Here is a 71,354-nt window from a genome sequence, read left to right as displayed (position 1 = left end):
CGCCTTGTTGAAAAAACAAAATCACTTCCGGGAATGGGAAACACACGTGTGGGATAAGTTCTATCGTTTATATCAACATAACATTTAGACAGCGTATTTCCTATCGATTTATCAATACTTAATCTCCTTACTGTAGTTGGAGAAAGAAGATCACATTGAAACATGGCTCCGGTAAGTACGCAGGCTGCCATAGCTGGCTAGCAAATGATAAACTTGCATGCCTTGGCCGCATAGGCTAGCTAGCTACGTATAATTGATTAGAGTATGTGTTCTAGCTAGCTAGTCAGTAGTGTTTCTAATCAACTGCTATTTGTATTCTTACTGAATTCACCCAGATGTCATCAATGGAACCCATCCTCCACGTGTCTCTTTAATCATAGATTAACAAGCTGAACAACGTATTACAACCAATGAATGTCTGAATGTCCTTAAAATTGTGATTAATTTCACCCAGTAACTTTATTCCTTTTTTTTTAATCATGTTTACGTCTCATGCCAGTACTTGCCAATGCTACTGTTTACATACAAGTGCAGTCAGTATTCACAGCCTAGAATTATGACACAACCTGATGTGACAGAATCAGCAAAGTTATTTCTAATGGTGAACCCATGAACTGACAACCCTTTCTCAAAAACCAACAGCCCAGGAGTAAGAAGAAGAAGCCGAGCTTCCGCAGGCTGCTGAAAACCAGCAATGTGAAGCTCGACAACAAGCTGAGGAATAGGCAGTTCAAGCAGGAGAACACAGCCAAGAAACACCGCAAGGAGCAGAAGAAGCTTAGAGCTGCCATTAAGGATGCGTCCCTACGAACCCCTCTCCCCCTGGAACGCTACAAGAAGAGGCCAGGTATGCAGCAAGGCTGCCCCCAACCCCTTTCATAATGTAACATCCAGAACAGTCCTTCTCAAACCTTCTGTTCTAGCCTAGGGCCACCAGATCTGACTAACTAATTAATGGCTTGATGATTAGATGAGTATGGTGTATTTGTCATGGGCTATACAAACAAGCCTGCACACCCCATGGGTTTCCAGGACCAGTATTGAAGAACTCTGGTGCAACATTATCAACTGGCTTCTTCTACTGTAGCCACTGAAGTGACTGGCCGGGAGCCTATAAAAGCTTAAAATCCCACACTGCTGTTTGTGAGCCCTGCTTCATAAACACTTGATTGAATGTTTCTGTCTGTTGTGTCTCTGACAGAGGAGGAAGAAGAGGAGGAGTTCATTGAGTCACTGCCTGTGGACATGATGGATGAAGATGACTTGGAGCAGATAAAGGAAATGGCCCAGAAAGCCTCCTTCCTCACCAGAGACCTGTCCTCCAGGTAATGAAAAGAGCTTTGAAATTACACATTATATCTTGCATGTCTACTACTCGGGTATTGCGACTTTTCTTTGATAGCATTTTGATGGCGCCTCTCCTGTGTAGGCATGACCTTTCTGTTCATATTGTGCATCAGTGAAAGTTGGTGGAGGTTGCATATGTTTAAATTTGTATTTCCCCACTCTAAGCTGACTTGTCCTCTCGTGGTTTTCCCTGGTAAACCTGTAGCGGTCCAGTGCATGCCAAGAAACGCAAGGCAGGTCAGAGTGTGGAGAGTTATGAGAAGAACCCCAGAAAGATGAAAATATCAGAGGAGAAGGAGGTCATTCACCTGCTGCCACTCAAAGACAAGACAGGCCTCATCCCTCAGAGCATGGAGAAGCCAGGTGAGGAACAGCATGGCTGTCTCTTGTTCATTATGACCACATTATCAATATCTTCTCAATCATGCTGGTGCAATATGGAATAGATTGTGTATATTCCTCAGTTGAAAAATGTTGGTTACAGTGGTCGTTTCCTTTTCAGTTGTAGAAAAAAAAGAGGAGGCGGAATTGGATGACCCGACTGGGCTGGAGCAGTTTGAAAACGGTACTATTGACTAGAGTCAACTAATGGATTAATAGACCAATGATCTGAACATTTATAAAATGCTCTTACCTGGCCCCTGATGTACTGTGTGTGTGTGTGTGTGTGTGTGTGTGTGTGTGTGTGTGTGTGTGTGTGTGTGTGTGTGTGTGTGTGTGTGTGTGTGTGTGTACAGAGGAGGAACCTGAGACTGGACCGGTCCTTAGCCCCGAGGAGCAGTATGAGCTCCGTGCACAGAAGCTGACGGACAAGAAGCTCCGCATCGCTACCCTGGGCTCAGACATCCTGTCAGACCCCACCAACAACGTAAGACACCTCAGACCTCTGCTGGCAAAACCCCTAATACAGACTCCTAATGCAGTCATATGTCATTTCACATCAAATGCCTGGGGGATGGGTAGGGGTATTACGGTCGAATGCAAAATGCCATCTCGCAATAAGTCTCTATTGCCGCTTTGTTGTCTTTTTTTCCGTTGTAATGACTTTATCAATCTCAAAATAATCTGACAGCAGAGAGATGGATTAGGGTAACATTTGCGATGTCTGTATACTTAAACCACCAGACATAAAACCACCATGTCTTATGTATGAAACCTCTACCTACTGTGTCTTTAACCTGTGTATGTGTGTGTCTGTGTGTAGATCAAGAAGCTGAAGGAGCTGAGGGCCATGCTGATGGAGACTGACCCATACGTGGCGGTGACGGTCAGGAAGCTGGTCATGGTCTCTCTCATGGAGGTGTTCAAGGACATCGTCCCTTCCTACAGGATACGACCCCTGACCGACACAGAGAAAAGCACTAAGGTAGGTGACCTATGACCACGGCTCCTCTGTCTCTGGTTGAGGACCTATGGAACAGATATGGAACCATGATAATAAAATGATGAGAATAAATGTTGTTTAGATCACTTTTCAGAGGATTTAGCCAATTGCAACCCAGAGTGATTCATGCTTGTGTTTGCTGTGTTTTGTGATGGTCAGGTTAAGAGGGATACCCAACAGCTGAGGGACTTTGAGGAGGGTCTGGTCAGCCAGTACAAGTTCTACCTGGAGAACCTGGAGCAGACTGTCAAAGGTAACCAACGGAGATATGACTCACTCTTTTCCTCATTTTCCATGCGCTAATATTGTATTTTTTACTCTTTTCTTTTACCTTGAATTTGTCAGCATACCTCACCATAGTGACTGATTTCAGCTCAGCTAAACTTCTTTACATAACAGTTTGAGTTAATGAACCAGAACTAGCTTTTGCCCTTGTTTATATGGTTGTGACTGGCTGATGTTTGATGGTTTGTTTGTTGTGACTAGTTATGGTTTGTTGTGACTGGTTAACGTTGACGGTTTGTTGCGACTGGTTGCTTATGTTGTTAACCTGATTGGTTGCTGTCTGCGATTGCCTTACCCTGCCCTGCTTGCGTTGCAGACTGGAAGCAGAAGAAGAGAAAGCGCAGCGAGGCGGTGTCCCTCCAGTCCTACAAGGGCCTCGGGGAGGTGGCCATCCGCTGTATCTGTGAGATGCTGGTGGCCCTACCTCACTTCAACTTCCACAACAACATCATCGTCATGGTGGTGCCACTCATGAATGACCCCGTCAAGAGGGTAAGGCTGGGAGACTGTTTACTACTTATCCAATATGTTTTGAATGTCTTTGGGATTGTTTGGACTGTATGCCTGTTGTTGGGTACTGTTCGATGAATCAATATCTTCTAAGGGGATTGATGAAGTTGCATCCCAATTGTCTCTCCTCTATTCCTTGCAATCCTCTCTCCTCGCTTCTTTCTCAAAAAGCATTGGAGGAGAACATGTAAGGTGGAGGAACCATTGATCTTCTCCGCCAATGTATTTTAAGAATGATGCGAGGGAATAGAGGACAGAGAGACTGTTGGGACGCACCTGATCGACCATAAAACGTCCAATAAGCACAGAGTCTCCATTAAACGCCTGTCTCCAGTAATAGCCGGGACACTAATGACATTGAGGCAAATAAGCGCTTGTCACTAATAAACGCTGGGTCAAAATAAATTGTTTTATCGCATGTATTCTCTGTTGATATTAGGAGATGATTAAAGCGACGCAATTCGTTCTGAGCGACCCGATCGACATTACCAGTGTTTATTTAACAGTGTGACAGATCGTTTAAGGCAGTCTTGTATGGAACTGATAATAAATGACCATATTAATAAGAATGGGTCAGATTTATACACCATGTCTATCCAAGATTAACCTTCTTTTACTGATTTATTGGAGGCTAATAATGTTAATATAATATGGGTGAATATTTGTTCTCAGTATGGTGTAAATTTCAGCTCTGCCATATCGTGGGTTTGAGCAGCAGTTTGTCCACAGAAGCGGGGGTAACCGAATAACCTCCGGTCTCCAATAATCGCATGTCTCCAATACGTGCCAGGTGCGCTTTGTGGTTAAAACAAATAAACGCCCGGGCTACGAAAATAGGTTTTATGGTATCTAGCTTTACAGGGCAACCATACTGTTACAAACTGCATGATTGTAGCTTTAGATCTCAAATGTTGACGGGACTGTTGTTGTTTCCACTGATTAAGATGAGCCTGACCCTAAATCAAAGAGATGGTTGAAACAAAGGGTCTTTGCCGGGTTTGTGAACTACATGTTTACTGTCTCCCAGCTGTTTAATAAATTAATAATACATTTATTTATAGAGCACATTTCGTACAGAGACTGCAGCTCAAAGTGCTTTACATACAAATCAAAGAAACAATAGAAGACAAGTGAAATAGGAAAACAATAAATAAATAGCAGTAGCCTTCATGTTAAAATGATACAAGCAATGGTAATAGATAATTAAAGCAATATTCAAGTAAAACCCAAGCAATACAGACCAGTAGTGAAATAGAAAGCCATCTCTCTCTCTCTCTCTCTCTTTCTTTTACATTCAAACACACACACACGGGTCACAGAAGGCAATAAAAGAGAGGATAAATGTGTATCTTAGTCTTAAAATTCAATTCCGTTCTATTCGATTCACATTGATTGGTATAGCCCTTAATCACTGTTACAAAGACGGTTTCATAATGCCTGAATATGAAAGACAATAAGTGATGGCACACGACACCCCCCAACCGTAGACCCTCGCAGAGGACAAGGAAAAACTCCCATATAAAATCTTACAGGGAAAAGAAATCCCTCTACCAGGATGGTCAGGCGTGCAATAGATGTCGAGTTTGGGCAGAATGTACAAAATACAAATTGTCATGATGAATGTGGGACATCCCGTTTGAGTGTGCTGAGTGAGTTGTTGGTTGTGTTTTGGTTGTGCAGGTGTCAGATATGGCCTGCGAGGCGATCAAGAAGATGTTGAAGCAGGACAAGCACGGTCAGGCCTCACTAGGAACAGTCAAGGTCATCTCAGGCCTGGTTAAGAGCAGGAACTACGAAGTCAGACCAGAGGTTAGTCTTCATCATTGCTTTAGTTGTTCTCCGATGGAGTTGCACTGAAATCGTAGCTGTTGGGTGACTTGTGAATTCACTAAATGTGAATTGTACTTCTTTCTTTCCTCTCCACCAGTTGCTGAAGAGTCTTCTCTGTCTGAGGATCAAGGAGGTGGAGCTGAAGAAAGACACAGATGACACGGCTCCCAAGAAGAAGATGATGAAGTATAAAGAGAAGAAGAGGACTCTGTCCAGGATGGCGAGGAAGGTCAGTAGTTGTGTGTCTGTGTCTCTGTCTCTGTCTGTCTATGTGTGTCTGTCTGTCTGCGTCTCTCTCTGTGTCTGTCTGTCTATGTGTGTCTGTCAGTCTGTCTGTCTGCGTCTCTGTCTGTCTGTCTCTCTCTCTCTCTCTGTCTGTCTGTCTGTCCGTCTTCCTCTGTGACAACCATATAACTGAAGTGGTATGTCCCCCTCACAGTGGAAGAAGGCTGAGGAGAAACTGGAGAAGGAGCTGCTGGAGGCAGAGGCATACGAGAGCAAAGACAAGAAGATCAAACTGGTGAGTGTTCATTGAAAGAGTTCGTTATACAACGAGAAGCACTGTGATAGATATACGGCTCTATTCCCAGCCGGACAAGTACAAACGCAGGTTATTGGCAGTTTGTGTCGGCAGTAGCAGGTGAAAATAACACTGTGCTGTAGCTCTGTCTCGTCTGCGCTCATGGGGGTGGAGGAGTGGTAAATAGAGGCATATCTATGACAATAAGCAGGTCAAGTGCCATCATGTGCACCTTCAAAATAGCACTCATATTTCAGACATCCTTAAGCGCACCTGACAGTGCCTTGGTTTTGCGCTAAGACTGTTTTTTTCGCCTTTAAAATATAGACTTGGATATCTCAACAGAAGTACTTTTACTCCCCAAGGTCTAACAAAAACAATGTTCTTTCTTCTCTCTCCCAGCACACAGAGACCTTGAACATAGTGTTTCTGATTTACTTCAGAATATTGAAGAATGCACAGAAGTCTGTCCTGCTGCCCTCCGTTTTAGAAGGTCTAGCAAAGTAAGGAAATACCTCATGTTCTCGTATGGTAGACATGATTACATGAATCACAATATGAACATTTAACAAAGAATATGTGCAAATTGTTAACTATATTTGATTCATCTTCTCTCCTAAGGTTTGCCCATCTGATCAACCTGGAGTTTTTTGATGACTTGTTGAATGTTCTCCAAAGTCTCATCCAATCCGGAGTGAGTGTTTTATGTTCAAATATAGTATTCACTACAATATCCATAGACTAAAACATATGCAAAACACATAATTTGGTCCCATCTCATTGGCTAATGGCTTCTCTCTCTGTAGGATCTCACCTATCGGGAAAGTCTCCACTGCATTCAGACGTCCTTCAACATCCTCTCCGGTCAAGGTCAGTGATTGGTCCATGGTGACATCATAGTCAGAATACCGTGTCCACGCTAAAAAAACCTATCAACATTTTTGCGTTACAGGTGACGTCCTCAATATCGACCCGTTGAAATTCTACACCCACCTGTACAAGACACTGCTCAAACTCCACGCAGGTACGTCCCACGTTCTCAGAGTCTGTTCAAGTCCCAGGTTGACCTGATGCTGTGTGTTCTGATGTAGCTTTACTTGCTACAGCTCTATGGGAGAATACAGGGTTTGGCTACGTGATTCTAGCCGTGTGCTACCTTTACTTGTAGTGACTCCTCATAACCAGGCTATGTGCCATCATCCACACTTTGCCAGTGGAGGCTGGTGGAGGTAGTAACTGGTGGAGGTAGTAACTGGTGGAGGTAGAAACTGGTAGATGCATGTTTGATACCGTTCCTCATTCCATTCCATGCATCACAATGAGTCGCGTTCTCCCTCCACTTCACTTAGCATACCACTTAGAATGAACCAGTGTATTGGCCTTGCATTTTTAGTGGTATGCTCGTGTGGACAGCCTAAGGACTGTGATCTCCTTCCCCAGGGGCATCCAATGATGACATAGGCATCGTGCTGCAGTGTCTGGACGTGATGCTGTCCAAGCGCAGGAAACAGGTGACGCTGCACCGCGCCCTGGCCTTCCTCAAGAGACTGAGCACGCTCAGTCTGCACACGCTGCCAAACGCCACCATTGGCATCCTGGCGTCCAACAGGACTCTCATACATGTGAGTGGGGAAAGTGTGTGCGTGTCTCTCTCTCTCTCTAAAGTGCAGTTGTGATGCATGTGTGAGAGACTGTGATGTGATACATGTGTTCTCCCTTCCCCTCCTCTCTCTGCAGGCCTTCCCTAAGTGTGATATCCTGCTGGACAACGACGCCCAGGGCAGCGGCGTGTTCCTGCCTGAGCTGGACGAACCAGAGTACTGCAACCCTCAGAGCACTGCCCTGTGGGAGCTACAGACACTCAGGGTAAACACACACAGCCCTCAGAACACTGCCCTGTGGGAGCTACAGACACTCAGGGTAAACACACACAGCCCTCAGAACACTGCCCTGTGGGAGCTACAGACACTCAGGGTAAACACACACAGCCCTCAGAACACTGCCCTGTGGGAACTGGAGACACTTAGGGTAAACACACACACACCTACCTCAGAACACTGCCCTGTGGGAACTGGAGACACTTAGGGTAAACACACACACACCTACCTCAGAACACTGCCTGTTGTGAACTACACACACTCAAGAGTAAATACACTGTCTCTCACACACTCCTTCCTTCACTAATATCCTATGACGTCACTCTGATGGAAGCAGTAGTTGATGGTGTTGTGTGTTACAGAGACACTACCACCCATTGGTCCGGAGGTTCGCTTCTCATCTGGCGGTCGGGGCTCCCAGCGAGGGCTCAGGAGCTCTCAAGGTGGAGCTCAGCAGAAGGTAAGAACAGTAGCCAACTCCGTCACATCTCACCGAATACTATCTGTATCAAAGTGCTATTGCTACTACTCCGGCTCAAACAACAATAATAACAAATAATAGATATAGTTGTTGGCCCATGATAAAAGCTGACTAAATCTCCTGTATACATAAGATATTTATCCCCCCCCCAAAATGTGCCAGACCTAGCCTCTCCACGTGTGTGTGTAGTTAATGAATCTGAGGTACATACGTATGGTTGACCTCCCCAGGCATCCTGTAGAGCTGTTTGATGACTACAACATGAAAGACATGACATTCAACCCTCCTGTGGCCGCCCCTGCTACAAAGAAGAAGGTACAATGCCACCCTCTTCCCTGTCCCAAATAGACCCCTAGCTCTTTGGCACGGATGGGGATCTGAAAGGATTGGATAGGTGTCTAGTCATATGGTGGGAATCCCACTAAGCCTTTCAGAAGACAAGGTTGAGGTATTGCCATATTGGTTAAACCCATCAGATCTACAAAACTGCATTTGAGGTCTTATTGTGATAGCTGAACCGTCTTTATTTATTTTTTTTTAATTAAATGTTAGTTTGCATTGACAGTATGGGGTTCTCTAATGTTTCTACTCTAAACTGAACAGTTGTGACATTGTCTCCTTGTCATTGCATTCCAGGATTATTTCACAATAGGAGCAGCTCTCATGGACTCTGCGTTAAAGGAGCAGATGGAGCGTGTTCTTGCAGCTGAGACAGACCCCACTTTGTCACTGGATTTCTCCGCAGCGTTTACACAGACCACCACGCAATGACTCTGGACTCAGGTTGGAAAGCCCCCCAACCTTCTATTTTATAACTAAATGTAAAATACAACTGTATGTATACTCACCTGGTTCTGTTACCATTGCTTTTCTGGTGTTTATCTATTTTGTCAGAACTTTGCGTGACATAATGAATATGACACGAGGTCTGTTTTGAGATGATGTCATGAAATTTGTAAAATAATGGAAACTTGAGTTATTATTAAAATGTTAAGTTGAACCACCATTACTCTTCATTCCTCATCATTGACCCAGTAGGAATACCAAAATTAACTGAGGAATGAATGAGTTGACAGGATACAATGGCCTTAAGTAACAATGTAGTCCTCAGGAGAAACACTAGGGGGAGCAGTAAGTGATGACTACAGGTAGGCTTTGACCATGTGTGGTTCCTGTTGACTGAATTTCTATAGGCGATATAGTATCATTGAATTCAAGGACACAACATTGGCGACAAGGAAATGCAGACCTTTTTGAATACACAGAATTAAAGTATGTACAAACACATTCTAGAATATTACTACTATATTTATTGTGATCATAATATATAGAACAATTATCCATTTAAATATTTCAAGTAAATAGACAGTAGTCTACTGACAGCCACATCAAAGTGAACATGTTATAGTATTCACCATTGAAAGAAAAAGTGCTAAAATGATGATCTTTCTTCCGTATTCAACTGTGTAATATGTAGCAATATTTTGATAGATACGATTAATAATATACCAAAAGTTTGCCCTTGACTTGAAACTTGACAGGTGTTCAAGTTTAAATTTGTCAGCATTGTCATAAATGATAAAACATGAATTAAAAAGCCTTATACAATGCTATAGTGTACAGCATAACCACTAGAATACCAGCACTATGTATAGCTACATTTTACATGCTAAAAGTAAATATTTATATGTGACTAATAACATATGAAGTTGAACTCATGGAAGTGAGTGTGTCTTCCACCTCCTCAAATAAATTAAGGAAATTCAAACAGTTTTTCTACTTACAAGAAAAACAAAGAGCTTTGTACACATAAAAGAAAGAGCCAACCAGGGCTACTCAATAAAATAAATAACATGAACTTCAATTAAAAACAGCTTTTCAGAGAACAAAATTAAGAAATGTTACATTATAATTGAGGTTTAAAGGTTAAAAGAAAGAAGCCATTGGACCACTTCTAATGCAAAACAGGGAAGAGATGCTAGTTTGCTATTAAACGGAGCCTTCACCTAACTTCATAGGCATAACCAAAATTCCTCATCAGTTAAAACTATTTAAACCAAATCAAAATAAAATTGACAGTAAGACGCTTAATAGTTGGACAAGAGAAATGCCTGAGCAGGGAAAGTCAAATTAAAACATCATATCAGCAACATCAAATGTTCTATAAATCGGGTCACATCAAGATAGTCTGGAGCAACCAGGCAATGTTGTCATGCCAAACATAATATCAGAAGGTTTGGACGACGAGGCAAACATCTGAAGGAGAGCAATTACTTTTTTCTCCAAACTACTCATACAGTTTGTCTTGTTTTTACACGTCTACATAGAATGTTCTGTTATTTATTGGAATATGAATAAACAGTAAGTATTCATGAGTCGGCTTTCAAGCACAGCATTTCGTCTGTCATGGTTGTATGGACGTAGGGGTGAGGGTGAGAGGCTGTGGATCTACACTAGATCCACTAGATCTGCATGCTATAATGCCCTGAGTTTTTGGAACATGGTTCAGGGGTCAGTTTCCCAAAAGCTTTGTAGCTTAAGTAGTACTTAATTTCTTCCCGTAACCCAGCCGCAAAGCCGCCAGAAAGCAACAATTGTCAAATCAATGTTTGCAGGTCAATCTGCGGTGCATGAAAGAACGAAAAAAAACAACAACCCTAACCCTAATTTCTTTGCTGGTCTTGGAGAGGCATGGGCCTGGATAATCAAAAGAAATAAAGCATCACTTAAGATACAAAGCTTTCAGAAAACTTGAGGACAGAACCACAGTCATTAGACCCAGCTGGAAACAGCATATTTTTAAGTCATTAGAAATGCTAAAACGTCATAGTTCTAAAAAAACAAAACATTGAATTAAACATTCTGATCATGACTTTGTTACACTACTACAAAGTAAGGAGGGAAACTAAATGGACCCAGATTAATCAAGTTTCAGACAGCATATGAAATTATGAATTATCAATAAAACTCACTGAGATGGGCATAGGTTAAAACACAGAGTAGACTTCATTTTATCACTATAATCAGTACCTTGACCTATTCAAAAACAAATGTTATTCATGTAGACGGTCTGCAAAATCAATAGGCCAATAAATCAATACATTGGAAATACCCTGAACAACAATTGCAGAAACCTGTATTGACGTTATTTGTTTAATGCTAGATTGATGTTCTCCAAGAGGAATAAAGGACATTACTTTACTTTTGTGTTTCACAAAAACAACCATGTGGGTATTAAAAACAAAAATGACATGCTTTTGATATCAAGTAGTGATGGTGGTTCCCAAGTGCAGATTGGCTTTGACCTGGAGGGACACATTTCTAAATCATCAAAATAAAAAAATAAATTGAATTCTAAACCAAAATCTAATTTTGTCTGAAATTCACTCCAAGAACTCACATTACTTGATTCCATCAAATAAAGACTCGCCATCAAAAGTGGCAATAGAAAATACTGAACGAAACAGGAAAAACAACAATGTGCAAAACACTGAACAAGAAATAACATCTATGTGGACAAAGTTATGAATAATTACAGTACTGTGAAAACTGGGACACCGGGGGTGGGGAAACGAACAAGCCAGCTTGTTGACCACCATCACAATGCCCTCCTTAATCTTAACAAGAGAGCTGGACGTCAATACAAACATCACTGCCACTCTCTTGTTCCTCTCCTCAACAAATTGACACTGGATCCAAATACAGCCATTTGCCACCAATCTACTCCTCAGCCATCTTAGCTGTGGGTGGATGATGACGACCAAGCCTTAACCCTTTAATGCTCTTCGTTCACACTGACAAGTCTAACCCCAGGAAGAATAGCTGTCGCTAGACTAACAACCAATGGGGATCGCAATAAATGAATAAACCGGAATGGGCGAGGCTTAGGCTTAGGCTTCTGCATCCATCCAAATCGATCACCTGACCACTGATGTCATACCCAGGCTTTACTCCAAGTAGACTGGAGCCTGCCAACCACCATGCAGGGAGAGGGCCTCACTCAGAACCCTCCTATTGAAACTGCCTGTCCATCAACCAACCGGGAGAGGGGAGGGGGCACCTGCCCCTTCACTCAGGGAAGAGAATACAGTTGAATCCTCAGATGTGTTAAGGAACACTGGTGCTCTGGGTCTGGGGGGGGGGGGGGGGGTTCTGGACTCATTTGTGGATCTTCCAGTTCCTTAGCAGGGGGCGGGCCCAGGTTGGGGGGGTCAGAGAGCCAGTGTGGACTCTGCCAGGCTCACTCCCCAGGAGTCTCTCAGCCCCCGCCCTCCCTTCCACCATCCAGGCCTTCAGTCCTACAGAGAGAGATCCTGCAGGGGGGAAGACACAATCAGGGGTGAGTAAGAACCAGGGGGAGGGGGGGGCTATGGGGCAACAGGAGACCTGCACGACACACCTAGAAACTTGCTACTGTGCATCTTTTATGCACTGTTCGTGTAATATTGTAGACAATTCAAACATACACGTGCATCAAAACATACAGTTAGAGACAGCACATTGAAAACCAAGATGCATTTAATCAGTAACCACAGCAGAGGATTCCTGGTATTAAATGTTATCCTGAAAAAGAGATGACAAGGTCGTGGGAAATGGAGAGTTCTAGAGTGTTGACTGTAAGCACTCTAGTGTAGAATACTACACCCATGCAATGACATCACACCTCAGACCTATAGGCCTGCTGACAGAGCACAGCCTGGACCTATAGAACAAGGACACCATGCCCTGACTGACGCTCTTGGTGACAATAGTACCCCCGTGATGTAACACCTGAATGACCTTATAGTTAAAAATATACGGCGTCCTATGAAAAAAGTCATTAGTCTTTGACTGACTTTCACTGTCTACTATATTATAACAATCAATATCGACAATAGCTATCATGGTATACTGTAGAAAAAATAGACATTGATAGCCCTAATCAATAAATACAGAATCATGGGGCCATGAATGCCTGTCCCTGGTTAGTGGGGCCCTCTGTGTGGGCCGTACCGTACCTTGTGTGGGACTCCATGCAACACACTGGCGAGCGGGTCAGTCTCACTCCTGGGTCTCAGTCAGAGACATACAGCATGCTGCCCTCTCATCCTTACTGTGGACGCTCTCCTGGGCCTGTTGGCCCATCTGGACGCCGCTCGACGCGCTCCGGCTGCGGCTCGTCAGCTTCTTCAGCTCGCTGGCGAACGAGATGCCCTTCCTCTTGTCCTCCCGCGCCATCTGAGGAGCGACGTAAAAAAAAACACAAACCGCCATCCGTTAGTCAGTTCACATTTGGTATCGCTCGTGGTGAGAAATCAAACGGTTGCTCCCTTACTTTTCGAGGGTCATCAACAAGCTCCATAAAGTAACATGGTCCCCGCAGCATAACCCAGATGATGTTCCGAGATAGAATTATCTATAGTGTTGGTGGTGCCTACCCTATGTGTTTTGATTCCATTCCATGTGCTCCAATGAGCCTGTCCTCCGATTTCTACCTCCGCCAGCCTCCCCTGGTAGGTAGAGTTCCTACCTGCTCTTTGAGTTTGAGGATGAACTTCCCGGCCCCCCTCCAGCGACTCTGGGCCTGGTACACACACTCGTGGTCCAGGAGGACGCGCTGCAGAGGCTTGCTAGTGGACGACCTCTTACTGCTGGCCCCGGCCTCCTTGGCCACCTCCTCCATCAGGACGTAGTCCCCGGGGTTGGGGTTACTCAAGATGCTGCACGAGTACTTGGCCTTGGTCAACGTCTGGAGGGGGGAGGGGGGGTTAGTTTGTTTAAGTGGAGTGCATGCTCCAGATATAGTATGTCCCTTTCTAATGCACACATTCATGGCACGCACACACACCTGTTGGATGATGTCCTGGGCGGTGCTGTATCTGGGGGCTTTGATGACCGTGTGAGGCTGTTCTGGGGACACGTCGTGCACCTGGACAAAGAACATGTCATCGTCTCCTCCCACGCTCACCTCCTCCTCTCCCTCCATCGCTGAGTTCTTCTCATTCAGGTTCTGACAACGCATGCACAGACAGACAGACAGACAGACACACACACACACACACAATACAATGTTTACAATGTTACTGCTGTAATATTGCTGTAAGGTAGCATGTAGTTCATTATATAAGAGGGAGCAATTTCAATGAGAGAGGGCCATAGCAATCCTGGATATCAACCTTACAACTACTGCATGTCGTTTGTCTATGTCTCTTGTTTTGGTAACTGTACTGGAAATTGTGTTTGAAAAAAACATGTAGTTTCCCTTTTTTTTTACTTTCTACATAATGGAAGTCGTGGGAACCTTTGTTGAATAAAACCATACCTCCTCCTTGGTTTTGAGGCAGATTCTTCCCACATATCCCTCCTCTGGCTGCCAACTGTTGACCACTCTGACGATCTCCTCTTCAGAAGCTAGGGGGCGCTGCTGAGGACACCTCTTACAGTCACTGCGCTCCTTCGACAGGGGCACCTTCTCCTCCAACAGGAAATAGTCAGAAGCACTTCCTATGGCTGTCAGTAACTAGATAGGGGGAGATAGAATGGTATACATGAGCCACTGGGTTATAAACAATTTACTACTGTACTGCCAAACAGCCACTGATAGGGCTGTGTGTTTGTGTGTGTTAGGACTGACCATGTCCAGTAGCTGTCTTGCGGTGGTCTGCTCGCTCACACACACCACGGTGAAGGGTTCGCGGCCTGGACCGCCGTGCACCGTCACCTTGTTCTGCTGGACCCCTCTGCGCTCATCTGAACTGAACAGCTGTCAGGGAGACAAGGGAAAGGATTAGGAATCCCTCTATTAGGTGCCCACAACCTTGTCATAGGCAGAAAACTGGTGATTCTCAACTTACTTTCATTGTTAGTCAGTGGGAACGTGAATGTGTAATATTCTGGTCATTCAGGAAGTGCATGTTCTCTTGTAAGTAGAAAAAGAGCTTCTAAAAAGACATAAAAATGACAGATCTCTCTCTCTCTCTCTCTATATATATATATATATAGATATCTCTCTCTCTAATGGTCTTTTCTTGTTAGCAGATTAGCCCACTGAACATTGACACAGAACGGAAATTAATAATCCTGAGTTAATCATTAATCCGTGTTTCCCTGTCGGGCTGCACGGTAGTGAGAGAGGTACAGACGGTGATCCTGTGAGTGGCTGATGTCCCTGGTGGATGTGTCAGCAGTGTGACGCGGAGCTTCTCACCATGGCAGCGGGCAGGGCTCCTCCACTGGGACTCTCCTCCACCCTGCGACTGTAGATGAGGAGGCTGGAGACCTCCAGGGGCTCGTTGTGCGTGGTCCTCAGCTGGATGTGTCTGAAGCCTGGCCCACAGGGAGTAAAGAGCACACGTCATGGAACTGGGAGAAGGCTGAAGCACGCTGTTTTCCGTCATGCTGTATATAGCATTAATGTATTCTATGCTGTTCTCTTTTAATAGCAGTTGCGCAATTAGGACTGTGTACGATGAAGGATGCTTTACATGATTATACTTGTATTTATGGTTAAAAATATAATAATAATCCAGATTTCAGAACTTCCTCATTTTTCGTCATCCGTTTCTATTCATCACCGTGATCATTCTCCCCATCCCCTTTCAATCCCCTTACCAATCACCAGAGTCCTCTGAGAGGTGGTCTGTCCTCACCTGGTTTGAGGGCCTTTAGTGGCAGGGTCCTCTGGGCGGTGGTCTGGGAGCTGTTGTTCTCCACCACCGCGATCCGCAAGAAGCACATCTCCTCGAAGTGGACCGGAAACAGGAAGTGCTCGCTCCACATGGGGTTGAGCGTGTTGCGGTGGATGGGCTTGGTGCGGAAGTGGCAGCTGTCCACGGGCATGCCCAGGACGTCGATCTCCAGACAGGGGCTGCCCGCGCTGTTGCCGGGGCACACGTTCTGCCCAGAGACGATCTGCCACATGGAAAGAGTGGCCACCAGTAAATCCAATCGAATCAAACTTTATTTAAAACGCATTCCAGACATCTCAATACACTTTATTATTATGAGAAACAAACTATACAAGACATAAATGGCTTTTTTTTTTTTTTATAATAATAATAATGGAACTGTGTGACTAATCTTATCTAAATGTTATTCTATTCTGCTGTTTGTAAGGGCAGGCCACTGTGTGCCTGTATAAAAGAGACCCTAGACAAGCTAAGCAGCAGCCAGGTTACACTGACCTGCTACCGAGGACTAGACTCCTTGCTGCCAGAGTTTATATGAGGACACATTGTAAAAAAAAACCTTTAAACAAACCTGTTTTTATGACCTCTTCTCTCACTTTTGTATGTGATTTACTACCTGCCTGTCATCATAAGAAATCATATATACAATAAACCCATCAAAGCGTCTGGTTTAAGACCCCAGTGGGAGTGCTTTGGAGAAGTGCGTGAGTGTGTATTCCCAGGACAGTTAGTATACACTGTGAGAGGCAGATTAGCGTGTAGTGGCTATATGTGACAGTTTGTGCATATATATGTGTGTGTGTGCGTGCGTGCGTGTGTCTTCGTACCTGTGAGTGTGCATTGTGTGTGTGTGTGTGTGTGCTCACCGTGAGAGAGTACATTGCAGGGCTCATGCTCTCCACGTCTCTCTCCAGGGGGCAGAGCTGCTGGTAAAGGGGGCAGCTGCGGTCCCACAGCACGGGGGGCTTCAAGACGTAACCACAGCGACCGTTAGCCTCAAACAAGGCTGTGTTCAACTGCATAGGCAAGTCTACAGAGAGAGAGAGAGAGAGAGAGAGGTGAAGAGAAAGGGAGATGAGGAGAAAGAGAGGAAGAAAAAGACATTAGATAGATGCCAACTCAGTACTATCTAACTCTAACTCTGTAATATCCCTCATGCACAGCTCAATATCCATCATTGCTCCAGCTTATTTCAATTTCTTCAATTCTGTTGGAATTGGCAGGGAGCAGTGGAAAAACATATCACCTTGCATAACCGCTTTCAAGGGGCTTTATAAATATTGATAAAAAAGAGACAAAAGCCCATAAAAACTCATGAGAGGCACGTCAGAGCACATCACGACCATGTGAGAGGTCAGGGTATGACTCCCACACAACCAAACGAGCTGAGACATGTATGACAAGACAACCCTCATGAATATCTCAAACACAGCCTTTCTGACTGGCCAAATTGTTCCCTGTCCAATTCCTGTTCTATCCATAGCACTGTAAGATACCTGATTCAACCTTAGAACTAGTGACCAAGCACTTGATTAGTTAGTTGGTTGTCTCAGGTGGGGGTTAGTGCTAGGATAGAACTAACATGTGCCACCCTATAGGGTCATTGGGACTGGAGGTGAGACACTGTGATACCCACATACTGTACGTCATATCTATCATAGTTAGCCATCATCATCACCAACCACCACCACCATCATCATCATCCTCCTCCTCCTCCTCACCATCGGTCTGGTAGTTGAGGGCCACCAGCTGTATCCCGTGCAGCCAGAAGGGCAGGGGGTTGGGGTTGGCAGAGTCTATGCGCGTGGCAGCCGGGTAGGTCCTCAGCAGCTGGCACGTGGAGTGCTGGATCAGCTTCTGGGAGTAGCGACGACAGAGGCGCTTGGCGGCGTTCTCGTTGACCGATGAGATGTGGTAACACTTGGGTGTGCGGATGATGGCGCTCAGCGAGGCGCTGGGGCTGAGGACAGGCGAGGACTGCTCTTCCCAGCTCAGACGCATGCCGTCGGCGCCACCTACAGGGAGGGAGGACGCAGCACGGGGAAACACCAGTCAACGCAGGGTAGTATACAGAATTAAGTAAAGATATACTATGTGTTTAGAATTGAATTGTTAATATCAAAATGAGGGACATAAAGAGATAGTTGCACCCTACATGAAAACATACTGTGACCAATAAGGGTTTTGAACTCACAATCTATTGTCTATCATTCAAACTGAATGTTGCATGCTGACCCAGAAACCCTGCGCCATATCCCCAGTCCTGTTACAACCCCACTTCAACCCTTTTGCAATAGTATACACATAATAACAGCTCTTTCTGTTTTTTTGTTTTTGATACAGGGGAGGCTGGTGGAGGTTGAAATCTCAGGACGGGCTCATTGTAATGCATGGAATGGAATCCATACATTACAATGAGCCCGTTCTCTGATGACATTTGATACCAGTCTCCCCAGATCTTGACACAGTGTCATGGATGCACTTAAGAGGGCCATTTTCAGTATGGAAAAGTTAACAGGCTGTTTCCCATGGGGGGGGTTGTAGTGTCTCTATGTGGGTGTCCTGCTCCCTCCACATCCCGTCAAAGGCCCAGGTCGGGTCGTGAGAGGGGCCCAGCCATACGTACCCTTCCCTGGGGTCCGGCTCAGCGTCACTACCTCCCCGGGGCTGCAGCGGCCAGGAGCCGTGCCAAAGATGGACTTCCTGCACTTTCTGTCTTTTCCTCTGCCAGAGCCCGAAGGGGAGAGGGTGGAGAGGCCTGTGTTCACACACACACACACACACACACACACACACACACACACACACACACACACACACACACACACACACACACACACACACACACACACACACACACACACACACACACACACAGTCAGGGGGACAGAGTGTAAGGGTAAGGCCTGGGGCACCATCTCTCCCCCTCCCCCCTTAAAGTTGCTTGTTTGTTTGTTCTGGCCCCGCTCTGGGGAATTATGCCCCTAGCAGATGTGCACCTGATTCTAATTTACCATTCATTTATAGCCTTGGTTGTATTCCATTGTCAACTTAAATTGTTATCTCTCACGATTGGAAAATTACCAGGCAGAATAAAAAACCCTCTAGGAATAGTGAACACACTGGAACAAATACCAAACCATTTATGTGCCAGAATGAGGCATATTGAAACATACTTGAGGCTCTTTCCTAGTTCTTGAAATGTAAAGGAGACACGTGAAGGAGGTATGAGGAGGATGGGAGAAAAGCAGAAGTGAAGGATAGAAAGAAGTAAAGAAGAGAGGCAAAGGAAAGACATGAAGGGAGAGAAGTAGAGGAGGGAAGTTAAAAAAAAAAAAAAAAAAAAAAAAAAAAAAAAAAGAGAAGTATGCCAGACAAATGAAGGAGAGAATTGAAGGAGTGAAGGACAGCCATACCTGGGAACTTGACGGCCTGGCAGTAGATGATGAGGTCAGAGAGCTCCTGGGCGATCTGGCGACTCTCCTTCTTGTTCTGCGGAAGGTAGAACTCCTCTCCCAGCTCCATGTCATAGACCTGCAGACACAGCAGGGAGTCAGACGGAGTCAGAGGTGGTCTGTAGGGTGGACTATGATGACGGCCCTGTTCAGTCACTTGTAGAATCAGTGATACATTAGTGATGGCCCGGTTCAACTACTAGTAAAATACCAGTACAAATCTATCCCTTTAAAACTTTCTGGGTGTAGAGACTATAGGTCAGAGGTCAAGGAAGTGAAACCCACCTTCCCTTTGCTCTGGGTTGTGCTGTCCGCCTTCTTCATCCTCTTGGGCATCTCATCGATATGGGGCTCCTCCTTGTCACCTGACGACTTCCCCTCCGGCTTGTCATCCAGGATGTTGTCTGAGGAACAGTTGTCTTTTAGGGAGTAATTCACAGCAGCACAGCAGCTTTATTCAGTCAAAAGACTGCTTCCAATGTAGTGACTAGTTTTGAATGTTTTAACCTTACTCATACCCTGGCAATCTCAAACTATTAGCAGGAATCAGTTTGGGGAAGAATGTTTTGTCAGAAATGTCAGCTTGCAATGCTGGGAATTGCACTCCCCAGCAAAACAGTAGCATCCCACACATCCCACAATGTAATGCAGTTTCTGTAAACAAGCTCCTATCTCACCCACACAACAAATACTGTAAACATCAATGTATCACACAGGCACAAGCACACACACACGGCTATGCAGTTAAAGAAAGCCACCAAAAGCATCTTGACTACTGAGAGCTGGAATCTGTCTGTCTGTCTGTCTGCCTGCATGTCTGTCTGTCTGTCCACCTGTCTGTCCGTCTGTCTCACAGTAGTCTAGATACAGTACATGTGGTTAGACCAACTCCCTAGAGACACAGACAGCGGAGTGGGCTAGGCATTTTCACTGCTCCTCCAGTTCTTAAAGGAGGGCGCACGGGGGCCTGAGAAACCAGATGTTTTTGTTTTGGTTCTCTGATGAGCCATTGCCACTAGCGAAGTCACCACGTAGGCCTATCAGAACACTCCATGGGTGGATGACGGGGTGTGTGTGGGGTGTGTGTGTGTGTGTGTGTGTGTGGGGGGGGGGGGGGGAGGGGGGAAGGCAGGGGGTGGTGGTAATATGTATGTTTACACTATACACTGACCGATGTGTGTACTTGCAACACACATCCAAACAGATCATTAACCCAAAACACACTCCCGCCAGCTTCTCCCTGATTATCACTATTATCTAATTATACATTCAACTTTGTTTGCTTTGTTTTTCACCCAGCAACCGAGACACGCACAAAGCACAAGCTCACTGCACGGAAAGACCAGCCAGAGCCATGCTACAGAGCTAGGAGGCGTGTCTGACAGTCAGTTTACCTTCAAGGCTATAGGAGGCAGTAGAAGCTGAAAGGACATCAGCTACAGTGGAGGAGTCAGATTAGAACAGAATGTAAGAGGAGAAGCGTGTACAACTTGTCGTTAAAAGACAGAATTAAGGAAAATGTTAAAAAGTGTTCAGGAAAATGTCTAAAAATGATAGAATATTCTCCCATTCTATTACATCATTATCTTTCAGGCCAGGAGTTTGCTTCTCACCATCAGACAGAGATTCATAGTCGTAGTCGTACTCGTCTTCCTCCTCCTCATCTTCATCGTTGTGGTTGCCAGGTGAGTTCCCTCCTGGTGCTCCGTTCCCGTTGCTTGCCTGGGCCTGCATGTGGGCCAGTTGGTGGGCCTGGGGGGAGGGAGCAAATCATGGAGGTTAGATGTGTGTGTGTGTGATATCTCTGAGCTCTGTGTGTCTGTGTGTCTGCGCGTGCATGCGTGCGTGCATGTGTGTGTGTGATATCTATGTGTGTGTGCTCACGTGTGTGTGTGTTATCTCACTTTCTGTTTGAGGATGTCCACAGGAGCCTGGTGGGCTTTTAGCTTCTTGTTCTTGAGCAGGATTTTGCCTCTGAGTTGCAGGGGGGAGGGGAGTAGAGGGTCATCAGAGAAATCACTCTCGAACAGGAACCTGGTCACCAGCTTGTCCCCAAACACCACCTTCAAAGCCAAACAAACAAGTAAATAAACAATGATGTATGCTGACCAGAGGGTTAGGGTTATTTATCAGAACACTTAGGACAATCTCAAGAGGAGGAATGCACAAGGTTTTCAGAGATAAAATGATATGACATCCCCAGACCAGGCCACTGTTCTTTGCCTAGTTGCACTGTCCAAGTCGACCCTTTCATCTATGTTTTTCTTTCATTATGGAATATCCAGATTCTTGTCTGACCGTCCCATTCCTTTGTATTGTGTATGTATATTATGGCTACAATGGTCCTATGTTTGGAATGTTTTTTAATGCTGCACAAATATTACTCTCTGTGGTCAATTGAAATGAACTGAACTGATTTGAATTGGAGCCGGAGGGAGGTACCTTGAAGATTTCGGCCATCTTGCGCTGCTGGGGTAGGGAGCAGTGGTTCTCTATGGACAGGATGACGGGCATGTCTGAGTTGACGAATGCAGTGCGGTTGACTGCCTCCACCACGTCCTAAAGGAACATAGGTTATATGAGACATATCCAACATGTTTGGGTGTTATGGAATGTAGATGACCATAAACATCTGATACCATTCCTCATTCCATTCCATGCATTACACAATGAGCCCGTCCTCAGATTTCTACCTCCACCAGCCTCCCCTGGGTTACATAACATCAATAGTGGTAGCGTGGAGGAATAAGCAAACCTTGAAAGGGATCTTGGTGGTGAGGGTATGACCGTGGAAGATGATAGGCATGCCATCGTCTCCGTCCCAACAGTCAAGCTCCACACTCCTGCAACCCTGGAGCAGCACCTAGGCAACAACACATCCCATCACAAGGTGACTACTGTAAGTACAACCCTGGAGCAGCAACAAAGCAACAAAACATCCCATCACAAGGTGACTACTGTAAGCACAACCCTGGAGAAGCACCAAGGCAACAACACATCCCATCACAAGGTAACTACTGTAAGCAAAATAAGGACAGATGTGAAATGACATAACTATTCCCCCCCCCATCCCTGTGGGGCTCTGGGCAAACATAGTGCACTATGGGGGACAGAGTTCCATTAGAGACAAAGATACAGTGTGTAACTGAACAAACAGAGGTTTGAGGTTTAATGAGATCAGATGATTAGGAGCCAAACTCCAAATAAAACCTGTTCCTTGCAGATGCGTACAGTGACAGAACAGAATAAGGATAACCTTGTAGATGAGATAACTGTAGATAGTAAACATAACAAAACAAAAAGTGATCAGATGCTTAAAATGTCCCAAACCAAACAAAGATCTGGTCTTTGGTACGGTAGTTCCTCTCACCTGGCTGTAAAGCTCTACGGAGGACTCTCCCTTCAGCTGGTGGCCAGTGAGGTAGGTGTTGTGAGAGGACTCTATGTAGTAGTAGGACATGGGGTACTGTAGCTCCTCAACATTCATTTGAGATTCCTCGTTCTTCGACACAAAGTTGTCCTTGTCCATCAAAAACCTGTTTAGGGGAGGATGTGAGATGAGGTCACTAATGATGAATACATTTTGACAGTATTCTAAAGTAGATTTACAGTTCATCGACAGGTTAACTTCATGTTTAACAAAACATACCTCGCGAATCCTTCAAAGGACATCCAACCCAGCTGACGCATACTTGAAGAGGGCTCGAATTTCTGAGCGAGACAGAAAACATATAGTATGGATTGGTCAAAACATCCTTGGATTGCATCAAAATACACTGATGTTGTCTACCAGGTGTGGGTTGGACCACTAAGCCTGGGGTACTGTAGCATAGCCCGCATGCTAAAACATATTTTTCAAGTATATTTCTCATCAGTCCACCATAAGTATGGTCCCAAAATATAATTATTTTGTGCATTAACGCTGCATTTTGTGTCAAAACACATCAACGTGTGTTTGACACAATTCCTTAATTCCATACATTACAATGAGCTCATCCTCCAATTCGTTCATCCATCAGCCTCCCCTGCTACTGTGATAGTGTCGTGGGGTCCTCCTTACCTGGATGATGCTTAGGATCTCATCATAAGTCCGGTGCTCTCTCTGACAGTTGACCAGGAAGTCGTTGAGCTGTGGGATGGCGAGCCCCAGCACCCCCAGAGAGGCGTTCTCCACCCCCGTCCCGTTGGTCACGATGCTGGCCGCCGCGATGGCGTCTGAGATCTGCTTTTGGTTGTCGGACATCTGCTGGCGCGTGCGGATCAACAGGCCCAGGTCGGAGCCATTACGGGTCAGCAGGTCTGTGGGGGGACAACACCGCAGAAGAAGAGTCATTCCCTGGCAGATATCATCATCTTATGCTCCCACATCATGGCTGGGCTGCTGCGCCTTTTCTTACTCGGAATTGAAGGAATGTTTATTGGATTTTTCCTGCCCTGGGTGGAATAAGTGAGAGGGAGACCCAGAGGGACCATGAGGAACAGAGGGAGAACAGAAAGAGGGAGGGGGTAAGAGGGAGGGACTGAGTGAAGGAGTGAAAGGAGGGAGGGATAGAATGAGGGAGTCATGGACAGATCGAGTGAGAGATTAAGGGAGGGAGAGACAGACGGGCAGAATGATGGATTGAGTGAGAGAGAAAGACAGAGAGAGAAAATTAAAAGATACAACAAAGGGTTGAGTGACCAGGAAGGACAGAGAAGGAAGAAGGATGACAAAGGGATGGATGGAGGAACAGACCTAGGTCGGGCTGCAGTCCTGTGTCCTTGTCGTCGATGTGCAGGTTGGTGTATAGGGGGGCAGACTCAGGGCCTGCACGACTACAGGGAACGGCATAGGTGTCGAAAAGGTCTTTCAGATCCTTCCGACTCCGAATGCTGCAATGGAAATAAGGACGCTAGAATATAACTGAGAGAGAAAACTCTGAAAAACCTTGCCGTGTCTTTGAAGAAACAACCTTGAGAAAGACATGGTTGGATTTCTAAAAGTGTTTGAATTTGAGTGAATTTGACGCACAAAGTCTGAATCTTCCCTCCAACAATGCCTGAAACATTAAAGGGATTCATCGATTCAAGTTGTACAGTACTGAACTTAATTGAATGCCTGGGGTTTTGTGCTGAATATTGACTATATTGTACATACTATATATAATTTAATCTTCTTGTAGAGGAGGACTGTACAGTATATGCTATCAAGGTCATGCTGATAAAGAAAAGAGATAGGATGGAGGACCTGAAGGACTTGAAGAGCTCCACAAACTCGATGAAGCTCATGGTGCTGTCTGAGATCATGAGGTTCTGGAAGCCTCTAAAGCAGGCTTTGTTGCCCCGGCCATGCCAGCTCTTGCTGCTCCACGTCCTGCAGGGACAGGAGACGGAGACATTATCAAACGGTCAATAATCAATACGTACTGACCGTATCAAACAAATCAGGCTTATATTTCCTTTCATTGTGTCCGTTCTATTATTAAATACATTTTATTGAGTTGTTTCTCAAGTGCATTTGAAACAAAGTTAGATTTGATTAGATGTGTTGTATTTGTGTGCCTGCCGACAGGATCCACAGGTAATGATTTAGCTCTTCATACATACATTGCATACATCACTCCTGAGCAAGGGAGGCTGGTGGAAGTAGAGATCGGCAGACAGGCTCATTGTAATGCATGGAATGGAATGAGGAATGGTATCGAACACACATTACAATGAGCCCGTCCTCCGATTTCTACCTCCACCAGCCTCCTCTGCTCCTGAGACTTCCTTGACCAATTCAGTGGGTTCACCGATGTATAGAGAAGTGCAGACAACCAGAGCGATGGGTAGTATTTCCCCTAGGTGCTGGGTCAGGTATGGAGGCTTACCCTGGCTGGGTCTTGGTGCTTCCTGATAGGATGGGAGAGGAGTGAGGGCGGGAGGTATTGGAGCTGCCCATACTGGAGGAAGAGGAAGAGGAGGAGGAAGAGGAAGCGAAAGAGCCAGGGATTTTACAGGTGGACAGGGAGAAGGGTCCAGGGAAGCCAATGGGACTGCTGTCCTCTATAGAAATAAACAGGGTTTCACTTAATACATGAATGGGGTCAAACACAATCGATTTACAAAGGAACTTCAATAATAAACATGGTCTGGAAAATCACATGAGTAAAATATATGCAGGTAAAACACAGTAGTAAAAACAGAGTAGGCCAAATCACAAAGGATCTTACAACATTACACCATGATGAATTGTGGGAGTTATAGTTTCATGGCGACTAACCTGGCTCTTCCTGGTCTATACTGTCAGATAGCTCCATTCCGTTCCGTCCCAGGCTCTCCTTACAGCTCCGGGTCTTCCTGGAGACCATCTCATCATCAGTAGCATCTCCACTATCTCCCTGTGTGGAGAATGAAACACACTTTAAATGACACAAATATCCACAAACCAAGACCAGAAACTACAGTAAATAAGACTCTGGATGAGTCTCAATTCACAACTGTTATCGTGAAGTTGTGGACTTGTGTGCTCCTTCACATGGACTTTTTAAAGGAATGGACGGGGGGAAGAGAGGTGATGGAAACCAATCGTTGCTTTTAAATCCATGTGAGGAAGTGCATTAGTGCACACTTCAAATAAATGGAGAATTGGGATGCAGAAACAACGTATTTCTCCTAACCCTGACGAGAACCTTCTTCTTCTTCTTGGCTGCGTTTGACAGGGGGCTGTTCTTCTGGGCGGTGGGCTTGTCTGTGCCACCCGTACCCATGTTCCAGCGGCGGCCACCGAACAGCTCGATGGCATGGGCCAGGGTGGGGCCCTCGTACCTGCCGTCCTCCTGGTGGTGGTGGTGGGGAGGGTGGGGGGGGGGGGGAATTCAACAGTCTATAAATATTTATTGACAGGACAGTCCAATGATTATAACAAAATAAGACTCACCCTCATGCAGTATATATTAGACTCATTCAACAGTCTTCAGGCCCATTCAACACACAACCCCATATGAAGTCTTGTCTTCTACGCTACCTGGTAAAGGCTGACGTACTGCCTCCGGAGCCATGTCAGTCTCTGGTCAGGGAACTTCCTCAACTTCCTCATGGCGTTGACCAGCTCCGTCAGCCCCTCGTAGAGAATGTGGGCCGTGTGGCTGGGCGCCACAAAGTGCAACAGCCTGTTGTCCGTGGTGTGGAGACCATAGAGCAGGCTGACGCCGTTCTCCTCCGCCGTCATGTGACACAACTTGTTCTGCAGACACACAGCGTGCACATCCACCGCCGGGTGGCCCAGGAATACAGCCTTGACCACACCCAGGTCCAGCAGCCCCTCCGCCAAGCCGCAGAGCGCCGACTGCCCCAGGCCTGGAGGAGGCTCCGCCGGGGAGGGGGCTCCGTTGTGGGGCTTAGCCCAGGTCAGGGTGCAGTTGTCGGGCTGCAGACGGAGGAGGCAGCGGGCGGTGAGGTGGCTCTCCTGGTCGTAATGGATGACAGTGGCACCCTGCAGGAGGAACTGGTGGACGTCGGGCTGAAGTGAGAGCACATACCAGGGGATGAGCTCCGTGCCGTGGCCGAAAGCCCGGTGGGTATCCTCCGTTCCCTGGAACTCCACGTCTTTACTCTGCTCCGAGAGGTCGCCCTCCGAATCTGACAGTTCACCCACTACGAACCTGGGGGGGAGAGGGAGAAGGAGGGGGGAGGGAGAGGGAGAAAGGGGAGAGAGAGGAGAGGTAACCAGTTAATAGGTGTCATTGCTTCCCAATCGTATTCAATCGTGGCCTTTGCTCTACTTCCTCATTAGCACTTTCAAGGTGACAGCAGCACAGACATGTTTGTTATCTGACTACAGAACATCAACCCAGATGACATTAGATGCATTGAGTGCAGACCGGTGAGAAACAGACATTTCAACTGTATCTAACAGACATACCACTTAGCATTGCAGATGAACAAGCCTCAACAAGCACCATGCAAATGTAATTGCATATTCTACTCCTACAATTAAAAGCATTGCAAGTTGATTCAGTTCAATTAGTGGACACCCTCCAAACAACAGTCTTCCAAACAACTTACAAGACATGGTTTGAGTCTGACAAGTTCCTGATAGGTTGTGAACTACAGTCGGAAGAAGAGAGGAAGAACGGAGAGAAAGATGAAGATCAGGAAAGAGCTAGCTCTAGCTCGAACAAATGCAAAAAGAAAACAACGAGAAGTGAAACCATAGAGGAGGACTGAAAGGAGGAGTAGAATTGAGCGGAGGAGGAAAAGTGAGAGGAGGGAAAGGAGGAGGAAGAGAAGAAGAAGTGAGAGGAGGAGGAGAAGTGAGAGGAGGAGGAGAAGAGTGAAAATGCACCCTTATCTGTCTTCCAGAGCCATAAGCCTGGGGAGAAGACCTACAGGAGAGGAGGACAGTAACACTGAGTGGATCCAGAAACAAAATTGAGTCATAAATCAGGGCGTCTTCCATCCAGTTTCACCAAAATCCACACTCTGAGAAGAAACAGAGATCTCCATCCTGCATGGTCAGGACACGATCAGTTATCTCCTGATTCATCACCTGAAACTATTATCCCATCCTTAGCTCTGCTGAGCCAAAAGGAAACAGTAAAGAGAGTCTTGTGCTTGTCATTATCTCAACAAAGACCTGACATTGTAAACTCAGTATTACACCAAGATATCCTGGCATATCATATTATTCATGGACCATAACAACTTCTTGAATGACATCAGTATTCTGCTTCAAAACAATTGTCAAGTACTTCAACTGCAACATTATAATAACAAATATCCTATCAATCAAATGTATCGCACCTTTTTACAAAGACAGTTGTCTCAAAGGGCTTTACAGCAAGAACAATAAAAACAACATAAACAATACATAAAATACAAACAATATGAACTAACACCTAACCATAGACCCCCAAAAAGCAAGCCAAGGTAAAACTCCCCAGAGGGGAGAAAAACATTGCAAGGAAAAACTCCCTGGAAGGAAGAAACCTTAGTGTTCACCAATCAGACACAGTCAGACACATCTATAGTAGTCCAGAAATGCTATTCTTCATCTCAATCATACCTTCCATAATGCTAAAGCATAACTACACCTCTGTAGGACAGAGCATTCTAGAACATCAGCTCCCACAATGGGGAGTCGGGAGTGCAGTGGGCTATGGTCATTGTCAGCAGAGGCTACAGGTTCTTAGAGCTCCAACAAGACAGCACAAAGACATCAATTTTATCTTGTGACCTTGTGTTCCTCTCTGTTAATGGCCAAGCAGAGAAAGGACTACAGAAAGAGAGACATCTGCTAGCAGGGTAGCTATTCTACACAATGGCTCACATAGCAATACAAGCTAGCTTACATCAAAACAATTACCGAACTTTAGTGGAGGTCAGGAGAGAGGGAGGGAGAAAGAGAGGGTGAGGGAGAAAGAGAGGGAGAGGGAGAGAGAGAAAGACCACACTTAAGGTGAATAGATTCAGAATTAAATGTGGATGACACATTTTTTGGTTTGTTTTTTTACTTATGAGGTCCTTGTGCTAAGAGAGAAATTTAAAACCAACTATACAAAAGATGAAGATATTCAAAACCCATATACAAAAAAATACAATCTTACATGACGGACAGGTAGAGTGATGTACTGTAACCACTTGTGAGAATGAGAATTACTGTAACCATTTCTCCGTCAAAACATCTCTGTGCTCTCTTTGCTCCTAGACACAAATATATGTGAGTTTTGCCTATTCCCCTCAAGGTGAAAGTTAAGATGTTAAATGGGTAGGCTGATCCTAGATCTGTACTCACTGGTTCCTGTTCCTGTCCTTGAAGGAGTTCTTGCGGGAGGCGGAGCCCGCCTCGCGGGGGCCGTCGTCGCCTTCCTCCGCCTCCAGGCTGCGGTTGCAGCTGCGGATGATTTGCAGGATGTTGCTGACCGTGGCCTCCTTCTCCTGGCTGTGCAGGCCGTCTGGGCCCGCCCTCTGCAGGAAGTGCTGCTGGCCGCTGTAGTCCGTGACAAACTGCACACAAACACAGCAGGGCACATTCTGTTGATGTAAACAATCTCTCTCTGAAGGTGATGTCCTCAAATAAAAATGTAATTCTCAGGTTAGAAACAGGGTCAGCAATGTCATGTTTATACTAGAGAGGCGGGGACAGCAGGGCTGTCCACCTGGCCAGACTGTGTCTGTGTGTGTCTGTGTGTGTGTCTGGGTGTGTGTGTGTTATAAGGCTAAAAGGCACGACTGTGTGTGTGTGTGTGTGTGTGTGTACCCTATTCCATTACCTCCAGTGAGTCCTCGGGAGAGTGGAAGGGTGGTCGCAGGCTGATGATGCTGGCAGCCCCGTCCAGGGCTTCGCTCAACTCCTTGAGGAAGACGCCACAGAAGGGCACCACCCTACAGCCAGGGATGTTGAGGGCGCGGTTCACCACTTTCTTATAGTCGGACGACGACTCGTGTTGAGCCATGGCGTCCTTCAGGCTGCGCATGGTCTCGATGTCTGACGGGTCCATGAACTGCCACATCTTCAGTACTTTACGTGACCTGAAGAAGCAAAGCATATGCAATATATCAGGGGAGGCTGGTGGAGGTAGAAATCGGAGGACAGTGGAGAGAGAGGGGACAGGAGGTAAATGTGTCAACAGTCCTACAGTACCTGAGTCCGGCCAGGAACTCCATGACAGCGTTGTAGTTGCCCATGTTCCAGCAGCTCTTGGCCACATGCACCAGGTAGGAGAACACCTCTCTCTTCTCCTCCATAGAGCCTGCTGTCAGGATCAGCCAGGTCACCCACGAACTCACCTGTGGGACCCGGAGGACTAGTTAAAAGCATAATACACTCACTAGTAGGTACAGTAACACTTAGAACTGTATTTCTATGACTGTGTTATTACTCTTGAACTCAATGGTTTGTTCCTTATTTTTATTTCAATTTCCTAATATGTTTTTTCATGGCTAGTTTTAAATTAAATTTTTAAAATTATAATAACCTTACTCGTACCATTAGTCTTTTACATACAGCGTAACAGGTATTGTAATTAGTTATTACTAGACATCCAGCAGTAACCGGCACTCTGACCCTAAATCTAACTGTAACTGTAACCCTAAATCTAACCACTAAGAACAGTGTCATAACCTTAAGAACAGTGTAATTGATTGTCACTATTGAAGCATCATACACAGTTCGATTATGCTCCATCTTCTGCCTCTGCCTTGAAAGAGCCCGAGTGAATAGCCAAGGCCAAGGACTCTCTCTGGGGGAGTTAATCATATACACAGCATCGACATGGGCAAGATTTATAATGACATGAGGTGGATCCTACTCAGGTCGAAACACTGTCTGTTCTTGTGCATCTGAATTAAATCACCACAGTTGCGGGCACTCTTTTTTTTGTTCCAGCCTGGCACACTGACAGGGCAATTAGAGTAGGATCAACCCAGGTTTCCCTGTCACCATCTCCGCCTAATACACAAAGGTGTTGGTATAGTAATTGGCTAAACCATCCACTAATGAAACTCTTGATTGCATCAGTTCTTGTTTGTTACACTGGCACATAAACCCAACAGAATAGTAGGCCCAAGGCCAAGCCGTTTTATCTCTGGACATAACAGTCGGAGCAAATATTTGCCCGCTGTCGTGTTGCGGCTAAACTCCCCCTCCTTCCTTAAAACAATGAACATAAACAGTTCCACAGGCTCCTGATAGTCAGGTTTGTTGCTATTGGGGAGGGGGCCATGGGGTGTATGTGTGGGGGGGGGGACCAGGGCCACTCATCCTCATGTCATCTCCACAGCATTCTGCCGGTCCGCTCCGCAATCTACAGTTACACAGAGAGAGACACGCCAGCAGGCTTAGATAAAAAAATACCCCCGCAGATCCACTTACTGGGTTATGTAAGGCTCCTGGGGAAAACTCCCCCCCCCCGGCGGAGAGAGAGCGCAAACTTCAGAGACAATAAAACAAAGTTCCCGGACAATTACACTGCGAGAGACATGGATATCGTCATCCTCCCTTGCTTCTGAGAAGAGCCGTGAGACAGACACAACCAAAGCGACATCCAACCTAAAACACGACATTCCTTTCCTCCGAAAGGTCTGCGATTCTATGGCGATGACATAACCATTCAAATACAGAACGGAGCTGTGTTACAGTATGTCTCTCAGCATTTAAACGTTCGGGTGGCGGTGCACTTGAAAGGGCTGCCATGTAGATTAGAGCAGAGCACATAGTTGGCAGAGCCTCTGATATTCCAGATAGGCATTCTACAGTCCTCCCTGGATCACTCAGTATTAATGGGAGAGGATCAGTGTGTCCTGATCTACAGGCTATACCTGTTATGTGGCACCCTTCAATAACAACACAGGAAGTTACATCACATACAGCAGGCCAACCCAAATCCAGGCTACTAAAACAGTCTAGCACTCAAATATGATATGCTATGATGCATACTGTACATTACAAGAATAGAATGGGAAATTGGTCCACTCCTGGAACAAAAAAAGAAATCGATATCTAATTGGTGTGATTGACAATAACATAATCTGACCACTGATCGAACACGAACACGTACACAAACAGTGCTGGTGCAAGCTGACACCCTTTGTAGTGTGTTCTCTCTCGCGCTACGAGGCTCCGTTTCGCCTTGATGGATGTGTTACACAATCAAGGTTGACTGAGAGTTATTGCAAACACGACACATGGAGCGTATTGTGTTTGTCAGACTTGATTGCTCCTGACAGCAGGCAGCCATTTTGGTCCAAAAAGAAAATGAATAAATCATTGAAAAGTGTTGAATATTTCTTGATTCTCTTGCTCCAGTTTGTGGAAATGGGGCACAGTAGGCGGGCGAGTACAGCGTCCACCACGCTGTGTGGGGCTTTTGTCAAGAGTGTCTCTGCGAGAGAAGAGGCTGTCATTTGACTCGGGCTCCTCATGCCCAAAAATGGCTCGGATGCACATTTTGGGCGAAACAACCTTTTTTTTTTTTCTTCTTTTCTCTCCTTCTCTGACTTAATGAAAGCCAGCTGATGTTAAGGCATGCAACTTAAAGATGACATCATTTCCACTCTCCACTCTGTGCTCGGGACTGACCTCATTCAAAAATCCGCAGAGATGTTTTTCTTAATTGTTTATTCTCAAAGTCAATCAGTGTAGAAGATGGCTCCAAGGGCTCGCTTATGAGTGTAACTCTATACCAAAGAGGGAAAGTATGTGAAGCAAGCTGGCAGAATAAGTAGACCAAATGAAGCTTACCACAGGGTGGTCGAATCTTCAAAGCAACAGAGAAAAAAATTACTCTGATAGCTATTTCCAGTAACTCTCATATTAAAAGTCCAATCTCTGTGGATTGTTTCAATAACTCATAGATCAGGTTTTGGCGGAAATCTAATTATGTAAGCCTGAAACTTATCAGTTAGGTCTTGGCTAACTGCTTTTGAGTCAAAGCTAGGCAGAGGGTAATGACTAGTACAGTGCTTGTTGAGGCACTAGTAGATTGCTAGAAAGCTTTAGATGGGTTACAACAATGCACATCGGGACAGACTGGTCTACTCCTAATGTTGTCAGTCTCCATGTATCATTTTTCCTCAAACTGTCTGTGCATTATTGTATGTATCATTTACATCGGTTACTTCTGAAACAAATTGCCTGTAAGGAGATCAACAAAGTTGTATCGGAAAATCAAATTGAATCTACTCTGGCTGACGTTCTCACCTCATTGAAGCGTGTGACCAGGTCTTCCACCGTGTTGCGCTGGGCGCTGGGTGTTGACATGGTCGGGGCTGACAGGGAGGCTTTGAGGTTGGGGTGGCGCTTGTGGCACTCGGGGCTGCCCAGGTCTCTGGTCAGGAAGCACAGGTAGTCCAGGGGGAAGATACGGCGGTACAGCTGCTGCTCCTGCTCCGTCAGGATGCTAGCGATCTCCTCAGGGAACTGGATCAGGTGGCGCAGGTCTGCCAGCTCTTTGCTGATGCCCGTTACATTGGGCGGAAGGACACTGGTGCCCGCCATGTTGTTGCACAGCTGACGCTCTGGGGGTAAACACAGACAGAGACATATGCAGAGTCAATGTATAGTTAACCTCACACACACACAGTCAACATATAGCTAATCACACACACACACACACACACACCTTCTATTCACTTGGAAACCACTGTCCTGTTCCATTCCTGTTGGATGATAGTGTTGTTGTATTGACCAAGGCGTCCAGTTCCAGACTGCAGCCAAGTCTCAACACAATACGCCTTGGTATTCATTTCTAATGATCGCATATGACACCAAACACATTTCCCCTGTCTGTCTGTCTATATGATCCGCCTCACCTCAACACTACCCGCAGCATCCCACATTTACACCCCAGTGTCAGGGAGTGAGCACCTGACAGTCCTCGTGTTTGGGTTTCCACAGGATCCATTAGCCTGTGTGTTTACACACCCTGAGAACACGGCTCTCTCCTCTCCCCTCATGAGGACTAATGGCTGTATGTGCTATATTGGTATGGTGGGCAGGGAACAGCACAAAAATACAATAAATACTGAGAATTAGTCGCTCCTCTGGACATTGTCAGCCACCAGACGCAACCGACGGGTGGCCTGGGTAACCCTTGAGATGTGCTACAGGTAGCCATGGCTACGGCAATAACTGGCAGCGAAAAAGTTGCCTATTTATATTGGTTGATTTGTGCGTCCGGTCTCAACTGGCTCTTGTCATGAACAGGGTGTGTGAGCGAGTCGGTGGATTTGTGTTAGGTTTACACTAGCAAGTACGGGCTATTTGTCATACTGCCTCCCACCAAACACAGTATCCTGCCCTGAAGGTCTAGTGCCTAGAAAGATGTTTGCTTGGCGTGGACGAGACTGAGGGGTGAAAGCAGTAATGGCACAGCTTAACAGATAGAGATAAAAGAGATACAAGATTCTAGAACATTCTAGGCAATCCATTTGTATCTTCACAGTTAAGGTCTCCCATATTGCCATTGATTCCCTTTTAAAATTCAGCAGGTTCAAAACACTGAGAGTGACTACATTAGCCTTTTGACCCTAGTATTCAATAATAATAATACTTTCCTTAAAACAAGAACAGCTTTTGTTTTGTGAAAGCCATGTTTATCGAGTCCACCATTGATATCTCATCTTGTAAAATGAAAACCAGCTTCGCTGCATATTGCACTAATAATACTCTCAACAAATCAATTACTTCTTATCATCCATCTCCCACATCTGGTCAATGTTCCACTGTTTTTACTAGCTACCTTTTGAAGTGGAAATAAACAGAAATCCAAATTGATATGCATTTCATTAACGTAGAATTATGCCGAGGGGACTAACTGTCCTCCCTAATCTTTATGGATGCCCTACTCAAAATACAGCATAAAAGCCTGCTACAGTTCATGGTTGGGGCTCTGCTAATTTCTGCGAAGATCCTGCTTTAGAATAGAGCTGGGCTGCTTGGCCGAACATCCTGCTGTGAATCCAATGTTCCCTGAGATCACACTCCCACTCAAGTCAGGCACACCTCTGAGAGCCTTGACGAGCACAGGAGCACTGGGGGGCCAACGCTTGTTCACAGAGGATGAATCATGTATACCAGGTCCAAACCTGGTTCACAGAGGCTGAATCATGTATACCAGGTCCAAACCTGGTTCACAGAGGCTGAATCATGTATACCAGGTCCAAACCTGGTTCACAGAGGCTGAATCATGTATACCAGGTCCAAACCTGGTTCACAGAGGCTGAATCATGTATACCAGGTCCAAACCTGGTTCACAGAGGCTGAATCTTGTATACCAGGTCCAAACCTGGTTCACAGAGGCTGAATCATGTATACCAGGTCCAAACCTGGTTCACAGAGGCTGAATCTTGTATACCAGGTCCAAACCTGGTTCACAGAGGCTGAATCTTGTATACCAGGTCCAAACCTGGTTCACAGAGGCTGAATCTTGTATACCAGGTCCAAACCTGGTTCACAGAGGCTGAATCTTGTATACCAGGTCCAAACCTGGTTCACAGAGGCTGAATCATGTATAGGAGGGCCGATCCTCATACAGTCTGGCTAAAACCTCATACTGGGGTCAAATAAGGGCCAAAAGCTTGTGCACAAGGGACAAACTTAGGACATAGGTGCCAAATTATAGAGATATAACTAACTAGATATAGTATTCATCTCTGTGGGCAAACATTTGACAAAAGGGTCACCTTGTATGCAGGGGTCAAACATGGGGCCAAAGCTGGTACATAGGGGGCAAGCATCCATAGAGATGGATACGATCTCTGTGGGCCAAAATGTGTACAAAAGCATGAATTCCTGTTCATAGGACATAAGACCACAGCTTGTACATGGGGTTCAAACGTTGTGTACAATATTTTGTAATTGTCCAGAGAATGTGAGGGGTAAAGTTGATTCCTGGTGGTGAGTCACTGATGTAACCAATTAACTCTTCAATAGAATTCCTAACAGTATTCAAGCCTCAGCTGAGAATACACTCTCCCTCTGCACCTCTTCCGTATCATCTGAGAACCTGGCAACTCACAGGAAAAATATTGGCGTGACGCAGAAGCATAACAACATGTAAACCAATACACAAAGGATAATGAAGAGACGCTTTCAATTGCCATGAGGTATGTATGGTACAGGGGAGGCTGGTGGAGGTAGAAATCGGAGGAGAGGCTCCCTGTAATAAACGGAACAGAATGAGTAATGATACAGAATGACTCATTCCGTTCCACACATTACAATGAGCCCGTCCTCCGATTTCTACCTCCACCAGCCTCCCCAGGTATGGTACAGTACATGATGAATAATAGGCTATAATATACTGACCAAAGCACAGAACCTTGAGCATGAAGACTAACATTACTCACTGCTACTGGATGACAGTTGTATACTGTAGTAGGCTATGACTCAAAAAGGTGAAGCTAGTCAGAGATAAAGAAACGCTGGTCAGGGAGACGGATAGAAATAGTGTACCTTGGTCACCAAATTGATAGCCATCTTACATCTAGACTACAGGGAAACAGTCACAATAATGGCAACACTAGTGACAACACAGACAAGTATGGTCAAAACGCACATCCTTTAGTGCGGTGCAGGGCTGAAGCAAAAGTCAGTAATTCCCTTATTACAACGTAATGTACAACCAATAGAATGATCAGTATTTTAGAATAAAATAGTAAATAATATCCTGTATCCTCACAAACAATATCGCACAAGAATTCTCTGAAATGTTTTGATTACAAACTGAAATCTATGGGCTATTACTATACACCAGGGAATACGGTGCCACTCCATATTCAATATAGCCACTTCATCTGATCTGTTTCTCTTTCAATCTGAACATGACAAAGGATTTGTAAGAAGCAGAGTTTCAGTTAAAATGTCCACATCTCTAAAAAAACAACATTGTAACATTGAGTGTTGCACCACAGAAACTGTGCCCTTGAGACAGAAATAAAACACCTCATGCTCCTATAAAAAACCCTAAACAGAATGTGAACAACCGGTCCTCGTAGCCACGGAGGGCAACAGCAGTGACACGTTAGACATATAAATCAAATACTGTGGAAGGAGACAGCAACAAGTGACAAACCGCAATAACACAGTAGAGTCTACTGAGTCAGAGGTGTGTGTGTGTGTGTGTGCACTCACTGATCAGCTTAAAGTCCATCCTGTGGGAATGCTTCATGGCGGAGGCAGCAGGAGCCTAGCTAGGAGCACGGCGGTTCATACAGCACCGGCAGAGAGGTGCACTTGTCCACATTTGAGGAGCCCAGGGGCTGCAGCTGCTCTCCAGCTCTAGCAGCTCCGCTCCCCCGAGCTGACACGCTACATACCTCACGGCCATGCGCCAGGAGCAAGCCTGCAGCCAGCCCAGCCCGCACCTCCCCTCCCTCTAGCACCAACCTCCCCCCCCCCACCACCTCCTCTCTACTTCTCAGTTTAACCACACATGAAGGCAACAGAGAAGTCTACAGAGAGGAAGTCAAACACATAAAACAGTCACAACCAGCCATAAAACACTTCCATAGGATTGACTTTATAAGTGGAGGGAAAAGATATGCAGTTCAAGTAATTTCCAAGTATATCAAGATATCTAAACAAATGATGTCATAAAACAATTGACTGCCTTGGCTTTGACTGCCTTTAAACTCGCACACAATGTACAATATCAACAGTCTTATGGGATGAAGCCAAACACTGGTCCCCAATTGGTCATTCACAGTAAAGTCCCTGTAACCCGTGGGACAAAGCTAAATAAAAGACCTCCAACGTAACCCATTCAGCCACAAATACAATAAGAACGTGTACAGGGCCTTCCCTGACTACTCAGAAGAGGAGGAAAGGCTCCATTGTTGTCCCCGCACCTGCTTTTTCTCCAGTCGACACACACACACACACACACACAGACAGACACAGAGGCATTGACACTAAGTTAGCGAGCGCCGTCGCCGTGTTCAGCATAAACAGCATAAACAATGTTGCGTTGACACAACCTGGGCACAGGCATAGCCTCTCTAACCCCTCATAGTGGCTCTGCACTTCTCCGCGGAGCAAAAACAACTGCATTTCATTTGTGGCATACTGGCGGATGTCTCTGTACTTGACCTGATCTTGACCCCCCCACTCCCCTTGCTATTCCAATTTTTTCAAAGCAATTTTAGTTTTGTTTTGCGGGTGCCATTGTTTCACCCTCTCACAACAAAGGAGGATCATGTTTGACTGACCTCCCTTCGCAGTGCTGCCAGAAATTAGACCACCTGTTATCTGTATTTGACCCATGGCCCCCCATCCTGAGACAGACCACACGTCATACCATTAAGACACTGAGAAATGGTCCCTTCACATACATCATATTACACACATATTTAAAAAAACATTCCAAAATGTCACCCCTGCTGCTTTACACTCAAAAATACAGCTCTCAGCTCTAAGAAGGTTCTCCCTCGAGCATCCTAGATTCTACTGTACTGCCACTATGACACAGTAATAGATGTTGTTTATGCTGCTGCTGCTACCATTAGTTTGGCTTTGTAAAATTACAGCACCGATGAGACCGATTGAGATGATTCTACATGAAAGAAAAATCTAAAGGAAACCATTTCATGAAGTAGTGGAGGAGAAGAAGAAAGGGGAGAAGAGATGTGGAGCACACATGTATAGCTACAGTTGGTGGAGCGAAGCTCAACACAAAAGGTTCTCAATGGTGCCTTTCAGGAAAGGGTTCATAAAATCCTTTGATTTCCAGTTAAATGTCAGTAGATGAGAAGAACAAGATGTCAGTTATGTCTCCACGTGTGTGTCTAACCACAGCTTCAAGCATGTGTGTTTGATACCATTCCTCATTCCATTCATTACAATGAGCCCATCCTCCACTGACGTGGATCTAACTAGAGTAGAGGGATAAAAAGCACTTTTTCCATGGAAGAAGACATGGTCACCTAAAGGACTCCTGAAAGGTGCTCTTTACAGACATCACAAAAACGGTGCCAACGTTACCCATCTGATCTGATATTGGAAATTCAGGGCAGGTTGAGTCAATGGGTATTATGTGTCTAATATTGTGTCTGTGTACCATATATTTTTATATTTTGTTTCACCTTTACACCAGGCACAACAACCCAATCACCCAGGCCCGATGTGTGAAGTAGCCTTGATTTATTGGAGGGAATGCCTTGTGTAAGGAGTAGAGCATACTTCATGTTACATGAAGAGAAATATTCCAATGAAACAAAATGGAATGAGACTAGTAGGGGATTTGAGGAAAAAAAGCCTTTGCTGTCGAGCATAGAATTAAGAAAAGTACTTAGTGAAATAATTGCTATAAAAGGTAGTGTTGATGAATCCTACAGGCCATAGCATGCTTGAACTCATCGTCTCAATTCAGTCTTGCACGACACCAGCATCACAATCAAACAGTCCTACTAAGGCCAAAGGAGTTAAGTAGTTCTGGTCCAGAGCGAACCTCTTCCCGCAGTCTGTAACACAGGAATGCTCCAGCAATTAATATTTGGCCAGCGGGGACGACCGAGGGGTCAGTGACTCAATGTGTCAAACCTGCACCACAGACATCTTGTCACCTGGCCTGCCTCCAGCGGACTTTCAGTAGAGCCAGCGAGGATCAGCTTACAGCCGTACATTAACGCCCTAGACAGTCCACAGTGTGATATGTGTTGTGTTATGTTGTGTGTTGTGTTGTGTGTGTGTGTGTGTGTGTATAATGGGCTTCAAGGTGAAATCATCATGTACCGCAACCGCCAGAGAGCGAACACAGCAGTCAGCCAACATCAGATTAACTCGGAGACAAGCAAGGGAAGAAAGCTCTTGTGCTAATCAATGGATCTCAGCCATCTTTGAAGTGCATATTACATTTAGCATTTCCTGGCACGGAGGCGCGGAGTTGCACCTCATTGTCCGTGACTCACGCCACTTAAGCAGAAAAGGTGAATTTATTAGTGAATATATCAGACGAGTACAATAGTGAATATATTTGTTCATTAGTACCATCTGTCTCCTCAGAACCTCCCACTGCTTGGGGATGGGTATCTAAGCTATCTGAAGAGGGTGGTGTGTTATGAAACCAGCAGATGTCGTGTTTGATACCATTCCTCATTCCATTCCATGCATTACAATGAGCCGGTCCTCCGATTCCTCCGATTCCTCCGATTCCTACCTCCACCGGCCACCCCTGATCTACATCACTTCGGAACACTACTCCGTGTACAGTATCTCCTCCACACTAGCAAATGGAAACATGTCAAGACATCTACAGCTGTTAAAGCAGGGTCCAGGGCAGGCCATACAGCTTTAACTTCATCTGCTACCATAATAAGACTCTCACTTTCTGTCTTTCAACTACCCAGCAAATCTATTTATCTATCATTCAAACCATTTTTACACTTTTGCTACTACCAATATAAGACTTTGCAAGCCCACAAAGTTTCTTCTGGAACTTATTTTTCTAGTTTGTCAATGATACCTAATGTCATTGATGGCCTGTGTAAGACAGTCAGACAGACATGGGGGGGGGGGGGTGCCCCAGTGTGACCAGCCCTGACCAGCCCGACCAGCCCTGACCATGTGGGACCAGCCCGACCAGCCCCAACCAGCCCAGCCCAGCCCAGAGCAGAGCAGAGCAGAGCAGAGCTGGCCACTGGGGAATACACACTAATAAGAACCTTTTCTCTTCCATCCAACTACTGTAAGGGTCCAAATATCAGGAACGACGCATGACGAGAGAGTGAGCTTCCCTATCGAAACGTGAGCTGCCAGAGCACAAATCAACTGTATCTGAGAACAAGAGTTATAGGCAACCTTACATCACTTCCTGTTAAACTGCAAAAAGGGAAAAAAAGCATGCATTTCATTACAAAATGTTTGGCCTGACCCTGGTACCACTATTCACACACACACACACACACACACACACACACACACACACCTTTGAGCACGGCACGGCCAGTAGAGCCCACAACGACACTGGGAAGGGCAGAGCGGGCACCGAGGGCTGCCGTTGCCTCCAACAGGGCGCCAGTCAGGTGGGCGCACACAGAGGTCCTCTGGCTGCTGGCACGGTACCTAGGCTGAGGCGAGCAGGGGCCTGGTGGGCATGGTGATGGCCATGCCGCCCTGAGACACACACATCCACCGAAGGCTAGGAGCTTCCTGCAGGGGTGGAGCAGGTTGTCCTCAATAGTCAACACATGCTGGACCTGTAGGTAGAGACACAGAAGTTAGTTAGTACATTGAGGGGACACAGAGAAGTTAGTTAGTACGCTGACACAGAGAAGACACAGAGATGTTAGTTAGGTAGTTGGCTGACTAACAGAGATGTTAGTTATGTAGTTGGCTGAAGAAGTCCTTAGGTACTGTACCGGTACTTCCAGTAAAACCGTCAAGCTGTATAAATATGTAAAACATGCAAGCTATGCAAATCCCCTGGGATACGGGAGTCCTCTACCCAAATAGATGGCAGTAGTTAGCTACTAGATAGAGGAGCTTTACATAAGGACTAGGCTAATGGAGGCTTTTCAGTACAAATGTTTCTAGAGGTTTTGGTTCAGTGCCGCACTGAGGCATGGCCATTTTTGACACAGCCCATCTTTGTTGACACATAAACTGTTACATTAAATATCAGTCCAGATCTGAGGTTGCTTCTATGACCTCCTCTTATAACGATTTTCCAAAGCTATTTCACACTTATGAAAAAGGATAAAAGAGGAGCAGAGGAAAGAGGACAAGAAAAACAACTTGACCTTTAATGATGGGTCACCTCTTAATTCACTTCAGTCTCTTCGAGGAGCACTTCATCTCACTTTGAAAACGCTTGTCTGAAAGTAGGGCCATTATTTGACTATTACTGACCCCAGAGTGCTATTGTGCCTGCCATTTCCTGGAAAACCATTACTGGCCTAATCTCTGCCCTTCCTCTAAGCAGAGTGACACAGCTATCCAGCTTGTCCATGCTGTTCGCCACACACAGGTACTGCGGTATTGTGAACAGTGGTAGTTTGACTGAAGCTTTACATTCAAGACTCGTGAAATCGCCAGCACAGTTCTTCGCTGGATTCTAAACCAATCCTCCATTCCCTATGTGCGTCTGAAACAATTGGATTTGTGTACACAGCATGGCTTCAAATTCATTGGGAACCCAGAGCTCCTGCCTTGCACTAGCCATCATAGCTTAGTAGTTGTCACTTGTCATCTCTAGTGACAGCATGATCCAAGGCAGTGGAACATTGTGCACTCTAAGGTCAGTTCACAGACTCAGATGTCAGAGTCATGACTGAGTCTGACAATAGCCAAATCTACTTAGAGACAGTGGGACCATTTTGTGAACTGCGCATTTGCTTTGAATTTACAACGGAACTCAATGAACTATTCATATATCAATGTCGTAAAAGGAAAACTATAATGGTTTCAGCTATACCATGTATCAAATCATCGATGGAACAAACAGCTGTTTTTGTAACTTGTATGTATTAAGTCGATTATTGCCACGGCAACTGGGATAAGAAGTCTCTCTGTAATGCTGAGCAGTCAAGTAATTTAGACTGCTCTTCCTTTTTTCCTCTATTGAAGCGCTGCAGAAAATTGCGCTCAGATAGAGGCTTATATAACTCAGCACCATGGATTTTCACTGGCTTTAGAAAAAACTTTACACTTTACGTCTGAGAACTGCTCAAGAATATCAGGACAGAACTTCCTACGACCGTGGGCAACAATAGAATTTGTATGTGCGTCTTTTCTTTTCTCCTTTGTAACAGAAAAGGCATAGGGTGTATTCATTCAGTGAGGAGAAACATTCATACGGTTATGTTGCAGATAGAAATGTAACGTACAGAGCAGACATGACTTCCTGCTCTTCATGAGGGACACTCACATCTATTCTAAACGACACACTTCTATCTGAACATTCTAGAATGTTGCACCTTCCTGAACATGCCCCCTGATGTTGAAAGAAAAGAGAATAACTTCCTGTTTATGGTCAGAGCAGCCCAGCCGTCATGGCCGCTTGCAGCCGTCCTGCCAGATAACCTCTCTCTTCGTGGGATGGGTTTCCTGTCCTAAAAGTCCCGTTTGCCGTTGTCAGATTTTAAACTGCCCTCTCGGGGGCTAGACGTCTGCCAGCCTGCACGTTCGGTAAATTAAAGCAGTCACCACCTTCCAAAATTGGCCAGTTGCAAAGCCTGTGACCCCATGACCTACATTCCAGCCAACACATGTAAGAGAATAGAATTGCAGCTGTAGGCAGGTGGCGGAGGAGGGTGGTGGAGTCCATTTGATGCTGACCTGTCCTCTAGACCAGGGGCGGCAGGAAGAGGTAGAAATTAGAGAACGGGCTCATTGTAATGCATGGAATGAGGATGAGGAATGGTATCAAATGAGGGTAGCACTTCGATGGTGGTGTACACAATGGAAGTTCACCCACCAAAACTTGCATGGCATCCGAGGGGCACAAGAGAAAGTAGCTAGACTACTGACTAATTCAATCTCTTGTTGGCGAACCAAACTAGAGAGAACTTGGCAGTGGAACAGTTAAGCTAGGTAGCTAGGTTCTATAGGAACACTGCAGAGGGGCTTGCGAATAAGCGAGTGAAGAGAATGAAATGGGCATGCATTGCAGTAGCCTTTGTAGGCTGGACTGGGGCGAGGTCAGCCATGAAAAGCGCTCCCGGCCTGTTCCAGGCGTGCTTGAATAGGGTTTCAGGGAACGGGGTACGCAGGGGTGCATATCCCATAGTGAGATGTCTCTCTCATTGCCTAGGTTTTCTACACTGATTTCTACCTCTACCAGCCTCCACTGCATCTGATTCAATTCAAATCCAGATTGAGGATTGTGTTAATGCAGGGCTGGAACAAAACCCTGCCGTCCTGCACACTCAGTAGCTCTTTAGGACCAGAGTTGGAAACAGCCTGTTCTAGTGAGTGCCAGAGGGTTCTCTGTAACAGTATAGAGATTAACTCAGATGAGCTACAATAGAGACAGACCACATAACCTAGTCAACTGTCCCTTACTTCCCCTGAACACAATGTCCAATCCTGACTTTGGACTCAGTGGCTGGAACAGAGGACAAGGGCATTCCAACATTACAACGGTCTCCAGTCTCTCTGTCTGACCAGAAGCCTTGCGTGGTTAGCGCTCATGCCGTTCCAATCTAGATAAAGGGCAGTTAGCGAAGTGGAAACCTGACAAGTGTTTCGGTCATTTTTCAGACACTTGAGGTCGACTTTGGACCAAGAATAAAAGATGACGACTCCCTCCATACTTCATAGGCTACTGTAAACTCGTTGACTTTGTATAACACATTCAGCCGAGTGCTTGAAACTGAAGATAAATGACCCAGATATAAGTATGTTACATCCCATAAACACCAAGAGAGAGCTTGTCAGTGCGGGCCGATTAAGTGTCTGGAGGTTTAGGCTGAGCCCAGAACTGGCAGGTGTATAGATGAGTGTGTGTGTGTGTGTGCGTGCAAAAAGGTTAAAAGAGCATTTGTGTGTGTGTTTGTAAAGAGTGTGTGTGTGTGTGTGCTCTGAAACCCTATCCTTGCGTATGAGAGATTTGGCAGGTCGGACTGAGAGGCTTCGGACAGACGGGAGCGCCGGGAAATGTGCCGCTGGGTGACGGACACACGGCAGCTGCCTACAGTACTGCAGCACCGCGCACATCCCAGCCTGTCCTCACCATCAAAACACACAGCACAAACGTGGGTCAAACCCGACTAGAAAACAATATTAGCAATACAGCCCAAAATAGTGGAAGACATTTCATACTGTTTTCCTAGAGGGGAATTTCCCTAGATAGTCTCCTCAAGTCTGAGATTTCATTAAACAGCAGGAGCCAGCCACTGTAAAAAACATTCACACGCTTTCCACATCAAAATGATAGAAATATCAGTGATCAAGAACAGCAAACAAATGATAAATGACAACAATCTCTTTGCTTTGTCTCATAATAACCCTTTTCGAGTATGTGTGGTCACGTCACATTAATATAAAATATGACAGTATATTGGTGAGCTGGCACCACTATGACTAAGATATATGGTATGAATTCGCTCAACCCATTAGCACCAAGCCCGGCTGATTCTTCTGCCTGGCAACCTGCCTCTGAGCGCCCCATTCTGGGCAGGGATTAGCAGGGGGCCAACACTGCCATAACACCCTGACTCAGCGTGGAGGCTGTGGTCACTCTCTCTCTCTCTCTCATCCTCCCACTGAGCCCCGGGGTCACATGACCCAAACAGTACGCAGCTGTTATGTCCCCTGTTGTCATCTTTAATGCTTAACAATGAGCTGCTTGGCATGTGAGCCCCCATCCCTATGGTTAGGTTAGCTATGCTATGTGGGGGAAGTGGCACAAGCAACCAGGGTGGGCTAGGGTTACAGTAAGGGGAGGGGGGGGGTCTATTTTTGATCAAAGTGTAGTGTATACTCTCTGCTGAGACCCGCCACATTGAAAAAGCTCCTCTTCCTAGCTCCTCAGAGGTCGCTAGCTGTTATCAAATAGCTACGACCGTCTTCAATTTCACCATACAAACATGAGAAAACCTAAACTTTTAACTTTTCTCAGGGAGTCAAGGGGTTACAGATTGAGAGTTTTTTTTCCAGTTTTAGAAACTCAAACGTTGTAGAGAGGGGCCAGGGTGAGTCGGGGTTAACCTGCCATTCCTTGCACCCTGGTGAGGTCACTGGGAGAGAGGTCGGACTCACTTTAAGATGGCTTATAAAACAATGACATCTGCATGTTAGAAACACGGCAAAAACCAACAATAAAACCCTTTGAGATAACGTTTTAACAGCACAGCATAGGCCTAGATGGTGAAGATCCAGCCAGGCAGATATTGTAGTCACTCTACATGATTGTTATGAAGAGGGGTTTGTAAAGAGACAGCGCCTCCCGTGGACGTTCCAGTGTTAGGTTACTCAAGTTTGCATATCACTACTTGCAGCCAAAGAGGGAGATATATTGTTACCAAGCCTGATGCTTATTCAGGAGGGCATAATTGTATAGCAATGTTCAGATACAGTAGAAATGCATTGTGCAGATATAATAAATTATATAAAACATAATTCTTCTCTGTCCTCAAGGCGAATAGGCAATTGTATCCTCAGTTTAATTTAAATTCAGTCAATTCAGAAAGTAAATATGAATATTACTTATTTATGTTAGAAATATACAATTCAATGATTGCAAATAGCGCAGTTATTTTCAATGATTTCTTACGCTTTTTCCATACAAGTCATTCAATTTTCTTTCATTGCAAATTCAATCTACTACTTGGCTGAACTGATATTTAATTGACCCCAGCCCCGTCTGGTCTACACCACAGCTCTAGCTAGTATCTCACCATACAGATATTCAATTGAGCTGTCCCAGCTAATCCAGACAGTAGTATACACTAACCCCGAGACATAAACCCAGAGACACTGTAAAGGCCAAGGGAAGCATCATTCTTCCCATTGTAGCTGTAGTAACACAAGAGTACAATCTGCGAGAACACTGTGCACTCCTCCACTCTATTCAAACTCAACCATGATGACGAGGCTGTTTTTGTACTAACATGTCTTTCAAGGCAGCAGAGAGAGAACCTCTCCTACTACTCTTCCTTGTGCAGCTCGTCCACCGTGTCTTCACAAGGTAATGTTTGTCTTGCCTGACTAGATGTCTGGACTGTCTCAGCACTGACTAAATATTTTGTGTCCAGGCCAGCTTATGTCCTCTTATCCAGACAAAAGCTGGCTTGGGCCTATCAAACTGAAACAGCAATTAATGCTGTTTGTTTGGAGAGTCAGATATCGGAATACCTTTTGTGATAAAGGAATGATGTTCTTATCAAAACAGAGATACGTTATAAAAGGCTCTACAAAAGATCCAGGAAAATCTCAAAATTGTTGGAAGACAAATGAGAGGCATAGGCTACTCCACGAAAATGAAAAACTAGCAGTTATCTATCATCTAGCTACAAGCCACACTTTAGAGGCCAATGCACGATACCAGTGACATGTTGGTTCTGCGCTCTGGTGGCAGTATTCCAATTCCAGTGTGGCCTGTGAATTTCGAATGTTCCTTGGAATGTTGGAGCTAGGCCTACAGTACCAAATCCACCTCAACTTCTTGGAACAACAACATCTAGGTTACTATACTGGGCAAGATGAAGCTTTAGCATCTTAGTCATGGCCGAACTAGCGATTCTTGGTCTACAGGTTCTTGTATAATCGGTTATGTTTGCTCCAGACACAGGAAGAGCTGGCCAGAGACTTCCAGCACTTTAGCACCCAATCTTAGCGTCTCAGTCTGCAGCTCTGACAATACTGGAAACGGTTCCCACAATTCAAGAGTTCCACAGTGGGACTATAAATCTGTCCCGCTAACACTCTCTAACAATAATTGGTGATATATCGGACCTAGCTACCCCTTTAGACCTCACAAAGCTCAACAACAGCAGCAGCATGTATGGTAAGATTCTTTGAACGCATGTTCTTGAACTCTCTTTACTGCATTCTAAAAGCATGCAGAAACTCACTGACCCTTGGAGGCACACAGTACAGAGACGCCAAACACATCCAAAAGACCAAAGTATATAGGAAGTGTATCCTTACAAGTACATAAAAATCAGCCATTCACTTATCGTGAAACTCAAGCTTCAAATGTTTCCAGCGACAACAAAATGAAGAAGCCAATAATAACCAGTCTAGGACGGCTTGTACAGAGTCACAGCCTAGAGTCACAGGGTGAAACTATGAATTATCGAGGCTTGTCAAGCCAGTACTGGTGTACCTGCAGCTTTTTAAGCCAAGGCCAAAGAGAGGGGGTCTGTGGTGGAGATGATGTCTATGGGCTCTGAGGCTGCCTAGCTGTAGTGGGTAGAAGGGGGTGAAGGGGGAACTCGGATCATAATCCCCTGTTGAATTTCACAAGAAGCTGTTTCACTAGTCCAGAAGCCTCCCCACGCCTCTGAACACCACTGTAGCTACACTTTTAACAAGCTTAGAGCCTAATTGTCTGTGTCTGTGTCTGTGTCTGTGTGTGTCTGTGTGTGTCTGTGTGTGCACACACATTGAGAGAGTGTTAGGGTGAGAATGGGAGCGGGGAGAACATTTGAAAAACAGGCATAAAAAAGGGAGATTATTAAAACCACAAGCTATTCCTCCGAAACCCAAACAAAGCGAATGAGAAGCCCTCACTCTGTGCTCTAGGGTAGCGTAACATTGAGTTAAGCAGAGTGTGTTGAATCTCACAGCCTTGAGAGCATGAGTTCAGCATGGTTCTCTCTAGAACAACCTGGAACCCATTAGCAAAGGGGAGACGCACTGGGACTCCCAGTTCCACAGAACTAGCTCATCAACCGTTCTCATGATGTCATACGCGAGCCAACCCTCACTCCATTATATCAGATATCTACTCCAGATTAACTAGCCAATTGATACGTTTGACGGATGCCTAGAAATCTGTACGTCATTGTGCAGGAGTTGCCGTTTACATACAACTGAATAACCATTTTCTTGCTGCTGGCATTACTAGCACCTGAAAACACACAATAACGCTCATCATCTCACTGCATGCGAGTGCTAATGGGAATATTATATAAAGTCGTTATAAAGATATCTGCCACAATACACTTTACAGTAAACACATCAAAATGTGCATGTCTGTCCAGCAACAGAGGGTTTTTTTCAGATGCTCCACGATGCTCAATAGATGAAAATGACAGTAACAAGTAGCACCATGCACTAGTAGTCATACATCTACTTACTGTGACTCAGGGATGTGAAGGAGAAAGTCAAACAATAATATACTAAGTGGTTAAATTTCCTTAATCCTTCTCAGTCAGAGTGGAGGTCACAGACTAAGAGAAGAGAGAAAGGGAGCGCGTGCAAGAGAGAGAGAGATCTACATCGAGGAGAGGAAGGACCCGACCACTGCCTTGGGAGGGCACCCCTTATTTGGCTATGAGGCAACTAGCTCATTGAAAATGAGAGGCAATAAGAGAGAGAGAGATCTAATCTGCCACTGAAGAGACTGTTCTAAACAGACGGTGACAGAGAGGCACCGGAATTACACAAGCTTCCAATTGATCTGTTTAATGCAGGAGCTAGATTTCAGAGACTCAAACAACGACTTTGTTTTTGATGAGGAGAAATTACGTCAAGTGAAAAAACATCGAATGTGGAGCCCCATTAGTGCAGGGACATAATTCACACAGGCCCAATTCTAAAGCCATTTGAAATGTCCACAACACAATCCATCCTAAATGCTTTTAAGAGATCAAGACAGAAAAGGGTAAGAATTCAGTTCAATTATACTCAATAAATAAACTCTATAAATAGCTCTACCAAGTCTGGGGTTTGTACTAAAATCACGCTAATGTGGAAAAAAGGTTCTAAAGAACTATTCCCAGGGCCTAAGGAACTATCCCCACAGGCTTCGACACGTACAAGCCCTGCCCTATTAGGCCTACATGTGAACAGATGAGGGATCAAAACATGTTAATAAAAACATGATTTAGAGGCCATAGCATGTTTCCCTTTAAAACAACAAGGATAAGCACAAACATAACTTCATAACATCTTAAACACTGTTAATATATCTTCTCTATGTCTACCTCAGGGGAGGCTGGTGGAGGTAGAAATCGGAGGACAGGCTCACTGTAATGCATGGAATGGAATAAGGAATGGTCAATAGCATTAAGCACGCGTTTGATACCATTCCTCATTCCGCTCCATGCATTACAATGAACGTGTCTTCCGATTTCTACCAGCCTCCAATGGTATACAGTACAAGTTTATTCATTGGTGTTACTTGGTTAGTTTATAACCAAATCCCCCTCTCTGGCCCATAATGTCCAGTGGCTACGTAACAGCTTGCTTATCCCTGGAGACTAGGGAGCTGATGACAACGTCATCCCCGGGGACCGCTACTTGATCCTGGTCATTAGCCAGCTCCAGTGGCCGTTGCCATGAGAACCTCTTATAAAAGATCTTATGTATTTCAGCTTTCTGGTGAACAAACACAAACACAAACACAAACACACACACACACACACACACACACACACACACACACACACACACACACACACACACACAGGAAAATAGCTCAAATACCCTTATAAACAGGGATTGTTTTAACTAATTTTAACATGAAGCCATCAATAGAGATTGCTGCTAAAAGGTTGTTCCACTCTGTTGTTGCTGTGTGTGGTAGACATTGACCCAACAACACAGTCCTTATTGAATCCACCTATTCAAGTGGAAAAATTAATCAATTTCATGCCTCGTCAACATCAAAGTGATCCCATGAACAAAGCACTAAGCACTTACTTATCACACCGCCTTTGATCAATAGTGCTGAAGTGCTGTACAATAATTAAGTATTGTAATTAAATGGTACAAACAGGTCTGCATGTACTGATCAGAGTACATTGTGATCTATATGTTGTATTTCTGAGAGGGGGTGTTCCTCTATGGATGCTCTGATGGACTTGGCTCCAGCGCTGTACAGTACAGTAGATGGTTCAAATCACAACCACTGCTGCCGCCTAGTGGTGAGTCAGGGAAGTACAAAAAAAAACAAGGACCGTGAAACCATGAATGCCATCAATGACGCACTGACTGGCAGATAGATACATACTGCCAACTGTATTGTGCATAGAACAAGCACTATTGAGCTGAAAAACACCTCCAATGCCTTATTCTAAAGTTTGAGGGAGGTATCAGGGTGATACAGTATTTTCAACTGTGTTCACACACACATGCACACATACACACAGGTGCGCACACACACACACAGGATTGGTCACAAGCCACATTGCTGAGGTGTTATGCAGTTGGGATTTCCGGTAAGATACGATCAACTGTTTCCTGTCCTCCCTTGACCTATATCAAAGCTGTGTGTGTGTGCGCACACACACATGCACACACACAGAGCTTTGATATTGGTCATGGAAGGACAGGAAACAGTTGATTGATGATATCTTACCGGAAAACCCAACTGCATAACACCTCAGAAATGTGGCTTGTGACCAATTCTGTAGAAATCACAGTTTTCAAATACCAGTAATACTTGTGAATTCCTCTGTTACTACTGCCCATGGTCACTAGATGGCATGCAAGTGCAAGTGTTAAACTGACCCAGAGGGGTATGATAAACTACTGCCCTTTGAGTGTGAACATGTAGGCTGGATCAATTCAGCTCAAACACTACTGTACTGGATGACAGGAAGAGCATAATTGCATCATAGTTAAAAACATGATGCATGACACATGAGTTTGCTGTGTCACATGATGCAGGTATGGGTGGAGTGGATGGAGGTATGAGTTTGTGAGCAGTTTGCCATTATTACTCAGCATCAGTGACAGTGATCAGGGTGGAAGCAACACAACACCCCCTCAGAAAAATTCCTTTAACCCACACCATATCAACCATGACACTGTTTGAACCATGACACTGTAAACAAAATGAAAATTGCAGTACTAAAAAGACCAGGGTCAAATACCACAACACTTGAGTTGTAATTGACCTAAAAGTTTGAATGTTCTTCTCTACTTGGAGCTCCCTCACTTACAGCTGTGTGTGTGTGTGTGTGTGTGTGTGTGTGTGTGTGGTTACCTCAGGGGGTCAAAGCTCCCCACAGGACGGGACCAGAGGGATGTTGTCTCTGGACTACTGCTGTTTTCCCACACTATCAGACATGTCAGAGGCCCTTCAGTACATCCGCACTCACACATATTTATTTGGACTATGTAGAGAACCTCTCCAGCTCATTCAGCCATAATGATGAATGGCAACATGCATCAAGAATGTTTCCTCATTCAAATACGATGAATATTTGATTGTTTACTACTGTAATATCTGTGTAAACAGAATCAGTTCAGTTGTATTTAAAGAGAAACAGAAGCAAAGATACACAGGCTAATGTAGCTCAACTGACCAGACACACTGTATGCCGACAACAAATACACAACCAAATTCTCCTACAGATATCAATGCATCGAAAGATGAAGCGTGACACTGTCTCAAGTTTGAAAAAAAAAAACATCTACATTTTATTCAGCAATTCTAGTTTTTTTTTTTTTTACAGATATCTTCAGTACCACTAAAGGTACTGCGGCTCAGAGTGACTCAGCCTCCCCTTCCCTCTGCCCCTATCAGAAGGACCGTCACACCGACATGCTAGGCTATGTGTTTACTCCACACAATGTCTGTGTGTAGGAGAGCATCTGGCTAAACAGAGTGTGTTACAACCCTCAGTAATCTCTCTGGCTGCATCAACCCAGCTGGGACAAAAACACGCCTGCTCGGCACATTCCTCTCTAATGGCACAACTCTGAGAGAATGGCTCTACCACCTGCCACCACCACCGCCACCGGCCTAGAGAGGAGACCAGAGGCCTCAAAGGAGTATGTGTTTGTGTGTGTGTGTGTGTGTTTCACTTTACCATCTCAGAGGATTTAATATATCTTTTCAAGAGGGCTAGGCTGACTTCACTGTGGCTCACAACTCAGCATAACATCATGAAACATCCGACTCATTTCCCTGCTATCCATTAGACTTCACCTAATCACAGAATTGGTCAACAGCAGAGCTTCCTCACACTGTGTATTCATGGATTAGCTTCCCAGAGCAGGAAGTTGTCTTTACCTCGCCCTTCTCAGAAGCACCTGCCTATGTTGACTCTTCAGTCAACTTAGCGACCCGCAGAAATGGGCTGCTGTATTTGCTGGAACAATTACCTGCGATGCACTGACCTCCAAAGACAAACACTTTTTTGTAACAGTTATTTGTTTTAAAAGGTCTTCCTATCTAACCAGCTGACAGTTGGTGGCTACATGCATGGAAAGGCACATATTCAACTCTCTCTCTCATGAGAGCAAGAGGTGTCCTTATCAGCCATTCCTTTGACACTGCTCCCCTGTGTCATCAGTCATCTAGAGACAGGAAGTGTTGCAGGTTAGCCAGGCCTGTTGTTTTTGTGAATCAAACTGCAGACTACACTTCCTATGTAGGGGGGAGCTCCACCGAAGCAAAGGGCTGAAAACCCCAAAACTCAAACAAACCAGCAAACACAGGTAAATTGTGTGAAGTCATCATGTCATCAGATTTCAAAACACACAATAACTTCACCCTATATTGTGTTAGTCACTGTTGGAAATCTCCACCAGTCAGCTAACTCACATCACAGCTATTTGATAACTATCCTTTGGTGTGGTCTGCAAAAGGTCTAACTCCCTTGTTGTTTCCTTTGGCTAGTGGCACAAATCAGAGTCCTCCACTGCAAAAAGTTTCACTTACTGTATCTCTCTCATGAACATTATGTTGAACATCAATTACACTTGGTGTGTGTGTGTGTACACATCTGTTGTAGATCATGTCACTGGCGCTGGTAATGTAAACAGAAACATGTCTCACAAAATATAGATTTATACAACAAGTGTTGCAATGTAAAAAGTCTCTTAGGTTCATCCCTGTCCTCTGCAAGCTCTTTGGGCCTTGAAGCCTTACGGTTCCTCCCACACAGCCTCCAGACCAGACCGGACCAGACCAGAACCCACCCACACACACACACACACACACACACTTACAGCAGTCCTGTCTTGGGAGAAACATCCCGGGAGGATTACAGGGTTCAGTGGGGCAAGGTTTGTATTTCCATCCCTCAAGATGTATTGCATCCGTGCTAATTCGAAAACAGCAAATTCACAGGCTCCTTTCCGAGAAGCAACCCTCGTTGTCGTTCACTCAGGCTGCTAGCATAATACCATCTGTTGCCAGAAGAGAGTGTGTAAACTTACAGAGAGAGGATGACTGTTGACATGAAAAACGTCTTTGGGCGGAATTAAAGGAGTCTGTCTGCACTAATTGGTAGGGGCTTGAAAAGCAAACAATAAAAAAGTCCTGCCTGGCGGTTTTTTGATCCTAAGGGCAGGTGTGTGTGTGTGTGTGTGTAAACAACTTCAACTTCTTGATGCCTTACTCATTCAGGACCCCAATTTGAAAAAATACCGTACAATAATCGACAGCATGATTTTTATTGTAGCTTGATTTTAACAATGGTTTTAAGAAAACTGTAATTATTCGATCTGAGCTTTTGTAAACAGTCTAAAAATGCTTTGAATATCATGGAAATGATAGACGCAGTATTCAGTACTCCCATTGGATTATTGTCCCCCACCAATGAAATCTGTCCGTTCGTATGTAACAAGTTTTTTCTCCGACACCACTGGGACAATTTTTATCAAACTTTGGTGAATGATGGGTCTTGCCATACAGATGGCCATAGAGATCTTGCCATAGAGATTGTTTAGGAGTTTCGAGGTGACGCCGATTCATCATTAAACACGTTATAATAGGGTGCATAATAGGGAGCTAAGAGTGTAGCCTAACACAGCATAACATTTTGAAAAATCAACAGCTCTAAGCTCTAAGAAGACTGATCAAATAAGCACTCCAGGTTTTGGTGACTTTTCATTCTCGCTACGAATGCAGCTGTAGGAGTGTAGCCTAATTCAGTAGGCCTACAGCCTAACGAATTTGGGAATAATATTTTGTGAGTGAAGTCTTTTATGCTGAATAAGTACCAACATTTGGCCTATATCAATAACCAGAGTTGTGTAACCTAGGTTTATAGCTGGTAGCATTTGTAATTAAATAATTTGACTGTGCAAATATGTTGTCCAAGCCTATTGGTGAAATTTGTGTTTGAAGTAAAGGCGTCTCATATCAATAGAGTTAGTACGATAGTAGCCTAATGGCGCCAAAATTATTTTTCTGTTTCATCACCGAAACTGATTGTAAAAAGTTTATAAATAAACGTCTTGTTTCATTCCATCACTCTCCTTTTATAGAGGGGTACTACATCATTCGTGGGGGACAACATGTTTACTGTACACTTGATTCTCATTGCATCTATTAGAAATAATAGGGTAAAGATGGCCAACTTTGCCCCAATTTTACACATTTTTGCACATGCAAATTGGGGCCTTCAGTCTTTCAAAACCTCTCTAAGAAGTAGCCCAGCACAAAGCAGCACTAAACAGAGAAAACAGTGTGGTCTCTCTCACTCTCTCTTTTTCTCTCTCCCTCGTTCCTTCCTTCACTAGCCTAGTGTTGTGCTGCTAAGATCCCAGCACCATATAATCCTGTGTGCCTTGGCTCACCTCGTTTGCTGTGGAAATAAACACTAAGTCCACTGGATACCTTGGAATTCCTCTAAAAACTCTACTTAATTATTGTATAGTGAGAAACTCAGTGTGTGTGTGTGTGCATGTGTGTGTGTGTGTGTGTGGGGGAGGGGTTCATAAGAATCAGTGACCATTCTGTTTGGTTTCCACAGTAACTCCATAGGAATACTGCAGATCGTGTTTTGACAGGCGTCCTGACTATTACCCCTTTTCAATGGCCTCATTATTAGCCAAGCCGTGGGCCTAGACTTAATGTAGCCCATATTTCTGTACCACAAAGGACTCATAAAACCTTGCCTCTGAAAACCACTGCAGCGAGCGGTCCTCACCACAGCCTCTCACACACAGGTTGGCTCTGTTGTGGCACAACACATACATACATACACACACATGCACACACACACACACACACACGTTAAACACAGAGGGTCAATACAAACCACCAGCCAGATGACTGTGCTTTCTCCAGCACTACTCATGTAAATGCTGTGTGACAGATCCTCTCTGCACCACAGAATAACCCTAACACCGCATCTGGCACGTTTGTTCCATGGGAACTTAACCATAACACAGAGTTGGGTTTCTAGGTGTGTGGATATTCAGATTTCCATGGCTGCAAGTCAGGGAAGGCTGGTGGAGGTAGAAATCAGAGGGACGGGCTCCTTGTAATGCATGGGCTGGAATGACCCATTCCATGCATTACAAAACACGTTTGATACCATTCCTCCTTGCATTCCATGCATTACAATGAGCCCGTCCTCCGATTTCTACCTCCACTGCGGTAAGTTCAATGTGATGAAAACTTAGACTGTCAGAAACAGGGACCAGAACTAACTCCAGCTAAATCATGTTTCCACTGCAGAGGACGACAGTGGACAAAGAGACAGTGTGACTTTGTGGTTCTGCAAATTACTTATTCCTGCATGCCAAACAGGCGGAAAATCTAAACCAAACAGAGAAGATTGAGCACTATAATCTATGTTAGCAGAACCGGGATCCTCTGTGTGTTAGTCGTTAAAGGGTCAAGAAAAAGTACTTAAAGTAAACAACACTGAACAAAATACTGCCAAACATGCATTGACAACAAGATTGCACTACCACCGGTCTACTCTAGTCTACATGCATCGATTTTCTCATGTGAGCGCTAAGTCAACACATTCATAAGAGAAAAGGCTGCCGCAGTCGTCGGATAACAGAAGGCTCTTTCATGCGAGCTGCAGCCTGAGTGTGAAAGACAAACGTCCTTACCTCTGAGAGCCTGACCCCTGGGTAGCGGAGCAGCCCTCTGCACACCCTCAGACTGACCGACAGGGCCTCCGCGCTGCGCCCTCTAGTAGGGTGGGGATCTCTCTCACTGGGGTGCCAGGTCCTTCTGCAAACAACCTCCCAGGCCTTCTCGGCGATGTGCCCAGAGGGTAAAGCACGGACGATGGCCTGGGTGCCTGTGCACACAGACTTCTTCACCTTGCAGTTGTTTTTGCAGTACCTCCTCACCAGCACAGTGGAGCGCTCTTTCCTGTTGCGGATAAACTCGCTGTCGGAGAGGCCGCCGTCGCTGTCGCTTTTCGTCTGGGAGGTTCTGGAGGTCATGGTCTCCGGCGAGGACCCTCTGAAGAACCTCTCCAAGGAACACTTGGCTCTGGGTCGTCTGTTGAGCCTCTCCAGGCTGGAGTAGCCGTCTTTGAGGCAGTGCCCGCAGCGGGCGATCAGTGTCCTGGTAGGCGTCATTGCCACCCTGTCCCCATCCCTGGCCAGAGGAGACGATGCCCGCACCATCATCGGCAGGCTGCTCCTCCGGAGGTTGTGTCCGCAGGGCATGGCAGGGCAGGCCCCGTGTGTGCCCATGCCCGTGCCAGCAGCACTAGAGCTCTCCAGCTGGCAGGGAGAAGAACCCGCTGAGGCGATCACCATTGGCAGCCGCCCAGGCTGAGGAGTCACAGCAGCAGCAGCAGAAGAAGAAAACCCCTCTGTTCTCCTCTCCTCCGTCTCAGACACGTTTTCCTGAGGCACGGTCTCCGTCCCACCGCTCCCAGAGAGAGACTCATTCTCCTGGCAGCCAGCTCCACTTTCCACTGGCTCACATGTCCCACCCAGCTGGGTGGAACCCAAGCCCTCCGCCCCCCCTGTTCCCCTCTCCTCCCGCGATGTGGCGCTACCACTAGCCCTGCAACATGCTACGTCGCTAGCGTGATTCATTGCGTAATCCAAGCACTGGCATCCCATGTCCAAAAACATCCCCTCCCCGCTGTCATTAGATAGCTTCCTGAATGAAATTAGCGGTGGGCTGTGGGTGCCCTGACGGCCCCTCTCAGGCTGGTAAACATGCCTCCGAGGCTTGCCGTGGTCTGACACCAGCAGGTTCTTTCTGCTTCCAGCTGATTGGGTAGACGCCATTGACCCCCGACCCCTGGCTTCTATCACTGTAGTACCCATCTCTGAGTCCTTAGTGGCCATAGTGGCACTGAGAATCCCCCGGCGGTCCCTCTGTCCTTCCCCAGCCCCACGCTGTACCTTCAGGTCACAGAGCATCTAGAGAGTTGTGGTATGGTACCTACTACCGGATCAGGAACATCCAGAGAAGGCCATCGCTCCAGAGGCTCCAGAGGCTGTTGTGGAAACAGAAGCTTATCCAGCTGTATAAACCCAGCGAGAGAGAGGGATGACCCTTGGCAAGAACGGAATTTCCTGACACTGTCCGGACTCAGAGCTGACAGTACATGTCCTTCTGTGTGTGTGTGTGTGTGTGTGTGTGTGTGTGTGTGTGTGTGTGTGTGTGTGTGTGTGTGTGTGTGTGGGTGTGTGTGTGTGTGAGCTAAGCAGCTCACTCTGCTCGTTTACGAGTCGATCCTCCCCAGTCTTGTTGTCATGCTTGCTCTCAGGATCTGAGAAAACCAACAAAAAAAGAGACAGTGGAAATCCACATTAGCACATTAACACTCACAGTAACATAACATAAGCTTTAGAGAGGCCAACACTCTATTTCTTTCTCCTCTTAACTCTCTTTTCATCACCACATCAAAACTTCAGAATATCAGATAAGGGCCAACTACTTTCAATTTCATCACCGGGAAGTGAAAGTTTTTGCTTTATTCTCAGACCATTGAATTTGTTGAGAGACTGTCATGTCACTTCCTTTATCACGGTCCCGTTCTGTTGTGTCTCTGAAGAGAGAGTATTTGGGTTTCACGCTCCATTTGTGTATCACATTAACACTGGCAGAGGCCCATGAGCTCAGGCATGAAAAGAAAGAGAGAGACCCTCTCTGCATGAGCAGAGGCTCTTTCATGGAGGAGTGACACCCCCAGTCTCTTCTACCTGGAGAAGTTTGAGAAACGGTGGTCACCTCTGAGAGAAACCACACAGCTGTCCAGAAAACCTCAGAGCTAGCCTAGCGCGATGGCAGCAGAAAATCCCCCTGTAAAGACGTGCAAGTAGCTGGAATGTGAGGCCTCGATGGGGGAGGGCAGTCCAGCGAAGATTACCGGGGGGGGGGGCATTGATTCTGGGTCAATTTAGCTACTCAAGGTCTCCCCGCCAACTTCCCACACCCACGCAGCCAGACAGTAAATCAAGGTGTCTGCAGAGCAAACGGCCTCTTTTCAAGGCTCAATGACAGATTTGGAGGGAAGGGAAAAGAACTTTGACTAGTGGAAGACAGACAAACAACCCATTCATTTGTTAGAAAATTGCATCAAATGGTGCATAAAATTCAGTTGGCTGTTCCCTTTGATGAAAAGCTTTTGCTATCACACAGAAAGATCCTCATGAGTCATGATTAGAGATAGCATTTGTTTAGATTATTTTTTTTCAGTCATTGGATAGCTATTACAGTACTGTCTAGTAAGCTTTTATGATACAGTATCTGGTATACATACAGTATCCTAGCTGGGAGTGGTTTAATTACTGAGAAAGCCGTTATAAAGATGAATAGCAGCTGTAGATTCTCCTCTCGCCCAAAAATCAACATGAACAAACAGGTTGGGTAAGGAGAAATCATGAATACACTCTATTAGCCTAAGGAAAGAACAACTCTGACTCAGCATTAAGCACCATTCAGAATCAGATCTGAGAAGCACTCCAGTATCGTGATATCTCTCGCACATCAAACTGATCAAAGTTCCTTTGTTATCAACTCAGCTACAATCAGGACACTACAAACAAAGAGGTCTTGTGGGTTAAATCACAGCATGGTGCAACTGAAAGAAAATCAGGTCACAGGGACAAGTGCATTCGACTGAACAAAACCAGACATATCCAATCACTTCCTACTTTACTCACTTTAAAGGATCTAACCCAACTCAGTCCTTACCTCAACAGTTAGGAGGTCATGACAGTGGCACAGAAAGGGTTTCAGTAGAGAAGTGCGTGTGTGGTGAAGCTATTGCAGATCCAACAGTAACATCTGCTGATCCAGGCTTCTTCCTCCCTCTCCGCTGGTATTCACGGTTGAACACACAGACTCCTGGAAGAGACAAGTTCACAATGACATCTGAGGGATAGACAGACAGAGCAGCCAATCAGAGCAGCCATGTAACTGGCCTTTATCCTCGTAAAACTATTATCTTGACAATCTCTCTGCAAAGGGTGTCATCAGGGTGAGAGGAGAGTTATGAAGAAAAATGGGCACATGTTTGTGTTGACACACTGACCCATATGGAAGAGGAGTACGCCTAAACTGAAAGCTTGTTTACCTAAAAATGTCAGAGCAACACTCTTTCAAGACAGAAAAGGAGGTCAAGTGTTATCTCACAACATACATGTGTTGTGTTGTGAGGGAACATGCACTGTGGTGTGTCATGATTCAGTAACCTATAGCCAATTATAGTGGTCTTATGGTGAAAATACAATGATTACATTATATATAAACAAATATGTGAAAAACATATCAAGATTCAGTGTAACAAAGACAGAGACTCAGTGTCAGTGAAGGAGTGTCAGGTCATCTCTCTGGCAGAATGTCAGAGTTTCAGCTAGGTTTCAGGTTTGGTTACTTTACTTGGAGGTGTGTCACCTCGGGTTTTACATCAAGACTGTAACAATCTCTCAGCCTGTCTGTGCCAAACCCACAAACAAGGTATCAAGATCTGGAGAAAGCAGGATATATTGCTCCATAAATCGTAATTTTGCTTTCATAAATGTATGAAAATCTGTTCCTTTTGTCAAAGGGGCAACTCACACAGAAAAATCTAAAGCCATGTAAATTCATGAGGGATTATTTCTCAACTCATCCAAGTGATGACTCACGAGTTGGAATGTGATTAGGCCAAACTCACATGGGGTGAGAATTAAAAAGGCTGCAAGCAGCAGCATACTGAGCAAAGAAAAAAGGGGGAACCCCCTTTTTTAAGAGGTCACAGAAGAAAGAGTGGCATTCCTTCACCCTAAAAGACTTTGAAACATCAACAGAAATGCACATATTGAAAGTAGAGACCGTAATGTTCAAGGTGATACTGGCTGAAACTTAATGTGTCAAAAAGAATCACTATTTATAATTTGTGAAAAGGGTGTTGGTTTTTATTCTGGCAATGAGAAAAAAAAACATATTCAATATCACTTTTTAACATCGAAAACATTGCGAGATCCTGGTTACATTAAGGCGACTAAACCAAACAGATTTGTTTTCATGCAAGAGACCTGGGAACATATGGATTTGATTAGAGGGCAGGGCAGTAGACGCCAGTGGAAACTGAGAGACCCTGTGTGAATGTGAAATAGCAGAGGGGGCTGATTCAACAGGGATGACTGGATCTGCAGAATGGAATCAACTGGGGATTTCTGTCTTTTGACTCCAACTACCACATTTGCAAACTGTACTGGTGTCAATAACCAAGAACACTTTATAGGGACAGTGTTATACAGTAGTCATTGTATAATGGGGGGAAACTGACAATCATCCTCATTATCAGCCTTTGTATTTTATTTACACACTTACACTGCTAAATGTGTCTCATTGTCTCAGCAATATTGTTAGGCATTCATGCAATGTTTTTCTCCACATGAAGCTGTCAATGGATAAATTCACTATCCATTTAAACAAAGGTGAATGCCCAGGAGGAAGATGACAACATGATGAAAGGACATCCTTCAAACACAGGGGCTAAGTGTTAACTGCTGATACCCTCTGGGGATTTTGGGATACATAAACAATCCCCACAACAACCCCTTTGTCCAAGAGATGGGTGCGAAGAGGGTAGAGAGGATGTCCCTTAAACCCTGAAACAACCCATGCTCCTCTTCACTTTCATTCTCTTCAATGACAAAACAACTGTTTGGTTGGTTGGTTCAATAATATGCCAAACAAGGTGAAGGTGCATTGGCACCTTTCACTTCGGTGAGCCACCAGTAAAACAGCTGTGGTTTTGGTCTATGCATCACTTATAAGGCTGATGCATAGGCTATAAGAAAGTGCACTAAACTGTCAGAGGTGTCAATGAACGGACTAGCTGTCAAAAAGCAAAACAAATGCAAGAGCAGCAACAAGACCACGATCAATCTATACCAGGCAATATCGAAATCGATGCTTTATGTTCACAAACAAAGATTCGTCAATAGCTACACATTCATTACGAAGCCCTCTAAAGCCGACACGTGCATATACGCGCTAATTGACCACTCTATTTTGACAATAGTTCAGAAAACAAGCGCGTAACTTACCAAACAATTTACAGTAGGCTACTCAAGCTGCACTCTCCAATAAGTTCTCGAAGGCACTAAAGTTAGAGCTACTTTTTGTTATCCCTCACGGTTCAGGGAAAGTTGCTGAAATGAAGGGAGCCAAACCCAAACGCCACCTCTCAGCAGCGCTTTCACTGTGCTTGTTTGTAGTAGTTCAATTGCCGCGGTGGAGGACAATAGCTGCTGGTCTGGTTGCGATAAGCAGCCTGAATGCACTGTGCACTGTCACTACATTGGAATGTCTGAGGCAACCGTGTTTCACGAGCCCATTAGTTACAGACAGTCCCACAGTGGGTTTTCCTTTTGTTTCCCTTTAACTGTATTCAGCCGAGCGGAGTTGGTGGTATAATTTTCCATCAAGCTGAATCTCATGCAAATTGAATGCTGATGATATATTGTGTATTCACTACAACGTTTGATTTACCGTGGTTTTGAATGCAATACTTACGTACGGAAGAATGGACATTGTACAATATCAACTATTGCCCTAAAGGTGCATGCTTCATTGGCATTCAAATGTGTAACTTTCAATGTTTGCACGAGAGTCGCTCAGACAACAATTGGCACCGCCTCCATCTGCTGGCCACTCCCCTAGTGTGTGTGTGTGTGTGTGTGTGTGTGTGTGTGTGTGTGTGTGTGTGTGTGTGTGTGTGTGTGTGTGTGTGTGTGAGCACGCGCGTGTGTGTGGGCGCGTGCGAGTGTGGGCGTGCGTGGCGTATGTGTGAGAGGGGTAAACTAATGCCTGCTGCACTTGTATTAACCTGCTGGAAAATGTGAGATTATTTTCCAATTCCCTCATTCTGTTCTGGTGGGAACTCTAATGCCATCCAGAATGTGCAATCCCTCCATTAAAATCAAACTGACATGTTTGAGACTGTATCCAAATACCAACAAAATGAATTGAACCATACATCTGTACTCAAGTCACAAATTAAACTACATTATTTACAAGTCACTGAAAAGCTGTTGTCCTTTTTGTTTCATATGATGCCTTAATGATGTCTTCATATTTCACAGGAAATATTGTGACAGATAATTCACCATAGTGGTGGAGTTTGGATACAATAATCTCGGAAAACCAGACAACACAAGATTCAGGGCCAGTTCCGGACACAGGGTAAGTCTAGTCCTTGACTAAATAACGTTTTCAATAGAAAGTTTCCATTGAAGATGCATTTTAGTGTATGATTAGGCATATCTGTGACAGGGAAACCACCCCTTAGTGTTTGGTACCAGTGTTGACATTTAAATAATGTCAAACTGCTCAACTTGTGGTTTTACTGGTGATTGTTAACCTTTTTTTAAGTTTGTAACAAGATCAGGATCAAAACTGTAGCCTGCAGGGGAGGCTGGTGGAGATAGAAATCGGAGGATGGGCTCATTGTAATGCATGGAATAAGGAATGTGGTATCAAACATAATGGTATCAAACACAAACCCCTCATTCCGTTCCTCGCATTACAATGAGCCTGTCCTCCGATTTCTACCTCCACCAGCCTCCACTGCTGAAGCCTGTATTCTAATGCTGGTAGAGGGGAAAACGTCAATGCATTAGGATTTTGTTCCATTCTCTTTACATCTGACATGATTTTAAAGTGAATTCTGCCCTCTGCTGGTTACACATTGTCAAAGGATGTCCCTTAAAAGTGTAAAGGGGAACAACAATGACTCTTTGTTATGTTTATTACAAATGACTCCATGAAGGAAACATAAAGAGGTGCCATTGTTTTGTCAGAAAACATGTGCTCATGTTATAAAACAATACGCCCCGTTTTGGCTACAATGCATTACAAACCCTTTGTTTATGAAGGGTAGGGGGGCAAAAACAGTAACCCCAAACACACAGGTAAAGAACAATGGATCCTCTGAGGGGTACTATGCTGTAGCACTCTAGCACCCAGAGCTACCTGACTCAGTGTTTTGTGAAAAGCCATACTACATAGACTTGTTTATGCCATTGTCCTCCATTGAAGAGTTAGTTTAGCTAGGTCAAACAATGGACCAATAGGTACAACAATAACATATTGTATTTTACGACCCTGTCATTGTAGCAGTTGAAACCACTGCCTATCTAAAGCCAATATAAAAGAGATGCAATATAAAATAACAGGTATCAATGTGAAACATTTCATGGTCAGAGAGATCAAGACACAGCAGAGAGAGAGAAATTAATCTGTAATTTATTTCAGAATAAAAAATACTCAAATAATATACTCCATTGTGTATAAATATACATCTTTTAGAATACTCTTGAAGTGTTATACAACATGTCTTTGAGAAAAGGTAAAATAAATAGTAGAACAGAATAGTTATTAAGATGGAACTGAAATTTGCAGGAGTTGTATGGGTTTTGTCAGTCATTGAGGTAATAAATATGGCATTACCTTATTAGGCTACTATTGAACAGTCTAAAAATATGTTAGAAAAATAAAATATTGTATGTTATTGTTTGTGCATGTGCTAACACTGTTTGAATTGCTTTAAGCTGATATTGTTCAAATTAGTATCAATCAAATAAAATCGCACATCAATCAACCCCACAAAGTTTCAGTTAAGTTTTTGTATCCACCCACCATTGTGTATATTAATAAAAAATATGGTCCCAGAAACCCCCAACAGTGACTTTTATATAACAAACAAATAGGAAAAACATAAGAGCACAATAGGATAAAATGATAATTACATTCAAGAGTGTGAGGTTCATAGTTCCATAACTATTTTATATCAACTTACTTGCATATGATTGTGCACAGTAATGTTAAGAATCAGAATCATGTTCACTACAGCAAGATACCGTATACGAGAAAAGTTTCAAGTTAAAGACTTTCAGTCAGTCTGAGAAAGTGCTTTTGAAAAAGCATAAGTTTGTTTGCTACTGATACAGAGGGATATATTTTTAAGAAATACTACGAAACATCTGTTACATTGAGATGAAAACTACTACGGAGTACAAAACCTATTGCAATAAGTTATATTGCATGTAACAAAATGTGCAAACTCAATTGCTTAGTTCTCGATGTGTAAAAAGAAGGCAACAGGTTGTTTTCTCTGATACAAACTGTGTTCCACTGTCATAGGCAAATGAAGCCATTCAGTCGCAATAACATCAAATGTCCTTCTTCTTTCTGTCTTACTGTGAGATGCATATCTGGTCCTCATGCTTACTAGTTGGGTCTAAATAATTGTATCGCTATCTGGCAATAATCTCAGTGGTACCTTGAGACAAAGTGCAAACACATTTTTCAAAAATAACTTCAATCGTACTTTCAGAAATGTTCACAACAAACCAATTCTGACCAGCAGTGCAATACAATGGAGAACATCATCCCATTTTAAATACAAAAAGACGCTAAATATAAGCTTTGCTGATGCCCCATCAGTGTCGGTAATGACTACTGTGCAACTGAACTCTTCAGTTAAGAGAGGGGTCAAGCTTCAACTATGTTGAAAACCTTACAGTAACAAGTAATATTGCTTCTTTGGTTTCATTAGCACCCCCCTCTCTTGTATGACATCTGGTCATCTGATAAACCCTATTCTACCCTTATGAGGGGGCTTTTTCTCTGTGGGGTGTGGATTTGGTTTCAGCTCTTTCTAGTGCTGCTGACATACCACCTCCTCGCAGCCACCCCACTGGTGCTGACCACCACACACAACGCCCCTCCGAGACTCCACCATGTGGGCTTTCGGTTGAAGAAAAGAAACTGGAAAATAAAGGCGAGAACCACATCGACAGTCCTCATTAAGGCCACAGGGCCCGCCTTCTCAATCTGAAGTGCTTTGGTGAGGAATGTTTGCCCGGCGATGCCCAGGATGGCTATCAGCATAAGGATCCACCTGTCTTTCCCGCAGAATGGAATGGTCCATTCTCCGATAATAAACAACGTGATGACACACTCAATGAAACCAATGACTGCATAGTACCACACGGACAGATAGTAGTGGACACTTTTCCCCATTTTCCTGAGTATGACGAAAGTGCAGGCTGCCCCCACAGCCCCAGCGAAAGCAGCAATAGTCCCTTTCATATGATTGGTATAGTCTCCCTCTAACCCTTCAATTCGAGCACCAAAGATGAAGGGAGGCCTGGCTATCAGTATAACACCAGCCAGTGTGAACACAGTGAAGACGCAGTCCCATATTGTGCATTTCTCTTTGAGGAAGATCCAAGCTAGCAAGGACGTGAACACTGGATTGCTGAACATGATGACTGTTGCATCAGCCAGTGGCATCTGCTGCACTGCATAGTACAATAGAATCATGGCATTGGAGCCCAGGAACCCTCTCAAGACCAAATAGACCCGCTTATCTCTCGGACCCAGGAAGCCAGTTCTGCAAAACAAGAAATAGGTAGGTGAAATGCTAGCCCTGAACTGAGCCTTCACTTCACGCAGTGATAGAGAATGGCTTAGTTCAGGGCTAGTTCAAAGACCTACATGTTCACAGGAGTCATATTGTAAAATTAACCAGAATTTCGTAAAAAAAGAAATATATATGTTCTGCAACCACTTACTTGTAATAGATCATCGTAGGCATAACAAACAGCATTTGGAAGAAGCAGCGAAGGGCACTGATTTCCACAGCATGGACTCCATCTATTGTCTTCACTAGAAGGGCTATGACAGAGAAGAAGACGGTTGACAGCAGGCCGTAGAACAGGCCCAGCCCTGGACAGCGCCGTTTCTTCTCTGGGGCTGGGGGAAGAAGAAGACGACACATGAGCTGGTTAAAACAGCTGGACCAAAACTAAACACACATTTGAACATTCACCCACTGCAAAAGGAAAGTATTTGCATGAGTGAAATGGGAGGGGGAAAGAGTTATTCTAGATCACAATGTACTTTTAGACAAAAACTACAGGTCGATTTCAGGTGTTGTGTTACTACAAAAAGTTTGCACACTAAACCAGGTCATGGTTTCATGCCAACGTGAAAGAAGAATATGGAAGAACAAAGAATATGGAAGAATGCCAATTTGAGGCCATGTTCCAAGAAACTAACACTTTAACAAAGAACCAGTCTGTTTAGCATACAGGGTAAATGGTGTAGGGGGGGACAAATACTCGTAAGGACATAACACTTATTTTCACATCATATCTGTACAAATAAAATGTCCCTGTAACACAACACAATGTTTAATACTTATGTCTTATAAAAAATGCTATGGTATTTTCTGAAATAATAATTGAGCAACAACTGTGATTCTGGAATTGTTCCAGGTTGGGGGAAAAATGCTTCGTCATCCCCTTGAAGGATGACGTAAATGTTAAGCCGGATTAGGCTCTTCATAATCAAACTGATGTAATAGAATAGTATGTTGCATGATGCCACACGAGGTGAACGTAGACCTAAATGAGACAAGGCACGGTAACACACTTACTATTTATTTGACTAATTAGACAACAGCCATTACGTCATTATATAACGTGCCATACGGAAGAGGTCATTGGCTATTCCATTGCTTATCACTTTTACATTTCCATCTCAAAGTTCATCCGGTCAATTGAGCGGAGCGCCACTGATATTCATCCAATAAATTGAGTTTTTTTTTTTTTTTTCAGTAGAGTGTTTCCATTCTATGTCTCTAGTCTAGATATAGAGATCTAAATGATGTATTCGCAAGCTTATCTATTACCTTCTTTGGCAAGTGTGTCTCCTGCGTCCGAGATGGGATCCTCGCCGTTTCTACAACACATGGGAGGACAGAATCTTTGCTTCGCCTTGCTGTCCACTGAACTAGTGGTTTGCTTTGCCTCATCATCATCAGCATCATTACACAGCACATGATTGTTATGTTGTAAATGAATCCTTTCAGTGGTATGTTCATCATCGTCGTCGTCATCATCGTCAACTTTGTGAAATACTACTTTGATGTCCTCTTGTCTACGAGGTACAACCGAAAGAAGTCGGTCGTCTGTGGTAATGTTGTTACTGTCCGTGAATTCAACCATTGTAAGATGCAACAGGTGAGCAGCATGCCTTGAGGAGTGTTCCTTTCGTTGCCCTGAGTGAGAGAGTAGTCACCGGTTAATATGTAACCTTGGTGGCTACAGGAAGCAGCGTGCAGTGATTACTTTAGCCACAGGGGGCAGAGATATTTAGCAAACATGTACCGTTGGGAGCAAATCAGATGGACAAACAAAACGTTTCCCAACGTTTAGCTCCAGTTCACTTTCTTGCAATAACTTGAAATATTGGAACTTGGGGCAGTGTAGAGTCTCTTTAAGTATAGGATCTGACCATAGAATGAGTTGATTATGTATGTTGTATTGCAGTTTATTAAACAGACATATTAAAAAAGACATCCCTGGTTGTTTGTGGTTTCATGAATGCAGTTTATTACTACTACACACAAAAGACAAAGAGAAAAATCAAAAAAGTAAGACATTCTACCCTTACTCTAGATAAGACATAAGTCATAGTATTGCAGTTACACCACATTAACATTAACATGTTCTATTGAAAATGTGTTTTTTCAAATCTAAACTATGTAGCTCATATGAAAGATATAACACTAAAGTGGTCCCCTCTAAATACAAAAGCTGTGTTGTATAAATTATTTTACTCATCATTGTAAAAACGTAAACATTTTATTTGGCAAATCGGTGTCAGTCAAATGTTAATGAATTATTTTCAAACGAACATATTTTTTATTTGTTTTTGTTTTACCTCTGAAGTAAATTACATGTGCTAGCACAGGTACTAGGTAATGAACAGTGTAGGGCTTAGTTGCAGTAAGTCAACAATGGCTTTGTCTACGAGGAAAAAAAGAGGCAAGAGTGCAGTGAAAGAGAGGGATACAGTGGGTGTTTCTAGCAATGCATTCATCAGGAATTATTATTAGTGGACTATATATCATGCATATAGTCGAATAGTCATATTCCCTCTTCAACAGTGTTCAGTGCTACTGCATTGTCATCAACACACTCCTTAATTGTTTTCACTGATTAGTTACTCAGGTCAATCATTAAGTGCTCGTAAATCTGAGTTTTCCCTTTGAAGCTGGAGGCCAGCAGGAACTCTCTGTTGTCAATGGACACCAGAGAGAATGCCCTGGGCGCCTGGATGTTGAGCTCCTGGAAGTGAACGAACTGGCCTCTCTTCAAGTCCCACTGATAGACCTGCGTCAGGGAGTAGTCGCTGCCGAGGATGGCGTACTGCCAGTTGCCCACGGAGACGGGCTGGAACACCATGGAGCCCCGCGAAGGCATTGTCTGTACTTCTTTGAACATGGAACCATCCCACCGCATTACCTTGGAGTCTCCTATGAACCGCGTCAGGCAGATGTACAGGTCACCCTTCACCTTGAAATGTTTGACAGCGAACACGTCCTCCATTTCGGGGACATCCGTGCGTCTGTCGAACTGCTTCTGGCTCTTGCTCCACTGGTAGATGACAGGCCTCTGAGAACTGCTGGACAGGATCAGATGGGGCTTGTTGGAAATCTCCAGGTACTCCACATCTGTGTCTCGATACCAGGGGTGGAGGGACTGGTGAGAGTAGAACCCGTTGCCGTTCCACTTGTACACTGTTGTGGAACCTGCCTTTGAGCTGTCTGCGATCACGAAGAAGGACTCACCGTCAATGAGGAATGTCTCAATGTCATTGGGTTTCCTTATTTTCAGGATGTCAATGTCCTGTATTTTGATGAATCTGTTGGCAGAGATGTCCCGCTTGTAAATGTGAGAGCCTCCGAACAGCTGAGCAACAATCACAAAGAGCTGGTTATCAATGACCATGGGTTTGCATACCACAGTTGATGCACCTGTAAAGCAAGAAACAAAAATAACATTTTAGAACATACATTTCCACTACAGAAATACATACAAAAACACTACAGCCTTGTTATGTATGGTAAGGTAAATGTGATGTCTTTATCACAGTGTGACGCTAGTGGGTCACACCGATTATCAATTTCGAACCCAAGCCATGAAATACATTTCTGAAGTATGCCCCCTAATGGTGCAGTCATGTCCGCTCTGCAGAAATTGTTTACACAGCACCGTAATGGTTTGTAACTTTCCTAGCATCGGAACTACAGAGTATATATATAGAGTATATACAATACAACATTGACATTCTATTTTCCCATCTCGTGATGTAAAACAAGCATTGCTCACTTTCAATGCTGTCATAGGTTCTGAAGACCATTTCAACATGATCCCATTCCAGGAAGCTGCACGTTCCCGTGAAAGGTTGGGCAAACACAATATATTGATCATTGCCGAAGGTGAAGGACTCCACCGAAAGGGACTCAAACTTCAGGGACTGATAAGAGGCAAATTCTGCAAAACAGAACCAGTTTTTCAGTGCCATTAATATCACCAGTACTGAGACAACGAAATGCAGTTTGACATCTAAACAGATGGCATAAGTGCAAAAGACATGATATTGTAGACAGTGCATGGTATTACAGTATAAGGTATTAAAGTGAGTATAAAAAAATGAATACAATAAGTGAATATACATGAGATGAATATCAATATGATATGTACAGTTGAACAAGGGCAATAGGTCTTGAGGTATGTGATGCTTTGCCAGGCCTTTACGGCAGCTGTCTTCAGTTGTTGTTTGTTTGTGGGTCTTTCTGCCTTTAGTTTTGTCTTCAGCAAGTGAAATGCATGCTCGATCAGGTTGAGATCAGGTGATTGACTCAGCCATTGCAGAATATTCCACTTCTTTGCCTTAAAAAACTCCTGGGTTGCTTTCGCAGTATGTTTTGGGTCATTGTCCATCTGTACTGTGAAGTGCCATCCATCAACTTTGCTGAATTGGGTGAATCTGAGCAGACAGTATATCCCTAAACACTTCAGAATTCATCCGGCTGCTTCTGTTTTCTGTCACATCATCAGTAAACACTAGTGACCCAGTGCCATTGGAAGCCATGCACGCTCATGCCATCACACTGCCTCCACCGTGTTTCATAGATGATGTGGTATGCTTCGGACCATGAGCAGTTCCAAGCCTTCTCCATATTTTTTTCTTCCCATCATGCTGGTACAGGTTGATCTTAGTTTTATCTGTCCAAAGAATGCTGTTCCAGAACTGGGCTGGCTTTTTTAGATGTTTTTTGGCAAAGTCTAATCTGGAGGCAGTATGTATCAAACTGTTGATTTGGCCACTCCTAATGTTGCCGCTATCTCTCTGACGGGCTTTTTTTGTTTTTGCAGCGTAAGGATGGCCTGTTTCACTTGCATTGAGAGCTCCTTTGACCGCATGTTGTGCGTTCACAGCAACAGCTTCCAAATGCAAATGCCACACTTGGAATCAACTCAGACCTTTTACCTGCTTAATTGATGAAGAAATAACAAAGGAATAGCCCACACCTGTTCATGAAACAGCTTTTGAGTCAATGTCTAATTACTTTTGGTCCCTTGAAAAAGAGGGGGGGCTACATATTAAAAAGCTGTAATTCCTAAACCCTTCCTCCAATTTGGATGTGAATACCCTCAAATTAAAGCTGAGCGTCTGCACTTTGAGCCCATATTCATTATATAACTGTAACTTGAATATATTTTGGTAAACAGCTAAAATAACAAAAATTGTGTCAGAGTCCAAATATATATGGACCTAACTGTATGTAAGATGTATACATAAAGACCAATATAATAAATATGGTATGTGCAAATAAGCAGTAGTGCTTCACATGTGTTGGAAGCTAATCAGTTTAATTTCTGAAAGAGTTCACAACAC

At 44.6% G+C, this 71,354-nt stretch overlaps 4 protein-coding genes and 1 long non-coding RNA gene across 5 annotated transcripts in view; 1 reads left to right on the top strand and 4 right to left on the bottom strand.

The window, feature by feature from the left end:
* The first annotated feature begins 34 nt into the window (after positions 1-34).
* noc3l (NOC3-like DNA replication regulator) lies at positions 35-10,107 on the top strand. Its single transcript, XM_083688071.1, has 21 exons — positions 35-171; positions 643-847; positions 1,202-1,325; positions 1,553-1,710; positions 1,850-1,912; positions 2,085-2,215; positions 2,552-2,713; positions 2,891-2,984; positions 3,333-3,508; positions 5,207-5,335; positions 5,454-5,585; positions 5,796-5,876; positions 6,279-6,379; positions 6,498-6,570; positions 6,683-6,746; positions 6,829-6,900; positions 7,317-7,498; positions 7,614-7,742; positions 8,116-8,213; positions 8,465-8,549; positions 8,871-10,107. The coding sequence occupies exons 1-21, from the start codon at positions 163-165 to the stop codon at positions 9,003-9,005; spliced, it is 2,403 nt and encodes an 800-aa protein (XP_083544197.1). The 5' UTR covers positions 35-162; the 3' UTR covers positions 9,006-10,107.
* Positions 10,108-12,410: 2,303 nt separating this feature from the next.
* Positions 12,411-37,055, bottom strand: plce1 (phospholipase C, epsilon 1). Its single transcript, XM_083688066.1, has 32 exons — positions 36,953-37,055; positions 33,020-33,336; positions 29,963-30,108; positions 29,592-29,850; positions 29,114-29,325; positions 26,345-26,981; positions 25,998-26,156; positions 25,601-25,718; positions 25,209-25,383; positions 24,584-24,709; positions 24,092-24,228; positions 23,417-23,655; positions 23,006-23,067; positions 22,727-22,892; positions 22,112-22,219; positions 21,799-21,915; positions 21,261-21,419; positions 20,970-21,108; positions 20,751-20,792; positions 19,642-19,760; positions 19,318-19,435; positions 18,528-18,659; positions 17,623-17,916; positions 16,768-16,931; positions 15,863-16,124; positions 15,421-15,539; positions 14,848-14,976; positions 14,536-14,733; positions 14,062-14,223; positions 13,744-13,962; positions 13,232-13,451; positions 12,411-12,547 (listed from the first exon to the last, which is right to left on the bottom strand). The coding sequence occupies exons 1-31, from the start codon at positions 36,987-36,989 to the stop codon at positions 13,275-13,277; spliced, it is 5,448 nt and encodes a 1,815-aa protein (XP_083544192.1). The 5' UTR covers positions 36,990-37,055; the 3' UTR covers positions 12,411-12,547; positions 13,232-13,274.
* Positions 37,056-57,540: 20,485 nt separating this feature from the next.
* On the bottom strand, positions 57,541-61,740 carry LOC310816713. Its single transcript, XR_014554655.1, has 3 exons — positions 61,643-61,740; positions 59,298-59,450; positions 57,541-57,870 (listed from the first exon to the last, which is right to left on the bottom strand). It is a non-coding gene; the product is annotated as an uncharacterized lncRNA (long non-coding RNA).
* A 2,086-nt stretch (positions 61,741-63,826) lies between these two features.
* Positions 63,827-67,820, bottom strand: slc35g1 (solute carrier family 35 member G1). The gene is made up of 3 exons (XM_083687711.1): positions 67,297-67,820; positions 66,176-66,356; positions 63,827-65,994 (listed from the first exon to the last, which is right to left on the bottom strand). Exons 1-3 carry the CDS (start codon positions 67,610-67,612, stop codon positions 65,247-65,249), a joined length of 1,245 nt encoding a protein of 414 aa, XP_083543837.1. The 5' UTR covers positions 67,613-67,820; the 3' UTR covers positions 63,827-65,246.
* A 769-nt stretch (positions 67,821-68,589) lies between these two features.
* lgi1b (leucine-rich, glioma inactivated 1b) overlaps positions 68,590-71,354 on the bottom strand; it is a gene marked incomplete at its 5' end in the record, with an annotated part of 6,964 nt that continues 4,199 nt past the window's right edge. Inside the window, 2 exons of the mRNA XM_083687710.1 lie at positions 68,590-69,426; positions 69,782-69,946. Coding sequence (XP_083543836.1) covers positions 68,609-69,426; positions 69,782-69,946 — 983 coding nt within the window. The 3' untranslated portion in view covers positions 68,590-68,608. The remainder of the gene's footprint in view (positions 69,427-69,781; positions 69,947-71,354) is intronic.

The sequence above is a fragment of the Argentina silus genome, assembly GCF_951799395.1.
Source record: "Argentina silus genome assembly, chromosome: 16".
Classification (NCBI taxonomy): Eukaryota; Metazoa; Chordata; class Actinopteri; order Argentiniformes; family Argentinidae; genus Argentina; species Argentina silus.
Note: the sequence above shows the minus strand (reverse complement) of the source record. Positions and strands in the feature narration are given on the sequence as shown.

Bases quoted from the DNA above. Each gene is read 5' to 3' on its own strand.
- slc35g1 (XM_083687711.1), bottom strand. From the start codon at position 67,612: ATGGTTGAATTCACGGACAGTAACAACATTACCACAGACGACCGACTT. The intron at 66,357-67,296 runs GTAATAGATAAG...TTCTTCCCCCAG, and splicing joins AGACACACTTGCCAAAGAAG to CCCCAGAGAAGAAACGGCGC. The intron at 65,995-66,175 runs GTAAGTGGTTGC...CTTGTTTTGCAG, and splicing joins CCTACGATGATCTATTACAA to AACTGGCTTCCTGGGTCCGA.
- noc3l (XM_083688071.1), top strand. The intron at 1,711-1,849 runs GTGAGGAACAGC...TTTCCTTTTCAG, and splicing joins TCAGAGCATGGAGAAGCCAG to TTGTAGAAAAAAAAGAGGAG. The intron at 6,901-7,316 runs GTACGTCCCACG...CTCCTTCCCCAG, and splicing joins ACTGCTCAAACTCCACGCAG to GGGCATCCAATGATGACATA.
- plce1 (XM_083688066.1), bottom strand. From the start codon at position 36,989: ATGAAGCATTCCCACAGGATGGACTTTAAGCTGATCA. The intron at 25,384-25,600 runs GTTAGTCGCCAT...TTATTTCTATAG, and splicing joins TATAGACCAGGAAGAGCCAG to AGGACAGCAGTCCCATTGGC. The intron at 22,893-23,005 runs GTATGTTTTGTT...TCCCCTAAACAG, and splicing joins TCCTTTGAAGGATTCGCGAG to GTTTTTGATGGACAAGGACA.